This window comes from Nerophis lumbriciformis, linkage group LG19 (assembly GCF_033978685.3).
Source record: "Nerophis lumbriciformis linkage group LG19, RoL_Nlum_v2.1, whole genome shotgun sequence".
NCBI classification, from domain to species: Eukaryota; Metazoa; Chordata; class Actinopteri; order Syngnathiformes; family Syngnathidae; genus Nerophis; species Nerophis lumbriciformis.
In genome coordinates this window covers 38,471,861-38,543,949 of record NC_084566.2, presented here as the reverse complement: position 1 = coordinate 38,543,949, position 72,089 = coordinate 38,471,861, and the positions used below count along the sequence as shown (strand labels likewise).

Below are 72,089 nucleotides of genomic sequence, written 5' to 3'. Positions count from 1 at the left end.
TCCGAACATGACATAACAATCAACAATATAGGATAAAAACAACTGAAATATTCTTGATTGCTAAAACCAAGTAGATGCGGGAAATATCGCTCAAAGGAAGACATGAAACTGCTACAGGAAAATATAAAAAATAAAGAAAAAGACTAAAACACTACACACAGACTCCAAATAAGTCAGGGTGTGATGTGACAGGTGGTGACAGTACACCTACATTGAGACAAGAGCTATATTGATGCATGCTTGGTTATGCTTTAAAGTCATATCCAACCACTTTTTACCGTCAACTGAGTTTCCTTTTTTAATGATTTCTGCTGGTGGTGTGCCTCCGCAATTTATTAACGCAAAAAATGTCCCTTGGCCTCAAAAAAGGTTGAAAAACACTGAATTAGAAATAAAATAGTTTCACAGAACATAAAAAAAAACCCATGTCTACAAACCTCTAAAAACTATTTTTTAACAGTGAGAGCCCTCAAAACATGCAATAACACATTTTAGTCACCAAAAACTGCACCAAGCAGTGGCCACGACACTGAACGTGTGCTCTGATTGGTTTGGTCTCATCTAGCGGTCAATACCAGTGTATCATTTATATTTTATATTCATTTAGCCATTTGTATTCTTGAAAACGCTTGATTTAGAGATGGCAAAAAGCCGCTGCCTGACCAGGGCTCAGAAAATCTGCAGAGACTCCTCCCACCCCCACCAAGGACTGTTTTCAACTGCTGGACTCTAGAAAGAGGTTCCGCAGCCTCCGAAGCAGAACCTCCAGGTTCTGTAACAGCTTCTTCCCTCAGGCCGGAAGACTCTTGAACGCATCATAATAATCCCCTCAATTCCCCCCCCAAAACGGATTAAGTGGCTGGAATATAAAGACAATATAACATACATCCATAAACCTGGATGCATATGCAAAAGTGCAATATATTTATCTGTACAGTAATCTATTTATTATTTATATATGCACCTTATTGCTCTTTTATCCTGCACTACCATGAGCTAATGCAACAAAATTTTGTTCTTATCTGTACTGTAAAGTTAAAATTTGAAAGACAATAAAAAGGAAGTCTAAAATACATAGAATATCCATATGGAAGCGCTAAAAACTAGTCCAAGTGGAGGCATGTAAATAAAACAAAATGGCATACCAAGCCACTTGAAAAGGATCTGTAACACAATCTATGCAAATTTTGACCAAAGAAGCACATGACGTGTTACGTAGTCCACGAGGAAGTGTTATGATAAGTCATGACCCCTTCAATATTAGGATCGTATTTCCTTGTGGTTCTTCGGTCCAAACGGTGCATAGGATTTGAACAAGAGGGTCAAGGAAAAGAAGGAACTTATTGGCAACTGAATAAAAATGGCAGAGTCGAGCCAAGCTCAGCTCTTTATGGGTAAAGTTCTCGCATGTGTGGAGATATTGGCTGATGTAACGAAGGCAAATGACGTAACTGCAGTCTAAAATTCCAAACGGCTTGTTTGGAGCAAGTCTGGAAGGCTATGCAGAACAAAACTAAAACTGAACTGGCTACAAAGTCAACAAAAACAGAATGCTGGACGACAGCAAAGACTTACTGTGGAGCAAAGACGGCGTCCACAATGTACATCCGAACATGACATGACAATCAACAATGTCACCCACAAAGAAGGATAAAAACAACTGAAATATTCTTGATTGCTAAAACAAAGTAGATGCAGGAAATATCGCTCAAAGGAAGACATGAAACTGCTACAGGAAAATATAAAAAATAAAGAAAAAGCCACCAAAATAGGAGCGCAAGACAAGAAGTAAAACACTACACACAGGAAAACAGCAAAAAAGTCCAAATAAGTCAGAGTGTGATGTGACAGGTGGTGACAGTACACCTACTTTGAGACAAGAGCTATATTGATGCATGCTTGGTTATGCTTTAAAGTCATATCCAACCACTTTTTACTGTCAACTGAGTTTCCTTTTTTAATGATTTCTTGCCTCCGCAATTTTTTAACGCAAAAAATGTCCCTTGGCTCAAAAAACGTTGAAAAACACTGAATTAGAAATAAAATAGTTTCACAGAACATAAAAAAAACATGTCTACAAACCTCTAAAAACTATTTTTTAACAGTGAGAGCCCTCAAAACATGCAATAACACATTTTAGTCACCAAAAACTGCACCAAGCAGTGGCCACGACACTGAACGTGTGCGCTAGAGATGCCCGGATAGGCAATTATTTAATCCGCAACCGCATCACAAAAGTCGTCAACCATCCGCATCCACCCGAACTAACATTTAATCAAAACCGCACCCGCCCGCCATCCCCCCGTTGTTATATATCTAATATAGACGATGCAAGGCATTAGTGAGGTTATAAAGCTTTTGCCTGTTAAAGAAAGGAGACTGATCCAATGCAGCAGAGACATTCAATGCGTGCCACGCTGTCACGGCCCAGACGCACACTAGTGCGCAATCATCTGGGAGCCGCGCTGAGCGCACCGGCCTCCAAGCGCGCTCGCGCCACTCAAACTGCTGCAGGCAGCTGCGTTCTATCTTGTTTTAACATCCTGTGGCACTCTTCTGGGATCACGGCGGACGAAACTGCTCATGCTCAGGGTGTTTGTGGCGGTTCGGGGTTTTGCACAAATGTGATGCACCATGTTAGATGTCCCGGTTTTGTGACTGTCGTAGACATAAACAGCGTCGCAGCTCTTGCAAATCACGTAGCCGGCATTACTATCATCCTGATTTACAACCTCATAAAAACGAGTCCACGCTGAACTTTTCTGGCCTTTTTTTCCCCTGGTCTTTAGTATTCCCTTTTTTAGTTTGTCGCGTACCACGTTTGCTGCCGGCGTTGCCATCTCTTTTTTTTTTCTTCTTCTGTTGTGTGGTGCCTGCTCGTTTTTCGTATGTGGGTAACAACATTTAACTATGTATATATATTTCCGAATTGGTTTAACTGCCACCCGCCTGAATCTATTTAAAATCAAATTTTTTTTAATTTCAACCGCCCGACCCGCGGATAAAATCTAATTTTTTTTTTATTTCAACCGCCCGACCCGCGGATAATCCGCGGACTCCGCGGTTGTGTCCGCAAACCGCGCATCTCTAGTGTGCGCTGATTGGTTTGGTCTCATCTAGCGGTCAATACCAGTGTATCATTTATATTTTATATTCATTTAGCCATTTGTATTCTTGAAAAAGCTTGATTTAGGTAAAAAATACATAAAATATCCATATGGAGGCGCTATAAACTAGTCCAAGTGGAGGCATGTAAGCCACTTGAAAAGGATCTGTAACACAATCTATGCAAATTTTGACCAAAGAAGCACATGACATGTTACGTAGTCCACGAGGAAGTGTTATTAGTCATGACCCCTTCAATATTAGGTCAGGATCGTATTTCCTTGTGGTTCTTCGGTCCAAACGGTGCATAGGATTTTGAACAAGAGGGTCAAGGAAAATAAGGAAGTTATTGGCAACTGAATAAAAATGGCAGAGTCGAGCCAAGCTCAGCTCTTGGGGTAAAGTTCTAGCATGTGTGGAGATATTGGCTGATGTAACGAAGGCAAATGACGTAACTGCAGTCTAAAATTCCAAAGGGCTTGTTTGGAGCAAGTCTGGAAGAGGGAAAGATCGGTTTATAAATAGCTGCGTTGTATACCTCCGCGGTTTGATGTCACATTTTCAGAACTTATGAGGATCTCAAATAGACATAAACCCCACCAGGTAAGAGAGGTTGGTTTTGCTTTAAAAAAAAAAAAAGCAGTTTAATCAAATATTCAGCTAGAGCAGGGGTCGGCAACCCAAAATGTTGAAAGAGCCTTATAGGGCAGGGCCGACATCCGGGCAACTGAGCTACATACGGGTTCTTCGAGCCATAGCAACCTGACTGGCGTTGAAAACAAACCGTCGCCATTACTCTTTAACCTGTCGACCTGCGCTGATTAAACCCGTCATTCTGCCTCCAAAATGCCAAAAAACGGTGTTGTTTTTGGTTGTGCAAACCACAACCGGAAACAGGGAACACAAAGGTCGTATTTTGTTCTGCCAAAGCGTGCTAAAAGCCCCACAGAGACGAGACGAATGGCTCGCAGCTTTACACCGGGAAAACGAGGACGGTTCTCACTGGAGTCCCCCGAAATCCCGGGTCGTGTGTTCGGATCACTTCGTTTCTGGTAAATATAAGGAACAAAAATCCACCTTCTTAACCACAACTTGGCTATACCGTCCATGCTAATGTTGAACCCGTTGAATTTTTACTGAATAACGTTCGACAGCTGAAGTTGTTGTTGTTGCACAACAATAACATACGGTATAAAGGCTATTTCCAGTAATTCAGCAAATAATAAATCATAATACTGAACTGAATTTGAATGAGCTCTCTACAGATATAATAAATATACAGATACCGGTAGCCACCGTGTCATCCTTATTATCATTTATCAACATACCTTGGGTGATTTAACCATTTTTATGTGATTTATTCGTTATATAACAACCGAAGCTAACAACCGACCTGGTGCGCTTGTGAGGTAGACATAAAGATTTCCAAATTCCATGTCCGGCCATTGTGTAGGATTATCAGTCCACGCATCTGCTGGAAGGCGGTAAGGGCAGTCGTTTAATCCAACTACAGAACATTTTAACTCGTATCTTAACCTAGCCTCACTGGAAAGACTATTTACATAATCATACGCCATTTAGAACAGTTTAAAATGCCGTGAAACCTCGTTAAATGCCTTTTCTGTCAATGCTGTGTTCGCTGTGAGCTGGTTTGTTTTCAACGAATTCAATATGGCGACCGCGTTGCTAGGGGATTGGCAGGCGGAAGTGACGTAGGTCCGCCCTCGCCTATTGGACCAAAAATACAAAAACAAATCTGTCTGGAGCCGCAAAAAATTAAAAGCCATATTACATACAGATAGTGTGTCATGAGATGTAAATTGAATTAATATGACTTAAAGGAAACTAAATGAGCTCAAATATAGCTACAAATGAGGCATAATGATGCAATATGTACATATAGCTAGCCTAAATAGCATGTTAGCATCGATTAGCTTAGTCATGCAGTGACCAAATATGTCTGATTAGCACTCCACACAAGTCAATAACATCAACAAAACTCACCTTTGTGGATTCATGCACAACGTTAAAAGTTTAGTGGACAACATGAGACAGAAAAAGAAGTGGCATAAAACACGTCCTTGAAAATTATACATGTAAACAAACTAAGGTGAGTTCAAGGACTGCAAAAATTAGTAGGACAAAACGGCGCTCGCCAAATACTCAAATCAGTGAAGCATGTTTAATATAAACAGTGTGCTTTATAACAATTAGGGAGGTTTGTGTCATGCTCAACCACCTGGAGCAGCAGCAGAGCTACGTCCGGATGCTCTCTGTGGACTATAGCTCTGCCTTCAATACAATAATCCCGGACAGACTCTGCAATAAACTGGACACTCTTGGCCTCCCCCCTCTCACAAACGCCTGGATAAGGGACTTCCTAACGGACCGACCCCAGAATGTGAGACTTGGCTCGCACCTCTCATCCTCCCGCACGCTGAGCATCGGCTCCCCACAGGGCTGTGTGCTGAGCCCCCTCCTCTACTGCCTTTACACCCATGCCTGCAGTCCGACCCACAGTGACAACCTTACCGTCAAGTTTGCCGACGATACCACAGTGGTCGGGCTCATCTCCAGGGGTGACGAGGCTGCCTACAGAGAGGAGGTCCTGAAGCTGACGGCCTGGTCTTCGGAGAACAACCTCGCTCTCAACACCAGCAAGACCAGAGAGATCATCGTCGACTTCAGGAGGAGCAGCACCGACCCTGCCCCCCTCTACATCAACGGCGAGCGTGTAGAGAGGGTCCACACCTTCAGGTACCTTGGAGTCCACATCTCTAATGACTTCTCCTGGACAGTCAACACCACATCAATCATCAAGAAGGCTCAGCAGCGGCTACACTTCCTTAGAGTCCTCGGGAAGTACAACCTGAAGCCTGACCTGCTGCTGACCTTCTACCGCTCGTCCATCGAGAGCCTGCTGACCTACTGTATTACGGTATGGTACGGCAGCTGCACTGCAGCAGACAGGGAGAGGCTGCAAAGAGTGGTCAAGACGGCTCAGAAGATCATCGGCCGCCCTCTCCCCTCTCTGACGGACATCTACACCTCCCGCTGCCTCAACAGAGCCAGTGCCATCATCAAGGACAGCACCCACCCTGGCTCTGACCTGTTCCACCTGCTGCCCTCTGGGAAGCGCTACAGGTGCATTAAAACCAAAACAAACAGTCTAAAGAACAGCTTCTTCCCCAGGGCCATAACCATCCTGAACGGACTGCCCCATTGTCCCTCATAACTGCCTTCTCTTCGGTGCAATAACCCATTCCACCAATCACCCTGTTTTTGTTTTGTTTTTTCATGTATATATTCATTTCACACCATATTCATTGCACTTCTACATTTTTTAAATTTTTATATATTGCACATTGTTTTTCTAGCATGCACACATCGCACTGTATGGAATGGCCTCAATCTCGTTACCTTGCGTAATGACAATAAAGCTGATTCTGATTCTGATTCTGATTCTGATGTTTGTCCTCCTACAGAAACCATACTAAATCAAACATTTTTTTTTTCCCCCCCTCAACTTTTTCTATTTTTCATACATTTTTTAAAAAGCTCCAGTGAGCCACTAGGGCGGCGCTAAAGATGCGGCTCTAGAGCCGCGGGTTGCCGACCCCTGAGCTAGAGCAACCCAAAATATTCAGAGTCATATTGGACCACAAATACAAAAAGAGATCTGTCTGGAGCCGCAAAAAAATAAGTCTTATATAAGTGTTATAATGAAGGCATGATGTAAGTGTCTATATTAGCTATTACAGCCTACTATCAAAATGAATATGCAAATGTTGGTTGACAGACATATTGAAATGTAATATTTAATTTACGCATCATTACAACATTGGAACACATTAGTCAAATTGAGGCTTCTCAAAGGGTGAGATAACTCCTGGAAATGACTGGCTTAGAATGGCCAAAGGTATAGATAGATGTGTGTGTCCACGTTAAACACAAAAACTGCAAGCTGGGTAAAGTTTGCTGTGGTCTGGAACATCATGGCACACACACAACTATCAAGAAATGCAGCCAAGATTACATACGGATAATGTGTCATGAGACATGCAAATATAAATTAAATACACGGTATTTAATTTATATTAAGTAAAGGAAATTAAATGAGCTCAGAAATACCTGATGCAATATGTACATACAGCTAGCCTAAATAGCATGTTAGCATTGATTAGCTCGCACTCATGCAGTGAAGTGAAGTGACGTGAATTACCGTATCTTTCGGACTACAAGTCGCAGTTTTTTTTCATAGTTTGGCCCGGGGTGCGACTTATACTCAGGAGCGACTTATGTGTGAAATTATTAACACACTAGCATAAAATATCAATCAATCAATCAATCGTTTATTTATATAGCCCTAAATCACAAGTGTCTCAAAGGGCTGCACAAGCCACAACGACATCCTCGGTACAAAGCCCACATAAGGGCAAGGAAAAACTCACCCCAGTGGGACGTCGATGTGAATGACTATGAGAAACCTTGGAGAGGACCGCATATGTGGGTAACCCCCCCCCCTCTAGGGGAGACCGAAAGCAATGGATGTCGAGTGGGTCTGACATAATATTGTGAGAGTCCAGTCCATAGTGGATCCAACATAATACTAAGAGTCCAGTCCATAGCGGGGCCAGCAGGACACCATCCCGAGCGGAGACGGGTCAGCAGCGCAGAGATGTTCAAATAAAATATCATAAATAATACATATATAAAAATATCAAATAATATTATTTATCTCAAGTAAGAGACTAGGCCAGGAATCGGCAACCCGCAGCTCCGGAGCCACATGCGGCTCTTTGATCACTCTGATGCGACTCAGAAGCTTACTTACCCGCCCCCACCCCAACCCTGCTCCCTCACACATCAACACCACCTCCCCCTCTGTGCGTCGGTTGAGGTGGGCGGGGTTTGGTAGCGGGGGTGTATAATGTAGCCCGGAAGAGTTAGGGCTGCATGGGATTCTGGGTATTTGCTCTGTTGTGTTTATGTTGTGTTACGGTGCAGATGTTCTCCCGAAATGTGTTTGTCATTCTTGTTTGGTGTGGGTTCACAGTGTGGCGCATATTTGTAACAGTGTTAAAAGTTGTTTATACGGCCACCCTCAGTGTGACCTGTGTGGTTATTGACCAAGTATGCCTTGCTGTGGGCAGCGTGTCTGAGACCCCTGGTTTCAGTGGTTTATACATAGCACAAAGCAAAAAAAATACTTTTTATGAAGTGTTATTTCATTTTAAATTTTGTGGCTCCCATTGTTATCTGTAATTTGTGAAACTGGTCAAAATGGCTCTTTGATTGGTAGAGGTTGCCGACCCCTGGACTCGGCGTATATCAGCAATCGTCACACACAAACGTCAACCAATAAAAATTTGGCGGGGGCGGGTGATGGCAGAAGTGCATTGTGTAAAAAAAAGATGCTACCTGTTACTACTTCCGTACCTATGAAAATGTATCATTTCAACATTGGCGGTAACTTATAAAAACTGAGAAGGGCTGAACAAAAATGGCACCGAAAAGGAAATCATATACTGCAGGTTACAAGCTGGATGTAGTCAAATATGCAGCAGAGAACGGCAATCGAGCAGCAGAAAGAAAGTTTGGAGTAAGCGAGAAACTTGTAAGGGACTGGCGAAAAATGTCCCCCAAAAAATGCGACTTATACTCTAGTGCGATTTACCGTATTTTTCGGACTATAAGTCGCAGTTTTTTTTTTCATAGTTTGGTTGGGGGTGCGACTTATACTCAGGAGCGACTTATGTGTGAAATGATTAACACATTATAATATTATTGATCTCATTCACGTAAGAGACTAGACGTATAAGATTTCATGGGATTTAGCGATTAGGAGTGACAGATTGTTTGGTAAACGTATAGCATGTTCTATATGTTATAGTTATTTGAATGACTCTTACCATAATATGTTACGTTAACATACCAGTTGGTTATTTATGCCTCATATAACGTACACTTATTCAGCCTGTTGTTCACTATTATTGATTTATTTTAAATTGCCTTTCAAATGTCTATTCTTGCTGTTGGCTTTTATCAAATACATTTCCCCCAAAAATGCGACTTATATGTTTTTTCTTCTTCTTTATTATGCATTTTCGGCCGGTGCGACTTATACTCTGAAAAATACGGTATATTTATTTAGCGCTTTTCTTTAGTGACTCAAAGCGCCTTACATAGTGAAAGCCAATATCTAAGTTACATTTTTAAACCGGTGTGTGTGGTACTGGGAGCAGGTGGGTAAAGTGTCTTGCCCAAGGACACAACGGCAGTGACTAGGTTGGCAGAAGAGGGGATTGAACCTGGAACCCTCAAGTTGCTGGCATGGCCACTCTACACTGCAAAAAGTGAAATCTAAGTAAAATGAAATATCTCAAATAAGGGTGATATTTGCTTATTTTCTGTCTGATAAGATAATTCTTCTCACTAAGCAGATTTTATGTTAGAGTGTTTTACTTGTTTTAAGTGTTTTGGTCCTAAATGATCTCAGTAAGATATTACAGCTTGTTGCTGAGATTTGATGACCTATATTGAGTAAAACATGCTTGAAACTAGAATATCAAGTGTTGCAAAGCTGTGTCATCAACACTCACAAGTATAAAACTACTTTTTTAAAGTCATAATTTCTTACTTCAAGCATGAAAAAAAAAATCATAATGCCGAGCGCATATCATTATGTCAAGATAATGGCACTAGCATTTACTTCATTTAAGAATATTTTTCAACATATTGAGCAAAAAGGTCTTTTTTTCTACCAAGAAAAGTGCACTTGTTATTAGTGAGAATATACTTATTTTAAGCTATTTTTGGGTTCATTGAAGTTAGCTAATTTGACTTGTTTTGGAAAGTCTTGACAAGCTGAATTTTCTTGTTCTTTTGGCAGATAATTTTGCTTAGTTCAAATAAAATACCCCTCATTTTTGTATTTTTTCTTACTTGTTTTTGAACACTGAATTTTTGCAGTGTACCAACCGGGCTATACCGACCAAGTGTGCCTGATTGGCACTCCACACAAGTCAATGACATTAACAAATCTCACTTTTGTGCACTCACGCACAGTATAAAACATTTGGTGGACAAAACGAGGCAAAGGAGTGGCATAAAACATGCCTTTCTGTTGAAGTCGCACATGTAAACAAACTACGATGAGTTCAAGGACCGCCAACATTAGAAGGACAAAACAGCGCTCGCCAAATACTCTCATTAGTGAAGCATGTTTAATATAAACAGTGGAATTTCTAAAAATTAAGAAGGTTTGTGTCATATTCAAACAAAAAATATATTCCCCCCCCCAATTTTTTTTCCATTTTCATACATTTTTTAAAAATCTGCAGGGAGCCACTAGGGCGGCGCTTAAGAGCCGCATGCGATGTGTGTGGCACTGGGAGCAGGTGGGTAAAGTGTCTTGCCCAAGGACACAACGGCAGTGACTAGGTTGGCAGAAGAGGGGATCGAACCTGTAACCCTCAAGTTGCTGGCATGGCCACTCTACCAACCGAGCTATACCGACCAAGTATGCCTGATTGGCACTCCACACAAGTCAACAAAGCTCACTTTTGTGAATTCACGCACAGTATAAAACATTGGGTGGACAAAACGAGACAAAGAAGGAGTGGCATAAAACACGCCTTTCTGTTGAAGTCGCCTTTCTGTTGAAGTCGCACATGTAAACAAACTACGATCAATCAATCAATCAATCAATGTTTATTTATATAGCCCTAAATCACAAGTGTCTCAAAGGGCTGCACAAGCCACAACGACATCCTCGGTACAAAGCCCACATAAGGGCAAGGAAAAACTCACCCCAGTGGGACGTCGATGTGAATGACTATGAGAAACCTTGGAGAGGACCGCATATGTGGGTAACCCACCCACCCCCCTCTAGGGGAGACCGAATGCAATGGATGACCAAGTATGCCTGATTGGAACTCCACACAAGTCAATGACATCAACAAAGCTCACTTTTGTGCATTCACGCACAGTATAAAACATTTGGTGGACAAAACGAGACAAAGGAGTGGCATAAAACACGCCTTTCTGTGGCAGCGTCGGAGAAAGTCGCACATGTAAACAAACTACGATGAGTTCAAGGACCGCCAACATTAGAAGGACAAAACAGCGCTCGCCAAAAACTCTCATTAGTGAAGCATGTTTAATACAAACAGTGGAATTTCTAACAATTAAGAAGGTTTGTGTCATATTCAAACAAAAAATATATTTCCCCCCCAATTTTTTTTCCATTTTCATACATTTTTAAAAAATCTGCAGGGAGCCACTAGGGCGGCGCTTAAGAGCCGCATGCGATGTGTGTGGCACTGGGAGCAGGTGGGTAAAATGTCTTGCCCAAGGACACAACGGCAGTGACTAGGTTGGCAGAAGAGGGGATCGAACCTGGAACCCTCAAGTTGCTGGCATGGCCACTCTACCAACCGAGCTATACTGACCAAGTATGCCTGATTGGCACTCCACACAAGTCAATGACATCAACAAAGCTCACTTTTGTGCATTCACGCACAGTATAAAACATTTGGTGGACAAAACGAGACAAAAGGAGTGGCATAAAACCCGCCTTTCTGTGGCAGCGTCGGAGAACGTCGCACTGTAAACAAACTACGATGAGTTCAAGGACCGCCAACATTAGAAGGACAAAACAGCGCTCGCCAAATACTCTCACTAGTGAAGCATGTTTAATATAAACAGTGGAATTTCTAACAATTAGGAAGGTTTGTGTCATATTCAAACAAAAAATATATTTCCCCCCCAATTTTTTTTCCATTTTCATACATTTTTTAAAAATCTGCAGGGAGCCACTAGGGCGGCGTTTAAGAGCCGCATGCGATGTGTGTGGCACTGGGAGCAGGTGGGTAAAGTGTCTTGCCCAAGGACACAACGGCAGTGACTAGGTTGGCAGAAGAGGGGATCGAACCTGGAACCCTCAAGTTGCTGGCATGGCCACTCTACCAACCGAGCTATACTGACCAAGTATGCCTGATTGGCACTCCACACAAGTCAATGACATCAACAAAGCTCACTTTTGTGCATTCACGCACAGTATAAAACATTTGGTGGACAAAACGAGACAAAGAAGGAGTGGCATAAAACACGCCTTTCTGTTGAAGTCGCACATGTAAACAAACTACGATCAATCAATCAATCAATGTTTATTTATATAGCCCTAAATCACAAGTGTCTCAAAGGGCTGCACAAGCCACAACGACATCCTCGGTACAAAGCCCACATAAGGGCAAGGAAAAACTCACCCCAGTGGGACGTCGATGTGAATGACTATGAGAAACCTTGGAGAGGACCGCATATGTGGGTAACCCACCCACCCCCCTCTAGGGGAGACCGAATGCAATGGATGACCAAGTATGCCTGATTGGCACTCCACACAAGTCAATGACATCAACAAAGCTCACTTTTGTGCATTCACGCACAGTATAAAACATTTGGTGGACAAAACGAGACAAAGGGAGTGGCATAAAACACGCCTTTCTGTGGCAGCGTCGGAGAACGTCGCACATGTAAACAAACTACGATGAGTTCAAGGACCGCCAACATTAGAAGGACAAAGCAGCGCTCGCCAAATACTCTCATTAGTGAAGCATGTTTAATACAAACAGTGGAATTTCTAACAATTAGGAAGGTTTGTGTCATGTTTGTCCTCCTGCAGAAACCTGCAGGGAGCCACTAGGGCGGCGCTAAAGAGCCCAAGCTAGAGTGAAGCGCCACATGTTTCGCCTTGTTTCAAAAATCCTGCGAAAAATCAAAGACGCAAAGTCCAAAGCTTTAATTGTACAATAAACCTTTAATAAATAGTTTCATTAGTTTCCCATATTTACATAATAACCACCTTGACTTAATGTCGTCCTTCTCGTTTCTTGGCTGATTTTAGGCACAGAGAGATAGAGAGAGGGGGAAGAGAGGCCACAAAATACATGGTCTTTAAAAAAATGTAACGCCAGCAGGTACGTGCACACACTTCCTGTTTCCTTGTACGGCGCAACCATGGCGACAGAAAGTCCCGGCGGCGCTGCGACCCGTTCAGCAAATGGGTCAAAGGTCGCACATCTACTACAGTCAACTCTGAAAAAGGGGGGCAGGGCAAATCGACACCGTTGACGGAGCCCAGTTTGGTCCAGTGTGGGGATTTTAAAAGGTGATATTCAAATATTTATTGTAAATAAAATAAAAAGATGTACATAAGTTTGGAACTTTCGCTGACTTTTTAAAGAAAAATGTTAACCAACGTGAAATGCTTGTTGCGTGAAAAGAGACGGACGCCTGTTTAAATCGTCGGGATTCCTAAAATGTTTTCTTTAAAAAGGTTATACATATTTATAGATACGGACATTAAAAAAAAAATAGTATTAAATCTGGAGACAGAAAATTTAAGACATCATGACCAGGAAATCAAAATCACTCAACACACACACACACACACACAAAAGAAGAAAATTGGCACTAATGTTTACAGTGAAGTAAGGAAGTGTTGGCTAAGTGATGTGTGGGCTGAAATGCACTTGAGACTTTTTTTGGGGGGAAATTGAGATGGTTGTAATCCTGCAGCAGACTGCCGCCACCTACTGACTGGCACAGTAACTGCAGTTAGGTCGATGCCATCCTAACAAAGAGTATACAGCAGAGCTTCAAAGTATCCCAGAAATGGGCCAAATAATATGAGCACCACAGGAACTATTTAGTTGTTTTTAAACCTAATTATTTTTGCCATAATTAAAAAAAAAATGATGGCGACACACAGCGATGAGAAGGAAAAAGAAAAGCTCGTAAGAGCTCCGATGGGAGCAATAGCATCAGATTACAGCCTTCTCAGACCGCGGTCGTCATACAGGTTGTGTAATGTCCATACATCTCTGCAATTACATGTTCGTATTTATATTAGGTCACTTCAAGGCAACGTTTGTTTGTTGTAATAAAACCGTAATGACAAAAAAAAAGCTAAATTTGAATGGTGAACACAAAGAAAAAGTGTGGAGCTGATAAAGTGGTCTCTGTATGCACGTGTGAAGGACAGAAAGAGTGGTCTGCTTTTTGGACTTCCGCGATAAAAAGTTAGTAACGCTTGCTCCAGAAAGGGGGAGTGGCCAAGTGAGAACACACCGCGGCCCAAAAAAGAGAAAGTGGACACACGCTCTTCTTCTTCTTCTTCTTCAGAGTCCTGCTTGTGCTGCACAGGACAAGTCTTCACATAATGAAATTGTGACATAAGGGGGGGGCTGGGGGGGCTAAGCCCCGCCCTCGCCCCCCCGGCTGCTGAGGCTATACACTACTGTCCTCCAACAGCGGCTCCTTGCCCTCGGCGCCGCTGCCTTGCGGGCTGTGGGAGTGACTCTGTGCCCCGTTGCTGTGCTTCTTGTAGGCGCCGGGCCGCGCGCCGGGCCCCGTGTGCTCGGGGATGAAGAGCGCCACCAGCAGGGAGAGCAGCACGGAGCAGGCGCCGAACAGGAAGGGGGGGCCCGGGATGATGGCGCTCTGGAGGGATGACAGGAATTGCACGGCACGTGCACGCGTTATTCTCACTCCTCTCCTTGACCCGTAGCGAGATGGCCATAGTAACGCAAAGTGTCCCATCCCAGTGGCACTTCCACAACTTAACAGGACACGCAAATGACAGGATGGGGACTTCTGTCATCACATCTCTATACAAATAAGTGGGAGTCGTCACCATTCCTCACTCCTTCCGGAGTTGGGCACCCGCAAAGCACCACTTTTCATTGAGTAATTAATGCCTTATTTTCAAAGATTACAGGTAAAAGCCAGTAAATTAGAATATTTTGAAAAACTTGTACATTATATTTATTCATTGCACACAGACTGATGCATTCAAATGTTTATTTCATTTAATTTTGATGATTTGAAGTGGCAACAAATGAATATCCAAAATTCCGTGTGTCACAAAATTAGAATATTACTTAAGGCTAATACAAAAAAGGGATTTTTAGAAATGTTGGCCAACTGAAAAGTATGAAAATGAAAAATATGAGCATGTACAATACCCAATACTTGGTTGGAGCTCCTTTTGCCTCAATTACTGCGTTAATGCGGCGTGGCATGGAGTCGATGAGTTTCTGGCACTGCTCAGGTGTTATGAGAGCCCAGGTTGCTCTGATAGTGGCCTTCAACTCTTCTGTGTTTTTGGGTCTGGCATTCTGCATCTTCCTTTTCACAATACCCCACAGATTTTCTATGGGGCTAAGGTCAGGGGAGTTGGCGGGCCAATTTAGAACAGAAATACCATGGTCCGTAAACCAGGCACGGGTAGATTTTGCGCTGTGTGCAGGCGCCAAGTCCTGTTGGAACTTGAAATCTCCATCTCCATAGAGCAGGTCAGCAGCAGGAAGCATGAAGTGCTCTAAAACTTGCTGGTAGACGGCTGCGTTGACCCTGGATCTCAGGAAACAGAGTGGACCGACACCAGCAGATGACATGGCACCCCAAACCATCACTGATGGTGGAAACTTTACACTAGACTTCAGGCAACGTGGATCCTGTGCCTCTCCTGTCTTCCTCCAGACTCCGGGACCTCGATTTCCAAAGGAAATGCAACATTTGCATGGTTGGGTGATGGTTTGGGGTGCCATGTCATCTGCTGGTGTCGGTCCACTCTGTTTCCTGAGATCCAGGGTCAACGCAGCCGTCTACCAGCAAGTTTTAGAGCACTTCATGCTTCCTGCTGCTGACCTGCTCTATGGAGATGGAGATTTCAAGTTCCAACAGGACTTGGCGCCTGCACACAGCGCAAAATCTACCAGTGCCTGGTTTACGGACCATGGTATTTCTGTTCTAAATTGGCCCGCCAACTCCCCTGACCTTAGCCCCATAGAAAATCTGTGGGGTATTGTGAAAAGGAAGATGCAGAATGCCAGACCCAAAAACGCAGAAGAGTTGAAGGCCACTATCAGAGCAACCTGGGCTCTCATAACACCTGAGCAGTGCCAGAAACTCATCGACTCCATGCCACGCCGCATTAACGCAGTAATTGAGGCAAAAGGAGCTCCAACCAAGTATTGAGTATTGTACATGCTCATATTTTTCATTTTCATACTTTTCAGTTGGCCAACATTTCTAAAAATCCCTTTTTTGTATTAGCCTTAAGTAATATTCTAATTTTGTGACACACGGAATTTTGGATTTTCATTTGTTGCCACTTCAAATCATCAAAATTAAATGAAATAAACATTTGAATGCATCAGTCTGTGCGCAATGAATAAATATAATGTACAAGTTACACCTTTTGAATGCAATTACTGAAATAAATCAAGTTTTTCCAAAATATTCTAATTTACTGGCTTTTACCTGTATTGTCCAAGCTAAAGGACCCGCATTATAAAACTGTTCAACAAATTTAAATGTTTAAAAAAGTTAGCACAACAGTGTTGCAAGTGTATTAGTCAGACAGCCTAAAAGTGGTTTTAGTAGGGGTGTAACAGTACACAAAAATTTCGGTTCGGTACGTACCTCGGTTTAGAGGTCACGGTTCGGGTTCATTTTCGGTACAGTAAGAAAACAACAAAATATACATTTTTGGGTTATTATTTACTAAATTTGCAAAATCTTCCACCAAAAATATTTTCCTTAGTGGAATATTTCATGTGAAGTAATGGGAACCTTGGATAGGTCAATAATTCATAATAACATTGATTTTGATTCAATATTATGTTTTGAGCAATGACAGTTTGAAAGAAAAAAAACCAGCTTTGTTTTATTAGTCAACATTGCAACTTTTTCTAAATTACATTTAACCTTTAAGCTTTTTTATTTCACTTTTGTGAATGTTTGTGTTTATTTCAATAGTATTTTTAGAATGTGCCGTGGGCTTTTAAAACATTAGCTGTGGGCTGCAAATGGCCTCCGGGGGCACACTTTTGACACCCCTGTTATAGATAATAAAAAATTAAATGTGATAAATCTATGGATGAAAAGCAGAGCCTGGCGACGCATGCACGTTTATCATAACTCTCTCTCTCTCTCTGTCTCTGCCCCTTCCTCACCAATGCTGCTGCGCACACAATTTGTTTTGTTTTTAACCCCTTCTTAACCCTGAACGTACATCTAAAATACACGCAACACTAACTCAAAATGCCGGACATTTGAGGCATTTAAGGATCTCCGCCCTGACAGCTCCGCAAAAGAGGACATGTCCGGTGAAAAGAGGACGTATGGTCAGTCTATCGTAGCCCGTTAACGGCATGCTAGCAGCTAACGGGCTCAAATGTAACGCACGTTGTGTAAACAATGCACACCGAGGCACAACACACTACCGTGTGTTGTGCCTCGGTGTGCATTGTTTACGCAACGTGCGTTACGCTACTTAATATATCCGTGTGGAAACTCGTTCGGTACACCTCCGAACCGAACCGAAACCCCCGTACCGAAACAGTTCAATCCAAATACACGTACTGTTACACCCCTAGCTTTTAGTAAGCCCTATTGGGAAGACCATGCTTTGTGTGTCTGCAGCATTAATGCTAATGGGGAGTGTGCCTCCAAGAAGCATTATTGTGTACTTGATTTACATCTGCACTTGTCCAATGTAACACATGTCATATCCTATCCACTTATTTCATCTTAAATTGGTTTTAAATACAGATACAAGCAAGGTAATGGTTTTCTCTCATTCAAGGGTGCTACTGGAAAATATTTCAAGTATTGTAACTGGAGATGTCCGATAATGGCTTTTTTGCCGATATCCGATATTGTCCAACTCTTAATTACCGATTCCGATATCAACCGATACCGATCTATACAGTCGTGGAATTGACACATTATTATGCCTAATTTTGTTGTGATGCCCCGCTGGATGCATTAAACAATGTAACAAGGTTTTCCAAAATAAATCAACTCAAGTTATGGAAAAAAAATGCCAACATGGCACTGCCATATTTATTATTGAAGTCACAAAGTGCATTATTTTTTTTAACATGCCTCAAAATAGCAGCTTGGAATTTGGGACATGCACTCCCTGGGGGTGTATATTGTAGCGTCTCGGAAGAGTTAGTGCTGCAAGGGGTTCTGGGTATTTGTTCTGTTGTGTTCATGTTGTGTTACGGTGCGGATGTTCTCCCGAAATGTGTTTGTCATTCTTGTTTGGTGTGGGTTTACAGTGTGGCGCATATTTGTAACAGTGTTAAAGTTGTTTATACGGCCACCCTCAGCATGACCTGTATGGCATTCACTGGTGTGTGTGAGAAGCCGTAGATATGTGATTGGGCCGGCTCGCAAAAGCAGTGCCTTTAAGGTTTATCAGCACTCCGTACTTTTCCCTACGTCTGTGTACCACTTTGTATAGCGGCGTTTTAAAAAGTCATACATTTTACTTTATGAAACAGATACCGATAATTTCCGATATTACATTTTAAAGCATTTATTGGTCGATATTATCGGACATCTCCAATTGTAACATCAAATGGAAACCCTATAGAGGTCTTAAATTACAAGTACTTGGGTTTTACTCTTGACCAGAAGTTTTCTTTTAAAGCCCATATTAACAACTTGGTCTCTAAGCTTAGGGTAAAGCTTGGTTTCTTTTTTAGAAATAAAAACTGCTTCTCTCTTAAAGTCAGAAAGAAATTGGTGACAGCGACTATCTTGCTTGTAACTGCTTATGGAGACGTGCTTTATTTTAGTGCTTCATCTAAATGCCTCCAGTCCTTGGACACTGTTCTTCACTCAACACAAAGATTTCTTACTGGCTGTCGTAGTCTCACCCACCATTGTCACCTGTTTATGAAGTCAGACTTATCTTCAGATACACACATTGGCTGACTATCATTCATAAGGCTCTTTTAGGTTTAATGCCTCCATACTTGTGTACTTTGTTACAAAGAAAAAACAGCTCTTATGCATTACGTTCTAACAATTTGTATGTTCCTCATGTACGGACTGAATTTGGCAAAAGAGCTTTTAGCATTGCTGCCCCTCTGGCATGGAAGGCATTGCAGACCAAACTGAAACTCACTGAACTACTTTCGTTCTGTCCTGAGGGACAGACAGCGAGAGGTTTGCACAGTGCCTGTGTTTTTAAAAGGTGTAAATCTTTATTGTTTTACACTTCTCTTTTATGTATTTTAAAATGTACGTTTTAACGTAAGACTTTTCTGAAACTGCTCTGTGACATGTGCTGTTGACCTCTTGGCCAGGTCACCTTGGGAAAGAGATGTTGATCTCAATGGGTTTTCTTAACTAAGATTCTACCGCTTGATATCACATACAACAATGTAACATTAAGAAGTGGAAAGTTAGCAACACTAGCATAACTATGTGAGCTACATCTTAACAGCAATGCTGGGTAAGCTTATTTGCTGAAGACAAACAAAATGATCAAACATAACTCCTACATCTGTAGCTGAATGACAGATAGTTGGCAGAGCTCCAGGTTGCATTTTAGGACGTGTAGGAAAGCCTGTTTATTTATTTCTCCTTCATAAATGATTAATAGGAAAATGTATATTGTATATGTACCACTTCGTGCTAAGAAGTTACTTTTTATGTTTTTTACGCTGAAAGGTTTGCTTAGACCTAGACTTAGTTGTTACTAGGGATGTCCCGATACGATATTTGCCAAAAATTGCGTATCGGCAAGGCATGGGATAATGCTGATCCAGATCCAGTTTAAAAAAAACCTCCGGTCCGTGTTTTCCAAAGGCACCTATTTAAATAATACATTCCACTTTTCTGCTGCTCCGTAATTTCCGGTCCGCATTTTCCAGCACACCTTCAACACATCCACAATTCTCACGCAGTTGCTTTTAGCTGCTGGCATTACACGACAGGCTCTTCACACACTTTCCTGTGTCTCCCTCTCACAGACAGCGAGCGCACCTTCGTACACACGTCACATACTGTCACGTCATACGTCACATACGTATACGTCCTCTCCCAGCAGAGAGCGAGGTAGCGGCATGGCTAACGTTAGCTGTGATGCTAGCGCAGCCGCTAAGGTGCGCGCCTGCTCAAGCGTCCTCTGCGCATAGCAAATCTATGCCACGCACAAAATCAAATAAAAAAATAAGCGCATAACAATTTTCGACACACGGACACGACAGAGACAACAGTTTTCGTCATCATTGTTCAAATATTGTGACGTCTGTCGAGACGCTTATCTCCATTCGGTGCCACACGTCCAGACTCCACACCATCAAAATGGCAAAAATTTCCACATCAACACCGTATGAAAAAATTTGTGATTTTTTTAGTTGTGATTTCCTTCTCTGCATGAAAGTTTAAAAGTAGCATATATTAATGCAGTATGAAGAAGAATGTTTTAATGTAGACATGCAAGCCTTGAAAGAACATTTTGAAAATCAAGACTACATTTCCTGCAAATGGGTGCATTTCTACCCTATATTTTAACTTTAGATTTATTCTCATATCAAACTCTTTTGGCTGTCTTTTTGACACTTACATCCGGCGCCCCCCTCCACACCCTGGATTATAAATAATGTAAATAATTCAATGTGATTATCTTGTGTGATGACTGTATTATGATGATAGTATATATCTGATAGTATTTATCTGTATCATGAATCAATTTAAGTGGACCCCGTCTTAAACAAGTTGAAAAACTTATTGGGGTGTTACCATTTAGTGGTCAATTGTACAGAATATGTACTTCACTGTGCAACCTACTAATAAAAGTCTCAATCAATCAATCAAAACACATAGAATCATCATACTGCTGTGATTATATGCATCAAGTGTTCATTCAAGGCTAAGGCAAAATATCGAGATATATATCGTGTATCGCAATATGGCCTTAAAATATCGCAATATTAAAAAAAGGCCATATCGCCCAGCCCTAGTTCAATGATGCCATTTCTGTTTGTCATGTATAATTTTGTCTATTTTGTGTTTATCCTTGAATAAACAGGTCAGTTTCTTGTTACCAACCATTGTGTATTATTCAAACTCCCCTAATTCAGCTGGCTAGTTGTTATCAAGAGTACTAAAACCCTTTTCAACATGATTCTGACAACTAAGTAGGCTAAATAACTTCAAACTTTAATACATGCTCGGATAGGCCAGTATCGGTCAGTATCGGTATCGGATCGGAAATGCAAAAACAATATCGGTATCGGATCGGAAGTGCAAAAACCTGGATCGGGACATCCCTAGTTGTTACTGTGACTTTCTCTCTTTTGGCCTCCTCTCTTACTGTTTTTAAATCGCTCTTAAAAACAAACTTTTATTCCCTGGCCTTTAACACTTGTGATCTCCATCCTGCTATGGCGTCCCATAATGCACCTGCTGTGAACCCGTTTCTCTGGTTTTTTTTGGTTTGTTTGTTTTTTTATCGTGCTCTGTTTGTGTTGTGTTTGCTCGTTTTTCTTGTGTTATCTTTTAACCTGCCAATTGTACAGCACTTTGGCTACCACTGTGGTCAATTTTAAATGTGCTTTATAAATAAAGTTGATTTGATTTGATTCTATAGTTAGTTTCCGACAACAAGGATGACTATTAAGCAAATTTACAGGCAGTTTGCGAAGGCTCACCTCATCTGTGGGGTTCGCCATGTTGGATTTGGCACCTTTCTCTGAGCCGTCCGTGTCGGTTAGCTCCACGTGGAAAAGGTAGAAGACGAAGCCGTAGAGCGCCGGGCCCAAACCGTTGCACAGGCCTCGGATGCCCGTGATCATGCCCTGGACCACACCTGGAGCATTACAATACATGGGTCAAACAGCATTCCGGGTAATCCAGACAACTTTGTTTTTTGCAGTGTAGACCTTGTTGGTCAGGATCGGCGTTGCGGGACACGATGGCGCTGATGGCTGGGAATGTGATGCTGGACATGGCCGCCACAGCTCCAGCTGCCCACATCATCCTGCAACACACGGAAGACGACTTAAGGCGACGAAGCGACTTCATTGTGTACAAGAGTCGCAAATAAAGTTACAAACTTACAAGAATAAAGTCCTCAATTTTCAGAGAACAAGTACTTTCAGTAAGTAATATTTTTGCGAGAGAAAAGTCAACCATCAACACGATTCAGATAAGATTAAAGATTCATATTTTTTTTTTATAAAACCAAAGCAAAATTACTTTTTAATCTAAAATAAGCAAATGTATTCTGGGAAATAATATATACATTAGGAATTTGCTTTTGTATCAGCCGGGAATGTGATTGTATCCATTCATTTAAGATGATGAGTCCCTCTGGTGGTGGGAGGTGGCACTCCAACAACAATGTGAAGAAAGAAAGAACTACCGTATTTTCCGCACTATTAGCCGCACCTAAAAACCACAAATTTACTCAAAAGCTGACAGTGCGGCTTTTAACCCGGTGCGCTTTATATATGGATTAATATTACGATTCATTTTCATAAAGTTTCGATCTCGCAACTTCGGTAAACAGCCGCCATCTTTTTTCCCGGTAGAACAGGAAGCGCTTCTTCTTCTACGCAAGCAACCGCCAAGGTAAGCACCCGCCCCCATAGAACAGGAAGCGCTTCTTCTTCTACTGTAAGCAACCACCCGCCCGCGTAGAAGAAGAAAAAGCGCGCGGATATACCGTACGTTTCATTTCCTTTGTGTGTTTACATCTGTAAAGACCACAAAATGGCTCCTACTAAGCGTCAGGGATCCGGTTCATGAAAAGACGCAATCTCTCCATCCGCACACGGATTACTATTTCACAGCAACTGATATTCCTGTGAACCGCACTGTGGATATAACGGGAGCACGTACGGTGAATATTCGCACCACAGGGAATGAGAAGTCATCCTTCACTGTGGTTCTAGCTTGCCATGCTAATGGCCAGAAACTTCCACCCATGGTGATATTCAAAAGGAAGACCTTGCCAAAAGAGACCTTTCCAGCCGGCGTCATCATAAAAGCTAACTCGAAGGGATGGATGAAGAAAAGATGAGCGAGTGGTTAAGGTAAGTTTAAGTTTACGCGAAGAGGCCGGGTGGCTTTTTTCACGCAGCTCTGTCCATGTTGATATACGTATGTTTGTGATTGCACATTTGCGTACATTTTGGGAGTGAACAGAGTTGTTAGAACGCTGGTTTTTAATATATTATTAAAGTTTGACTGACCTATCTGACTGTTTTTTTGACATTCCTTTAGCGCAGTTAGATGCGGCTTACAACACCGGGCGGCTTATAGGTGGACAAAGTTTTGAAATATGCCGTTCATTGAAGGCGCGGCTTTTAACCCAGGGCGCCTTATGGTGCGGAAAATACGGTAATCCACTTTAAATACATGATAAATGGGTTATACTTGTATAGCGCTTTTCTACCTTCAAGGTACTCAAAGCGCTTTGACACTATTTCCACATTCACCCATTCACACACTGATGGCGGGAGCTGCCATGCAAGGCGCTAACCAGCAGCCATCAGGAGCAAGGGGTGAAGTGTCTTGCCCAAGGACACAACGGACGTGACTAGGATGGTAGAAGGTGGGGATTGAACCCCAGTAACCAGCAACCCTCAGATTGCTGGCACGGCCACTCTACCAACTTCGCCACGCCGTCCCAACCACCTTGACCTTCCTTTATTGGAGTCCTGATGATTTCCCAAGAGACATATTTACTATTACTACTATTTCTATTTAATGAGCAGCAGTGCCAACAAGCAAGGACTCACCAGGGCTGCGAGCCGAAGCCGTACCAGGCCAGCTGGAGGATCTGGAAGCCAAGGCCTAATAGGATGGTGTTCTTATTCCCGATGGAACGCATCAGGATTCCTAGAACCACCGTCTGGGGAGTGGGGAAAACCAATATAAATGTTATAAGAATTTTTTTTAAATTTAGGAAATGCTATCTTATGTTAATTTATGTACCTGAGCTAATATGGAGAGGATTCCCACCACGGCAATAAAGGCTGCCACTGTCGCCAATGAGAAGCCTATGACCTGATGAACATTTAGATAAAATCCAGTATTGTCATTTCTTCCTTCTGGCACCAGCATCACAACAACGGTAGTTTCTCTTGTATCTATTCTTACAGTGCACCCAGAATGTATTCACAGCTTAATTTTTTTCCCACATTTTGTTATATTACAGCCTGATCCCAAAATGGAATAGATAAAATGTTGTCCTCAAACTTTTACACACAATACCTCATACTGACAATGTGAAAAAGTATATTTTTTTTAGAAATGTTTGGAAATGTATTAAAAATAAAAACATGTACATAAGTATTCATAGCCTGTGCTTGATACTTTGTTGATGCTCCTTCGGCAGCAATAACAGCCTCAAGTCTTTTTGGATACGATGCCACAAGCTTGGCACACCTATCTTTGGGCAGTTTCGCTCATTCCTCTTTGCAGGACCTCTCAAGCGCAGCCATTTTCCGATCTCTCCAGAGATGTTCAATTGGATTCAAGTCTGGGCTCTGGTTGAGCCACTCAAGGACATTTAAAGAGTTGTCCTAAAAAACATTCCTTTGATATATTGGCGTGTGTTTAGGGTCCTTGTCCTGCTGAAAGATTACCTGTTGCTCCAGTCTGAGTTCTAAAGTGCTCTGGTGAAGGTCTCGGTACATTGCTGCATTCAGCTTTCCCTCTATCCTGACCAGTCTGCCAGTTCTTGCTGCTGCAAAACATCCCCACAGCATGACACTGCCACCACCATGCTTCACTGTAGGGATGGTATTGGCCTGGTGATGAGCGCTGCCTGGTTTCCTTCAAACATGACGCCTGGCATTCACGCCAAAGAGTTCAACCTTTGTCTCATCAGTAGGGATGATGTCCGTTAAGAAATTATCGAGTTCGAGCCTATTATTGAATCCTCTTATCGAACCGATTCCTTATCGAATCCAGAGTCATACCAAAGACTATAAAAATGGGACCCTTTACCTCCCTGCTTGGCACTCAGCATCAAGGTTTGGAATTGGGGGTTAAATCACCAAAAATGATTCCCGGGCGTGGCCACCGCTACTGCTCACTGCTCCCCTCACCTCCCAGGGGGTGAACAAGGGGATGGGTCAAATGCAAAGGACAAATTTCACCACACCGAGTGTGTGTGTGACAATCATTGGTACTTTAACTTTAACTTAATAGGTTGGTGTGTGTGCACTAGAGATGCGCGGTTTGCGGACTCCGCGGATTATCCGCGGGTCGGGCGGTTGAAATAAAAAAAAAATTAGATTTTATCCGCGGGTCGGGTCGGGCGGTTGAAATAAAAAAAAATTAGATTTTATCCGCGGGTCGGGTCGGGCGGTTGAAATAAAAAAAAATTAGATTTTATCCGCGGGTCGGGTCGGGCGGTTGAAATTTAAAAAAATTAGATTTTATCCGAGGGTCGGGTCGGGCGGTTGAAATTAAAAAAAATTAGATTTTAAATAGATTCAGGCGGGTGGCAGTTAAACCAATTGGGAAATATATATACATAGTTAAATGTTGTTACCCACATACGAAAAACGAGCAGGCACCTGCAGCATATGCCACAACAGAAGAAGAAAAAAAAAGAAGAGATGGACACTTTTATGGAGCGGAGAAGGGACGCCTCGCCGGGGTCCGGGACCGAGGCCCCTTCCCCCAAAGGGTCCCACCGGGAGCCGTAGCTGAGGTGATCCGCGAGAAGGGCCCGACGCACGTCCAGGGTCACCACCGCGCCCACCGCACCGACACCCCGCCTTGTCCGCCTTCGTCGCGGCCGGCGTCACGCGCAGCAGGTAAGCAGCTTACCTGCCCGCCACCCCCGTGGCCGGGGGCTCGTAACAGGGGTCACTCCGCCCGCCACCCCTGTTGCCGGGGGCTCGTAACAGGGGTCACTCCGCGCGCAGTGCACTCACGAAAGGGGTGGGGCTCACCCTGGTGAGCCGAGTGGGCCACTTTTGGTAAGCAGAACTGGCGCTGCGGGATGAACCGAACGCCGGGTTAAGGCGCCCGATGCCGACGCTCATCAGACCCCAGAAAAGGTGTTGGTTGATATAGACAGCAGGACGGTGGCCATGGAAGTCGGAACCCGCTAACCTGCCGAATCAACTAGCCCTGAAAATGGATGGCGCTGGAGCGTCGGGCCCATACCCGGCCGTCGCCGGCAGCGAGAGCCGCGAGGGCTAGGCCGCGACGAGTAGGATGGCCGCCACGGTGCGCGCTGAAGCCTCGGGCGCGAGCCCGGGTGGAGCCGCCGCGGGTGCGAGGGACATCGCACCTCCACGCGCTTGGAGGTGCGCTCAGCGCGGCTCCCAGATGATTGCGCACTGGTGTGCGTCTGGGCCGTGACAGCGTGGCACGCATTGAATGTCTCTGCTGCATTGGATCAGTCTCCTTTCTTTAACAGGCAAAAGCTTTATAACCTCACTAATGCCTTGCATCGTCTATATTAGATATATAACAACGGGCGGGTGCGGTTTTGATTGATGTCAGTTTGGTCATTTGTCAGTTTTGTTTTGATGTCAGTTTTTTGTTTTGATGTCAGTTTTGTCATTTGGTCATGTCATTTGATGTCATTTGATGTCAGTTCGGGTGGATGCGGATGGTTGACGACTTTTGTGATGCGGTTGCGGATGAAATAATTGCCTATCCGCGCATCTCTAGTGTGCACTGAGTTCCAAAAGCCGTAGATGTTATTTGACTGCGCCAGCACACTGTTTATATGGAGGAAAGGCGGACGTGACTGAGGATAGCATGCGGCCGTTATAGGGTGAAGGTTTCAGGTGAGAGAGGACTCTAAAGGCACGCCCCCAGTGAGCATATAGTGCTGCTATGTGCGTTGTAAATAAAAAAAAATTGCCAACAAACATCACCAACATGGACGACGTGCCGCTCACTTTCGACATCCCGGTGAAGCACACTGGAGAAGAAGGGGACCAGCACGGTAGAGAATCCATACGCACAACGGGGCAAGAGAAGTTGGCTTTTACTGTTGTGCTAGCTTGCTATGTTAATGGACAACGAGACTGACTTTGAAAATGAGGAGATCTGGCGTGTTTGATGGAGAACTTGCCCAGCTGCTCATTTCAGACACAAAAGATGAGGACTTTGATGGATTTATGGATGAGGATTGATCAAAAAATAATGATAAATACTTCAATAAAGTACAACCAAACTCAGCTTTGCTCCTGCTGCCTTTTTAAAACAGCATCCATGCATGCTAGTGTACGTTTTAAGATAGCGTATGTTTAACCATGCCTGCGCCCAAAAATACACTGTGCCTTATTTATGCGTTAAATACAGAAATAGCACCCGTAACTGACACGGCGCCCTTTAGTACGGTGCGCCCTACGGTCGCGAAAATACGGTATAGTGGCTTCGATAACGGGAACCGGTTCTCAAAAAGGGATTTGAATCCATGGAATCGGTTCTTTTCTTATCGAACAATCGGGAGAACCGGTTTCGAACATCATCCCTACTTATCAGACCAGATTTTTTTTTTCTCCTGGTCTGATAAAGTCTTTCAGGTGCATTTTGGCCATCTGGTCACTCTAACATTCAGGCCTGATTGGTAGATTGCTGCCTACAAGGTTCTCCTCTCTCCAGAGAGGAATACTGTATCTCTGACAGAGTGACCATTGGGTTCTTGGTCACCTCACTGACGATGGCCATTGTCCCCAGATCGCTCACTTTAGACGGCCGGCGAGCTCTCGGAAGAGTCCTGGTGGTTACAAACTTCTTCCACTTACGAATGATGGAGGCCACTGTGCTCATTGAGACCTTCAAGGCAGCAGATATTTGTCTGTACCGTTCCCCCAAATTTGTGCCTAGACACAAACAATTAATTCTTCATTCTTGGTTTGTGCTCTGCCATGCACTGTCAAGTGTGAGACCTTAAATATAGACAGGTGTGTGTCTTTCCAAATCAAGTCCAAACACCTGAATTCACGACACGGGTGGAATCAAATTAAGCTGTAAGAACATCTTAAAGAGGCTCACTTTTGGGCTTCATGGCAAAGGCTGTGAATACTTAAGTACCGTATTTTCCGCACTATTAGCCGCACCTAAAAACCACAAATTTACTCAAAAGCTGACAGTGCGGCTTATAACCCGGTGCGCTTTATATATGGATTAATATTAAGATTCATTTTCATAAAGTTTCGGTCTCGCAACTACGGTAAACAGCCGCCATCTTTTTTCCCCGTAGAAGAGGAAGTGCTTCTTCTTCTACGCAAGCAACCGCCAAGGTAAGCACCCGCCCCCATAGAACAGGAAGCGCTTCTTCTTCTACTGTAAGCAACCACCCGCCCCCATAGAAGAAGAAGAAGCGCGCGGATATTACGTTTCATTTCCTTTGTGTGTTTACATCTGTAAAGACCACAAAATGGCTCCTACTAAGCGACAGGTTTCCGGTTCATGAAAAGACGCAATCTCTCCGTCCGCACACGGACTACTATTTCACAGCAACTGCCTAAAGACTTTCAAGAAAAGCTGGCTACTTTCCGTGCATATTGTAAAAACAAGATAGCTGAAAAAAAGATCCGGCCAGAGAACATTATCAACATGGACGAGGTTCCACTGACTTTTGATATTCCTGTGAACCGCACTGTGGATACAACGGGAGCACGTACGGTGAATATTCGCACCACAGGGAATGAGAAGTCATCCTTCACTGTGGTTCTAGCTTGCCATGCTAATGGCCAGAAACTTCCACCCATGGTGATATTCAAAAGGAAGACCTTGCCAAAAGAGACCTTTCCATCCGGCGTCATCATAAAAGCTAACTCGAAGGGATGGATGGATGAAGAAAAGATGAGCGAGTGGTTAAGGTAAGTTTACGTGAAGAGGCCGGGTGGCTTTTTTCACGCAGCTCCGTCCATGTTGATATACGACTCCATGCGCGCCCACATCACGCTGGTTTTTAATATATTATTAAAGTTTGACTGACCTATCTGACTGTTTTTTTGACATTCCTTTAGCGCAGTTAGATGCGGCTTACAACACGGGGCGGCTTATAGGTGGACAAAGTTTTGAAATATGCCGTTCATTGAAGGCGCGGCTTATAACCCAGGGCGGCTTATGGTGCGGAAAATACGGTACATGTGATTTCTCAGTCAAAAAAATAAAAAATATACAAAGAAAAAAAATGTTTTCACATTTTCATTATGGTGTGTGTAGAATTATGAGGACAAAAACACATTTAATCCATTTTGGAATAAGGCTGTAACATAACAAAATGTGGAAAAAGTGAAGGGCTGTGAATACTTTCCAGATGCACTGTATACTCTATTTAGGTCATAAACACTGACATTTGTTTTGTAGACACACAAAGACACGTGGACTTAAAAAAACAAAGGAGTGGTTGTGACAGACTTGTCGGACCCGTTTATCTGACTGTTTACAAAAAGTAAGTGACTAGAACTTCTGACACAGTTTGATGGCATTTGATAATCTTCCTTGCACAAAGCTGCTATTATTTACAAACAAATGTCACACCCAACACAAGTCAACCACACTCTTTTAAAAAAAAAACACAGTTAGCTGTATTGTTTAGAATTGCACAAGTAAGGGGGAATTGTTACCTGTCTGAGATACAGGAAGAAGCTGGAGTATTGTCCCGCCTCAGGGAGGTAGGAGAGGAACACTGTGATACAGATGAGCAGCACCGTGGAGTCCTGGCCCACTTTGCGCAGAGACTGAAAGGCAATAAACGACAAGATGAATAAATGATATACGCTGACCATTCAGAAGTCCTATCAATGTTGTCGGTGCAAAAACATAACAAAAACTTCCGGCTCAACTCCCTGTCCCAGACACACGACCAGAGGTTGAAATCCATGCTTAAACAACATTTACAAGTATCATGCTGCCATCTGTATGTGAGGGTGTAAATATCCAGATGTGTGCAGATGACACGGTTATTTATATTTCAGGACGCTGAAATGGTTGCCAGAAAACTTACAGCAGCCATGGAGAAGGTGGCAAGATGACTACATGACTCGTCTTACATTAAACTAGGGATGTCCCGATCCAGGTTTTTGCACTTCCGATCCGATACCGATATTGTTTTTGCATTTCCGATCCGATACCGATACTGACCGATACTGGCCTATCCGAGCATGTATTAAAGTGTAAAGTTATTTAGCCTACTTAGTTGTCAGAATCATGTTGAAAAGGGTTTTAGTACTCTTGATAACAACTAGCCAGCTGAATTAGGGGAGTTTGAATAATACACAATGGTTGGTAACAAGAAACTGACCTGTTTATTCAAGGATAAACACAAAATAGACAAAATTATACATGACAAACAGAAATGGAATCATTGAACTAGGGCTGGGCGATATGGCCTTTTTTTAATATTGCGATATTTTAAGGCCATATTTCGATACACGATATATATCTCGATATTTTGCCTTAGCCTTGAATGAACACTTGATGCATATAATCACAGCAGTATGATGATTCTATGTGTTTTGATTGATTGATTGAGACTTTTATTAGTAGGTTGCACAGTGAAGTACATATTCCGTACAATTGACCACTAAATGGTAACACCCGAATAAGTTTTTCAACTTGTTTAAGTCGGGGTCCACTTAAATTGATTCATGATACAGATATATACTATCAGATATATACTATCATCATAATACAGTCATCACACAAGATAATCACATTGAATTATTTACATTATTTATAAACCAGGGTGTGGAGGGGGGCGCCGGATGTAAGTGTCAAAAAGACAGCCAAAAGAGTTTGATATGAGAATAAATCTAAAGTTAAAATATAGGGTAGAAATGCACCCATTTGCAGGAAATGTAGTCTTGATTTTCAAAATGTTCTTTCAAGGCTTGCATGTCTACATTAAAACATTCTTCTTCATACTGCATTAATATATGCTACTTTTAAACTTTCATGCAGAGAAGGAAATCACAACTAAAAAAATCACTAATTTTTTCATACGGTGTTGATGTGGAAATTTTTGCTATTTTGATGGTGTGGAGTCTGGACGTGTGGCACCGAATGGAGATAAGCGTCTCGACAGACGTCACAATATTTGAACAATGATGACGAAAACTGTTGTCTCTGTCGTGTCCGTGTGTCGAAAATTGTTATGTGCTTATTTTTTTATTTGATTTTGTGCGTGGCATAGATTTGCCGTGCGCAGAGGACGCTTGAGCAGGCGCGCACCTTAGCGGCTGTGCTAGCATCACAGCTAACGTTAGCCATGCCGCTACCTCGCTCTCTGCTGGGAGAGGACGTATACGTATGTGACGTATGACGTGACAGTATGTGACGTATGTAAGAAGGTGCGCTGCTGTCTGTGAGAGGGAGACACAGGAAAGAGTGAGAAGAGGCTGTCATGTAATGCCAGCAGCTAAAAGCAAGTGCGTGAGAATTGTGGATGTGTTGAAGGTGTGCTGGAAAATGCGGAACGGAAATTACGGAGCAGCAGAAAAGTGGAATGTATTATTTAAATAGGTGCGTTGGAAAACATGGACCGGAGTTTTTTTTTAAACTGGATCGGCATTTTCCCATGCCTTGCCGATACGCAATTTTTGGCAAATATCGGCAGCCGATCCGAAAGAAAACGGCAACAATTGATTTGGTAAACAAATATAAAATGTCATCTTTTCCAAATATAACTGTAAATAATACAAAATGTTAGTGAATATCGTTACCTGGGTGTCATTTTAGAGCCAACACTTGGCTTTAAAAAACATATCAAACAGATGTGCCAGAGTCTTAAATACAACATAAAAATGTTCAAATGTATCAGGAATTCGTTAACACGGGAGGCAGCTCAAACTTATTTTAATGCAATGATTATGTCTCGTTTTTATTATTGTATAACGTGTTGGTCCCAGGCAAGCAAAATTACACTGAGGCCATTGGACACCTTGCACAAACAATCGCTCAAAATCCTTGCCCAAAAAACCCCAACACCACCATCACTGTTTAGTTCTCCAAAAAGATAAACTGTTAAATTTAGCGAACATTCAAAGATTAGCATCAATACAAATGACCCATCGAAACCTAAATAACACTGCACCAGCGCCACTTAAGCACTTTGTCCAGTTTACATCTGCTGTGACAACAGGACACACACGAGCCTCCACCAGGGGGCAGTGTAGCGTACCCAGATGTAAAACCTCCTTTGCACAAACAGCCTTTTCATATAAAGCGATAAAGGAATGGAACGGGCTCACAACAAACTTGGAAAGTCTAACAGATGACTCTTCAGCAATTGAAGTTAAAAAGTGGCTTTGGAGCAATCAAAGCTGCTCACACGGTCAATAAGGTGGACACTATGATTGACATGTCAACTTAATGTGTATTATATTTATCCATGAGAGCATTTTGTTGTAAACTGTGAGGTGTGGCGGTTAAAATCATGGTTGTTTTTACAAATGATGACAGATGTGAACAAGAGCATGTATTGTCTTTGTGTGATGATGTAAATGAGGTGTGGTTGTATTGTATATTAAGTATGTGTCAATGAAAGGGCATTTTATGACTTTTCTTAATTTGATTACATGCTATAGTATGATTTTATTGTCATAATTTTATTGCATGATTTTTGTATCCCTTTAATTTAGGTAGCCAGGAACTGCAGATGGAAATTAGCTATTTAGCTATAATATGGTACAGAACATATCTGTCTTTGAGCTTAATGTTTCTGTGCATTGTCCCTTCAAATAAAGACTAAAAATAAAAAAAAAATAAAAGTGCAATTGTACTGAAAGATCACACGTTATACCCGAGGGGTGTCGTACAAAATCAATTCACATACAAATCGCAATTCTTATTTATTACAATTCCGAATAGATACAAATTTTTCAGGAATACGTTTTTAAAAAGTAGTAAATAACCCCGCAACCTGTTCTGAAAATGTTTAAAAAAAAAATACACTAGATAATTTATTGCGAGAATTGGTTTGAATCGAGAATCATGTTTGTGGCGTCTTGGCAATGCCGGCATTTTAAGTGGCTGATAAGGTTTGATGTGTTTCAGCACAATGTTTATTTCCTTCGACGTGGAATGTTTGCAGAACATTTGATGCAAACAACCCGATAAAAGTTTCCTTGTTACAGTGGCCAAGCAACAGCCATAGCAATGACGCTTAGAGTATCCTCCGGGCTACCAGTGAGCACTGTAATCTACTGTACAGAAAAACATACTACAAATATTATAACGTCTGTCGAGACGCTTATCTCCGTTCGGTGCCACACGTCCACACCATCAAAATGTAGAGGCAAAAATTTCCAGATCAACACCGTATGAAAAAATTTGTGATTTTTTTAGTTGTGATTTCCTTCTGTGCATGAAAGTTTAAAAGTAGCATATATTAATGCAGTATGAAGAAGAATGTTTTAATGTCGACATGCAAGCCTTGAAAGAAAATGTTGAAAATCAAGACTACATTTCCTGCAAATGGATACATTTCTACCCTATATTTTAACTTTAGATTTATTCTCATATCAAACTCTTTTGGCTGTCTTTTTGACACTTACATCCGGTGCCCCCCTCCACACCCTGGATTATAAATAATGTAAATAATTCAATGTGATTATCTTGTGTGATGACTGTATTATGATGATAGTATATATCTGTATCATGAATCAAGTTAAACAAGTTGAAAAACTTATTCGGGTGTTACCATTTAGTGGTCAATTGTACAGAATATGTACTTCACTGTGCAACCTACTAATAAAAGTCTCAATCCATCCATTTTCTCAATCAAAACACACAGAATCATCATACTGCTGTGATTATATGCATCAAGTGTTCATTCAAGGCTGAGGCAAAATATCGAGATATATATCGTGTATCGCAATATGGCCTTAAAATATCGCAATATTAAAAAAAGGCCATATCGCCCAGCCCTAGTTTCAATGATGCCATTTCTGTTTGTCATGTATAATTTTGTCTATTTTGTGTTTATCCTTGAATAAACAGGTCAGTTTCTTGTTACCAACCATTGTGTATTATTCAAACTCACCTAATTCATCTGGCTAGTTGTTATCAAGAGTACTAAAACCCTTTTCAACATGATTCTGACAACTAAGTAGGCTAAATAACTTTAAACTTTAATACATGCTCGGATAGGCCATTATCGGTCAGTATCGCTATCGTATCGGAAGTGCAAAAACAATATCGGTATCGGATCGGAAGTGCAAAAACCTGGTTCGGGACATCCCTAATCACGATATAAGTGTTCTATATCGGTCCATATCGATAACTATTGATATTTTTATGACCTAAAAAAGGGCACTTGACAATCTCTTATTTAATGTGGTAAATCTTACTGAATGGGGTAAAAAAACAAATGCGGTGGATTGAATTACACGCATAGCATGGGCTGACTCACAGCGAAAGGATCAGCCTGTTCCCAGGAAATAGGCGCTCCCCACGATGCCGGCCTCATCTTCTCTGGCAGGGACTCAGGCACAGCCACCAGGATGAAGCAGATGTCTAACAGTGCGATAGCGGTGGCCAGGATCACCACCAAGGTGTCGCCGTAGGCCTCCGACAGGTAGGCCCCGATGGCCGGGCTGGTGACAAGGCTGGCGGCAAAGGTCGCTGACACCTGGAGGGAAGGGGAAGGGAAGGAGTGGTGGCAGAAGTACGTCATTTGGGGTAATGATAGACTCTGCCAACATTGTTATGTGGCTAATTGTGCTCAGGGCAAACCTGTTTGTCTACTAGCTGGCTCAATCCTTGCCCCAATTTTATTTGCGCTTTACCTTCTCCCCCTTGGTTCTTTTTTTAGGAAGTACAGTATTGCATTTCATTTTTATGCCGATGATTGCCAGATTTATTTTCCCATGGCACAAAATAACACGGTTCAACGTCTTATTGACTGCCTGCACGACATCAAAGTCTGGCTTTCAGCTAACTTCCTGAGCCTAAATGAAGATAAAACAGAAGTTATGTTGTTCGGTCCAAGTCGCTCTCCCTCCCCCAATGTTGACCTCGGCACTCTGACCCCGTATCTCAGCGACTGTGTCACAAACCTGGGGGTAAAGTTCGACTCAGATTTTAAATTCGAAAAACAAATCAGCAGCGTCGTACAAAAAAGCTTTTATCAATTACGCCAAATAGCGAAAGTGAAACCGCTTCTATCAGGACATGATCTTGAGAAATTAATCCACGCCTTTATCTCGACTCGTCTTGACTACTGTAATGCCCTGTATGTAGGCATTAGCCAGGCCTCCCTCGCCCGCCTGCAGCTCGTGCAGAACTCTGCTGCTAACACAGACCCGCAGACGTGAGCACATCACCCCTATTTTAGCGTCCCTTCACTGGCTCCCTGTGCGTTATCGAATACATTTTAAACTCCTTTTATTTGTTTTTAAATGTCTAAACAACCTCGCGCCAACCTATCCCTTCAGCCTTACTGCCCCACCCGATCCTTAAGATCAGCTGCTGTTGACGGTCCCTGACACAAGGCTGAAGCTTAGAGGTGACAGAGCTTTCGCCGTTGCTGCTCCCAAGCTCTGGAACGACCTACCCCTGATTGTTAGACAAGCCTCCTCTCTTCCTGTTTTTAAATCTCTCTTAAAAACATACTTTTATTCCGTGGCTTTTAACACTGAGTGATATCCATCCTGCAATGGCGCCCCATGATACACCTGCTGTGAACCTGTTTTTATGTTTTTATTTATTCTATTTTATTTATTTATTTTTTATCGTGTTCTGTTTGTGTTGTGTTGTGTTTGCTCGGTACTCGTTTTATCTTTTAACCTGTCCATTGTACAGCACTTTGGCTACCCCTGTGGTAAATTTTAAATGTGCTTTATAAATAAAGTTGATTTGATTTGATTTGATTTAGTTGGATGTCTTCAACATGTGATTATCCATGTGTTAAGGAGGTTATTTGAATGACAGAGCAATTGTTCTTTTAACCCCCAATCAGTGTCATATAAACTAAGCCAATGCTATTAATTGAACCACAAATGTATTATTGTTAGAGGCGGTCCTGGCTAGATTTATGCCCTGAGCGAAACCCCCCCCCCCCCCCCCAATCTGCCAAAAAAGATTTACCACCAAACTCCGCCACCAACACAACAACAGATAGTAATTTTTGTATTATATCATCTTAAATACAAAAAGATAAAGTATATTAGAAGGTATTTAATTTAGCATATAGTGTATAGCAATAAACCATTCCACAGTCAGGACGTCTGTGTGAAATTGACAAACTAGGTTAGGTTGCCTACGGGTGAAATTAGTTGCATGCTATGATGCCACAATTCTTATAGTTGCTCGTTCAGCAAAACTGAACCAAATACAGTCGTCTTTTGTGGCTAATAGCGAAATGCAAATTAATAGCCTACTGTCACTCACGTCACTTTGTCACCAATTTGCCCGTCCTTTTGGCAAATCATTGTTTTTATACAGAGCGCGTGAAATTGATGGTCTGGTTTGGTCCGCTGATTTTCTGCCCTTGAGGGTAGACTTATTTCTGCCTTGAGCTCTATATACAGTTGCAAGAAAAAGTATGTGAACCCTTCTGGATTACTTGGATTTCTGCATAATTTGGACATTAAATGTGTTCTGATCTTCATTTAAGTCACTGTGCAGGGTGGAAAAAGTATGTGAACCTTTGAATTAAATACTGGTTGAGCCTCTTTTGGCAACAATAACCTCAACCAAACGTTCACTGCAATTGCAGATCAGACTTGCACAACGGTCTGGAGGACTTTGGGACCATTCCTCTTTATAAAAGTGTTTAAGTTCAGCAATATTCTAGGGTGGGGTCTGGTTTAAATTGCTCTCTTGAGGTCATGCCACAGTATCTCAATCAGGTTGAGGTCAGGAATCTGACTGGGCCACTCCAGAATGCGTATTTTCTATTATTTAAGCGATTCTGTTGTTGATTTACTTTCATGGGTCATTGTCCTGTTGCATCACCCATCCTCTCTTGGGCTTCAGTTGGCGTACAGGTGCTCCTAAGTTTTCCTGGAATATGTTTTGATACAATTGGGAATTAATTTTTCTGTCGATGACAGCAATCCGTCCAGGCCCTGAGGCAGCAAAGCAGCCCCAAACCATGATGCCACCTCCACCATATTTCACCATTGGGGGGTGGTTTTGATGTTGGTGTGCTGTGCCTTTTTTTTCCTCCACACATAGCGTTGTGTGTTCCTCCCAGACAACTACATTTTGGTTTCATTTGTCCACAGAATATTTGACCAGTAGTGCTGTGGAACATCTAGGTGCTCTTTTGCAAACTTCAAACGTGCAGCAATATTTTTCTTTGACAGCGGTGGCTTCCTCCGTAGTGTCCCCCCATGAACTCCACTCTTGTTTTATGTTTTCCTTATTGTTAAACTGGTCAACAAAAATGTTAGCATGTGCTAGAGATTTTTGTATGTCTTTAGTTGACACTCTAGGATTATTTTTCACTTCATTGAGCTTTCTGCGCCGTGCTCTCACAGTCATCTTTAAAGGTCGACCACGTTTATGGAAAATAGCAACAGTGCTGAAACTTTCCCCATTTGTAGACAATCTGTCTTACCGTCATACTTGCCAACCTTGAGACCTCCGATTTCGGGAGGTGGAGGGTGGGGGGGAGTGGTCGGGGTGGGGTGGGGGCGTGGTTGGGGGCGGGGCTAATAGGGGAGGAGTATATTTACAGCTAGAATTCACCACATCAAGTATTTCATACATATATACATATATATATATATATATATATATATATATATAAGAAATACTTGACTTTCAGTGAATTCTAGCTATATATATATATATTTATTTTATTATATATATATATATATATATATAAATAAAAGAAATACTTGAATTTCAGTGTTCATTTATTTACACATATACACACACATAACACTCATCTACTCATTGTTGAGTTAAGGGTTGAATTGTCCATCCTTGTTCTATTCCCTGTCACTATTTTTCCAACCATGCTGAACACCCTTTCGCAGGTACCCAGAAAGGTTTCGAGTACCACCAAAAAAACGGAATCTCTGAAGACAGTATAAAAATCTGTGTTAAAGGTGTACAAATACTGTTTGTATAATAAGCTTGTTATTTTTTACAAATGAGGGTTAAGAGTTCAGTACTAAAAAAAAAAGAAAAGAATGTGGCTTAAGTACAGTTTTTTAATTGAGCTGCTGCATTTTTTGGTTGGGTTGTTTATTTATTTTGAGTAACTTCTATACATTTCTAAAAGGGGAGGAATGTAATAGTGATCTATGTTTGTCTGTTGCCATCTCCTGGTGAATGTTGGCTATAGTGTACTGGGGTTACTTTTTGGTTGGCCAACGATTTACGTGGTGTTGCGCACCTGACGTCACTCGGGTCCGCATGGAGCTGGAGGGGGCGTGGCTTCCAGCGCCGCCTGAATTTCGGGAGATTTTCGGGAGAAAATTTGTCCCGGGAGGTTTTCGGGAGAGGCGCTGAATTTCAGGAGTCTCCCGGAAAATCCGGGAGGGTTGGCACGTATGCTTACCGTGGACATAAAAATCAAGGCTTTTAGAGAAACTTTTGAAACCCTTTCCAGCTTTGTGTAAGTCAAAGATTCTTGATCGTTGGTTTTTAGATAGCAACTGTTCACATCAGTCAATACTTCCTTGAGAACAGCGAACTCAAAACTGGTGTGTGTTTTTATAGGGCAGGGCAGCTTTAACTATCACCTGTATGTAATCTCATCACATTGGTTGAACTCCAGGTTGGCTGACTCCTGGCCCCAATTTACTCTTGGAGAAGTCATAAGCTTAGAGGTTCACATACTTTTTCCATACCTACAATGTGAATGTTTACAAGTTGTGTTAAAATAAAAAAAAACAGGAAAACATAAAATTTTAAGTGCAGTATTAGTTTAAGAAGACTGTTTGTCTATTGTTGTGACTTAAATGAAGATCAGATGCCCAATTTATGCAGAAACCCAAGTAATCCCAAAGGGTTCATATACTTTTTCTTGCAACTGTAAAACCCAGGCGGAAATGTGCCGGCCCATGGATGAGATGAGCAGAGGTGTTAATGACCTGCACTTATGGGTGTAACGGTACGTGTATTTGTATTGAACCATTTCGGTACAAAGCGAAAGCGGTTTGCCGACATTTTTCAGCAGCGGTAGGGTATGCTTCTGCCAACACGTCAAACATGCTAACCCAATTGAAGCGGCACCACCCCCAAGTGAACATCGCTTCAACGAAGAGAAAGACGAGCGTGGTGCAAACACAGCTCCCCACCGCATTCAAGCAGCCCCTCCTCGGCGAGTCAGACAGGGCTAAAGCAATAACAAATGCCGTTGGGTGTTTTTATAGTAGCAGATTTAAGACCATATTGCATTAAAAACTAGATTTAGCCCCACTTCTATGGTGGAAGAAGAATGAGCCCATATATCCTCTTACTGCCAAGTTAGCCAGGAACTACCTCCCCATACCCGCTACCTCCGTGCCCAGCGAAAGGGTATTTTCCACAGCTGCAGACATTCTAACCGCAAGCAGGTCTGCTCTTTCTACAGACAATGTGGATAAACTGATTTTTCTAGCAAAAAACATTAAGATTGAGTGAAAGTCACCAGGGTTAAAGGCTGGGGGGAAAAAAGAAAAGTTAATCTGAGGCTGAGTTGACTTGAAACTGTTTAATGTTGCACTTTTTGTATGTAGAAGAAAGGTTTTGTCATTTTTTTTTAATTTGAGCAACTTGAAGCAGTTTAATGTTGCTACTTTATATGTAGAAATGTTGCACTTCTAGAAAGGTTTTAAGAAACCAACTCTGAGCCTTATCTTATTTAGTTTTTATTTTATATATGTTGACCACATGAACCCTGGCAATGGACCCTGTGTGTATATGTATGGTATTGTTATCCTCAGCATTCATGACTGCCTGCTGTTGCACATCAGCCTAGTGGTGGCTCACATCCATCACACACAGAGCTATTTCTATTTTTGGGCAGAATTATTATAGTGTTCCTAATGTTAAAAGGATGAAGCCACTGTTTACAAATTTGGTAAATAAATAACCAGAAAATGTATATTTTGTGGTTTTCTTACTGTACCAAACCGTGACCTCTAAACCGAGGTATGTACCGAACCGAGATTTTTGTGTACCGTTACACCAGGGGTGCTCATTACGTCGATTGCGAGCTACCGGTCGATCGCGGAGGGTGTGTCAGTCGATCACCAGCCAGGCATTAAAAAAATAGTCCTAAAAATGAGCGATCATAAATCTTCACTATGACGTCACTTCCGTCACTTGATTGACATTCACGGCACCCGAAGGTCTTCTGAGATGACGCTGGCTTCTGCCAGGTCATTAAAATTACGACTGGAAGGCGAGAAACACTTTATTTCAACAGACTCTGGCGCCGTACCTGTCGTCAAAACTCCAAAGACCGACTGCACAGTTGCGCTAACAAAATAAGAGTCCCTGAAAGCTGGCGTGCACAAGCTAGTAAGCTACGGAGTTTGCCGACAATGTATTTCTTGTAAAGTGTATACAAAGGAGTACGGAAGCTGGACAAATAAGATGCCAAAAACCAACCACTTTCATGTGGTATTGGACAGAAAGGAGGACTTTTTTTCTCCTCCATTCGAAAATGCGGACATTATCAGCACCACTGTCTGATTCCAATCAATGCAAAAGTAATCAGAATCAGGTAATACACCAACTTATATTCTTGTCTTCATGAAAGAAAGGAATCTATGTGTTAAACATGCTTGTATTATCTTTAAACACCTTTAACTTGTTAACAATATTAACTATATGTGTTAAACATGCTTGCATTATCTTTAAACACCTTTAACTTGTTAACAATATTAACTATATGTGTTAAACATGCTTGTATTATCTTTAAACACCTTTAACTTGTTAACAATATTAACTATATGTGTTAAACATGCTTGCATTATCTTTAAACACCTTTAACTTGTTAACATTAACTATATGTATTAAACATACTTGTATTATCATTAAACACCTTTAATTTATTAACAATATTAACTATATGTATTAAACATTCTTGTATTATCATTAAACACCTTTAATTTATTAACAATATTAACTATGTGTTAAACATGCTTGTATTATCATTAAACACCTTTAACTTGTTAACAATATTAACTACATGTGTTAAACATGCTTGCATTATCTTTAAACACCTTTAACTTGTTAACAAAAACATATATTTCATAAATAAGTAAATATAAATTATATATATGAATGAGGTAGATCCCCACGACTTGATCAATTGAAAAGTAGCTCGCCTGCACAAAAAGTGTGAGCACCCCTGCGTTACACCCTTACCTGCACCAGAGGCATATTTTTTGAAAAAGAGGAATATTACGTTTTAGAAAGACAGGCTGGCAAATTGCCGCCATTACCTTGGAGCAAATGTGCTGCATTCTCTATAAAAACAACCATTAATAGAAATGAGCGGCGGTAGTCTAGAAAACTTGCAAGTTTTGTTAAAACATTTTTTGCGTGCACCCTCACCCAGATTGCGCCCTGGGCACATTGCCCATAGCAAAAACCGTCCCTGATTATTGTGGTTGCTATTAACAATGTTGATATGCTGTACTGGAGTGATGTACCTAATGAGTTTCCTTACCAAGCCGTACGCCGTGCTCCTCTCATGCTCCTGCGTGATGTCGGCCACGTACGCAAAGATGACGGAGAAGGTGACGGCGAACACGCCTGACATGGAAATGACTGCAAAGTACCACCTTGAGAAGAGAAAGCGACTCAGAGCTAAAAATGTGAACACCAAAGGCATCGCATCACTCGCCTGGCGTCGTCACGCTTACCACGGGCTGATCTTCATCAGCGGAATTGGCGCGCACGTGAAGAAGACCGTTAGCAGCAGGAAAGACTTGCGCCCCCACACGTCCGACAAGGCCCCGATGAGGGGAGCACTGAGAAATGACAGAAGACCCTGGAAGACAGGAAGGATAATGGAGGAGGCAATCAACAAAAGACAGGTGCTTGATTAGGACTGTGTAACATAGCTGAAAACTGTATTAAGATACAGGTGTTTTATATTGGTAGAAATAAATAATTATTTATATTTTTTTATGACCTTTCTAAAATAAGGACCAGGAAAAAAATATATTAAATAGCAAACATTTTATTTAAAAGGTAACCTTTCTCTCATTATAATCCCAGGCAAATGGGTACAAGGCACAAGGCACACAGCTGTGCTCTGGCACAGCTTGGTGAGCAAGACTAAGGTAGTAAAACAAGTTTGGGGTATTACTAGGGATGAGTACTGAATTCGGTACTTTTATGGCACCGACCAAATTCCATCTGTACTACTTGGTATCTATTCACGTAAAACCAAACTATGTCATATTTCGATACCTTTATTGCTCGTGCACGCTTCTGGTTGCGCTGTTTTGCTGATTACTCATGCTGCTGCCGTTTCTTATGCCATTTAGGTAGGGGTGTAATGGTACGTGTATTTGTATTGAACCGTTTCGGTACGGGGGTTCCGGTTCGGTTCAGAGGTGTACCGAACGAGTTTCCACACGGACATATTAAGTAGCGTAACGCACGTTGTGTAAACAATGCACACCGAGGCACAAAACACGGCATGTTAGCAGCTAACGGGCTACGATAGACTGACCATACGTCCTCTTTTCACCGGACATGTCCTCTTTTGCGGAGCTGTCCGGGCGGAGTTTCTTAAATGCCTCAAATTTTGAGTTATGGTTGCGTGTATTAACAATGTACGTTCAGGGTTAAGAAGGGGTTAAAAACAAAACAAATTGTGCGCGCAGCAGCATTGGTGAGGGAGGGGCAGAGACAGAGAGAGAGAGAGAGTTATGATAAACGCGCATGCGTCGCCAGGCTCTGCTTTTCATCCATAGATTTATCACATTTAATTCTTTATTATCTATAGCAGGGGTGTCAAAAGTGTGCCCCGGAGGCCATTTGCGGCCCACAGCTAATGTTTTAAAGGCCCACGGCACATTCTAAAAATACTATTAAAATAAACAAAAACATAACAAAAGTGAAATAAAAAAGCTTAAAGGTTAAATGTAATTTAGAAAAAGTGGCAATGTTGACTAATAAAACAAAGCTGGTTTTTTTTCTTTCAAACAGTCATTGCTCAAAACATAATATTGAATCAAAATCAATGTTATTATGAATCACTGACCTATCCAAGGTTCCGATTACTTCACATCAAATATTCCACTAAGAAAATTATTTTTGGTGGAAGATTTTGCAAATTTGGTAAATAAATAACCCAAATATTTATATTTTGTTGTTTTCTTACTGTACCGAAAATGAACCGAACCGTGACCTTTAAACCGAGGTACGTACCGAACCGAAATTTTTGTGTACCGTTACACCTCTACATATTTCGATACCTTTATTGCTCGTGCACGCTTCTAGCTGCGCTGTTTTTTGCTGGCTACTCATGCTGCTGTCGTTTCTTATGCCATTTAGGTGTTGTTTTTTAAGTGTTTCCTAAGTCTATTCTTTTAATTCACGAGCGGCGACAAAGCTGCCACTTTTACTCCAACACCGCAAGGCTGTCCCTCAGTCAATGAGAGCAAACCCACCAGCTGGTCTTTCCCATGATGTGAAAATACAAGTGGCTAGGGCAGAGGTCAGCAACCCACGGCTTTTTAGCACCACCCTAGTGGCTCCCTGGAGCTTTTTCAAAAATGTATGAAAAATGAAAAAGTAAAAAAGATTTTTTGTGTTAATATGATTTCTGTGGGACAACCCTTCCTAACTGTTAGAAAGCCCACTGTTTAATATGTTGGTGTTCATGCTTCACTAATGAGAGTACTTGGCGAGCGCCGTTTTGTCTTACTAATTTCGACGGTCCGTGAACGCAACGTAGTTGTGTGGCCTGTGATGCAGCAGTTTGTTAACATCAGGGGCAGAGGTGGGTAGAGTAGCCAGAAATTGTACTCAAGTAAGAGTACTGTTACTTTAGAGATTTATTACTCAAGTAAAAGTAAGGAGTAGTCACCCAAATATTTACTTGAGTAAAAGTAAAAAGTATGTTGTGAAAAAACTACTCAAGTACTGAGTAACTGATGAGTAACATACACACTCATATCATATCATATATATATATATATATATATATATATATATATATATATATATATTGTATATATATATATATACATTGTGTGTGTATATATATATATATATATATATATATACACATTGATATATACAGTATATAATTTATATGTATTTATTTTGCTGTTTTTGTTTACATGTTAAAGGTGTTTTAATGAATGTACATGCATGTTTAACATAGATTCCTTTCTTTCATGAAGACTAGAATATAAGTTGGTGTATTACATGATTCTGATGACTTGCATTGATTGTAATCAGACAGTAGTGATGATAACGTCCACGTTTTCAAATGGAGGAGAAGAAAAGTTCCTCCTTTCTGTCTAATACCACATGAAAGTGGTGGGTTTTTGGCATCATATTTGTCCAGCTTCCATATTCGTTTTTATACACTTTACAGGAAATATATTGGCGGCAAACTCCGTAGCTTGCTAGCTTGTTTGCGCTGGCTTTCGGAGACTCTTGTTTTGAAAGCGCAGGCGCAATGGAGCGGCACTTTTATTGTGAAGACAGGAACGTCCTCATGTGCGGTCAGTCTTTAGGCTTTTGACGGGATGTACGGTTGAAATAAAGTATATTTTTTCCTTCACACTTTTGATTGATTGATTGAAACTTTTATTAGTATATTGCACAGTACAGTACATATTCCGTACAATTGACCACTAAATGGTAACACCCGAATACGTTTTTCAACTTGTTTAAGTCAGGTCATGTGACCGCCTGGCTCTGTTTGATTGGTCCAATGTCACCAGTGACTGTATCTGATTGGTGGAACGAAGTGAAACGTCACCAGTAAGCAGGCACTTTGAAGGTCCAAAACAAACAAAGCGTGCATTAACAGATCGATAAAAATTAGTAGCGAGTAGCAAGCTGAATGTAGATTAAAGTAGCGGAGTAAAAATAGCGTTAAAGTTGCATTAAAACTACTCTTAGAAGTACAATTTATCCCAAAAGTTACTCAAGTAGATGTAACGGAGTAAATGTAGCGCGTTACTACCCACCTCTGATCAGGGGTGCCCATTCAATCAATTGCGATTGGTGAGGGAGTATGACTCGATCGTGAGGCATTAAAAAAAAAAAGTACACCTAATAATTACTGATCATCAATTTTCACTACGACTTCCGATACTTGGTTGACATTCACGGCACTCGCGGATCTTGCGCGATGACGTTGGCTGCTATGAGGTAGATCACATCAACTTGGTCATTTGATAAGTAGCACACCTGCTCAAAAAGTGTGGGCTCCTCTGGTTTGCATGCATGACTTTCTCCGATGCTGCCACAGAAAGACTAATGTTTTCCAATGTTGTAAAAATGTGTAGAATAAATATTACATTTCGACATTTTTGTCAACAAAGGTTTGCATCAGCCTGCGACATACGTTTCCGTGTCAGGCAGGTGGCTGTTGCAAGCAGATATTCTCAAACATGAACAACATCAAATCCAAATGCAGCACACACCTCACATATAAGAGCTTGCAGTGTAATATGGCTAATATAGACCCTTACATCATGTGTTGCTGTCAATATAAGACTTACATAAGGCTTTTAATTTTTTGCGGCTCCTGACAGATTGTTTTTTTGGTCCAATATGGCTCTTTGAACATTTTTGGTTGTCGAACCCTGGGTTAGGAGAAGACAACGGCGCAGAGGAAGAAGAAAAGGGGAAATAAGGCACCGTGGCTGCGAAGAGGAAACACTGCCGCTGCCTGCTACACACTGATGTCCGATCGCTACAGAAGAAAATGGAGGAGCAAAGTTTGTATTGAGTACAGTAGATAAAACGTGATGGTGTTAATAGAAACATGGCTCCATAAAGATATTTTGCGGACTCTCTCATTGAGTTGGAGCCGTTTCTCTTTCATCCGCGCAGTCGAGGGGGCGTGGCTGGTCTGTATGTGAATGTCAGCTGGTATATAGCACTGACATAAGAAGAAAAAGAGAATTATCGAATATTTTATCAAATGCATTTTAAATTGATATTGATTACGTTTCTATCTCGATATACATTGATATTGTTTTATTGCCCGGCAGGACTAACTTTTCTAGCTAGAACCCAGACTGAATCAAAAATGTGCACATTGTGTGGCGTGACCCTATGCACGAGATGCCCTTGCAATTAGCCATATTTGGAGCACTTCTGCAAGGAAGAGTGGGTACCGGTAAATAAAAATTGCCAAGTGCAGACGATTTCTTGCAGAATGGCTTCAGAGGAAACACGAGTAGCGGAATGACCTAAATCCAATTGAACATATGTGGGGTGACCTAAAAGGGTACATATGTGGGGTGACCTAAAAGGGGTCCAGCACCTGAGATGACACATTTGGAGCACTTTTAAAAATAAAATATCTCCAGTGCTAATATACTCTGACCCAAAAATGCTCTATGTTGTCCTGAAATCAAAAAGTGGTTCAACATTAAAAAATGACATGGATGTAATATCCCAAACTAGCTCGCCTGCAGAAAAAGTGTGAGCACCCCTGCTCTACCCACTACGCCATGATGCCCCTATGTAGACCACAAGGACATTTTAAATGTAGAAGAAAAAATCATAACCTGAACCCTTCAACTCAAACTTAATTGTATGTCATAAATGAGAATTAGAAACTAGTTGAGATCCTGAATTCTATAAATATGTTACGTTTACAGTTAATACATGTGATCGATAAAGACCGATATCACTCATGGAATAGACAACGTAAAACCCTGATCCTAACACTCCTAATATCAACATCACACATAAAATAAAATCTCGACAAGACAAATAGTCAGCCATAAAGATTTAAGACTGTCAAGTTGCATCATGTGGCCAAATGGCCAGCAGGTGTTTTTATCCGATTGATTTGATTGTTTTTTGTACGGTGTCTTTGAGTGCCCCGAAAGGCGCCTTATAAGTAAAATGTATTATTATTATTATTATTAAAAAAAAAAAAAACGATTTTGGCTAGCAAAAAAAATAAAACTGAGATAGGAACTTTTTGAGCATTCCGTACCTTGACGCCGTGGATTAGGCCATTCATCAGGAATGTATGATGAGGGAATGTCTGGTGCAATACCTGGAGAACAAACACAGATAACACAGCATGAAAGCCGTTCATCACATAAACAGCCATTACAGTATGTTCTTTAGCAGGGAGTTACAGATGTTTACTTGTTGTAATATTGCTAAAAACAAATGCAGTAATGTTAAATGTGAAGGAAACAAAAGAAGAAAGGATTCAAGAAGGCATGAGGAGGAACGTGGAGTTAGAAGAAGGAAAAAAAATCAATGATAGTACAGTTCAAAGTCTGGATTGTTAGTGTGCAGATCGTTTGGTTCATTTTTCTGTGCTTCACTCTCTTTGTGACTATTACATTAGCATGGCAGAAACACACGCATGTCTGTCAAGGGTGTGTCTGAAACAAAGTTAAAAATGCCAATTAAAAATTAGAATACCAAACAATTGGATGCGGGTAAGACTTGGAGACGTGGCTAAGAAGGCCTTGCACTATCCTGAGACTGACTGAGTGGATTATGTTACCCCTGGATACTAATGAAGCAAAAAGCATGAGTGGAGAAGTGCAGCGTTTCCTTTGCATTAATACACAACCTCTGATTGGTGCACAGGCAACATCATACCACCACTCCCCCAAGGGAGTGTGAGGGCAACAAATACCCGACCACTGATGCAAGCTAAGAAAGCCTTGTGTTGGAAGGCATGGAAAAACATCTCTGCATTGTCTGCAATCACATAGATATCTCCAAAGGATTCTTCCTATGTAAAATTGACGTTTTAACCATGTTTTGACAATATGTGGCCCTAGAGCTTGTTTAGGAGCCCCAAACGTGACATAAATGAATAATCTCCATCACTATTGAGAGAAAAGGCGCTCACAGAGTCCTTTTTGAGGTTCATGACATGAATGATGCCGCTAAGCCTTGGCCGATGACAAATTTTACTGAACTATATTGTCCCACAAATTATTGCCGATAAAACGATATTATCGTCAGCATTATTTTGTGACCAAATTAAACACTAATGTAATCATAATGTATACTAATAATAACACAAGTAATCTTTTAAAAAGGATATCAACTTCAGTGTTTCCCACACATTCATTTATTTGTGGCGGCCCGCCACGAAAGAATTACGTCCGCCACAAATGGATTTTTCGGCTTTTGACTCGCTCGACCGCTCATAAAAGCAATGGGACTGTCTGTGAATGTTGCTTGTAGTTACAACTCCGGTGCAGTAGGTGGCGGTAGCCTACTATGCATTGTAACTCCGCCAATAGCACTTAATTCACCTGGTGGGCCAGAAGAAGAAGAAGACGAAGAAGAAGAGGGACGGATGGACGGACGGGATCAAAATACTCGCCGGCTACTTTTCATAATGATGGCGCTTCCTATGTTTCTACCTCAAATGTCCAAAAGCTGCTGAAAGCCTTGATCCAGGATGCCATGGGGAAAAAAACTTAAATGGTGCCTTTTGGCGATAGTTAGCAGCTTGGTGGCTCATAGCGTGGTAGCATTGCTTCATTTTTACAGGTGTTATAGGTAGATAGGTTATAGCTGCATCGCTCGCGGCTCGTCATATATTTAATGTTAATCCGCGATTTCACCGAGCGTTTCACCGACGAGCTAACGTGTCCAGGTTATAGCCCTGTTGTCAATAAACACACGTGGACTGAAGCTAAATTGTCCACTGTCCACTGCAGCATGTGAATGCAATGAAAAGAATAAAATCTGAGTCAACCAGCTGTTAAAATGTTGTCCAGGTTAATGTTTTGGCCATTAAAGGCCCTTCATTTCAAGATTTCAACTGTGATCGGGCTTTAAACAGGTGGCTGACCTGTTCAGATGGGTGTAACTGCTACTGGTCAAATAATGTGAAATAGCATTTAATTTTACATGTATGCAATGCCATTTAAATGTAATTATAGATGATAATAATAATAATAATAATTACTGTGTAGTGTTGTAAATAGTCAACGGGAAGGATTTTAGTAAGATATAAGCCATGAGCACTACACAGCCAGAAAAAAACCTAGGCAGGACAAGTAAAAATATTGGGGCAAGTAGATTTGAGAAGTCAGGCAAGTAGAAAAAAACCTTAACGTTGAACCCTGCATGTGTTGAGCTGCTGCCGCTTAAGGTTAGACGGCACTGTACATAGAGCGGTTCTGCTCGTTAGTAATAAATTCTAATGTTGGATGTTCACTCCTTCACACAGATGAGTATAGAAAAATATTTTCAACGGCCGAAAAGGGCTCGACTTGGAGAGGAGGTAGGTGCGACCTGTTCAGCAGCAGCAGGAGGAGGAGGAGGAGGTTGACTGACTGTGGCAGGACACCTCTGCCTCTGTTTCACTTCATGTTGCTGGTAAATAATATGGTTGTAGTAGTAGGCTAAAGTTAAATTATTTAGTATTCACTAATTAAAGGGGCAGAGCTTTAAGAGACATTTTAGCTTTTATATTTTATAAGATATATTTTTTGTAAGAACCACAATTAATAAATATATTTCAGTGAATAACTAATTGTTCAAATCTGTATATAAATATGTACATAAAATGTTGTGATTATATTCCAACTCCGCGTTCTTCTTGGTCATCGGCGCTGCCGCTGCCGCCGCCGCCGCCGCCGCCGCCACCCCCCGACCACACCACCACAAATAGATGCCTGTCCTGTGGGAAACACTGAACTTATTTGTAATCTTGCTATTATATTGCAATTGGCAGGTAACTTCCATCCATCCATTTTCTACCGCTTATTCCCTTTGGGGTCGCGGGGGGTGCTGGAGCCTATGTCAGCTACAATCGGGCGGAAGGCGGGGTACACCCTGGACAAGTCGGCAGGTAACTTAGTTATCCTAAATAAATAAATAAAAAATTAAAATGAACCCATTTCTGCAAGCAAAAATGTGACAAATAAATATTGAACATCTTAAAGTGTATTTTTTTCCCAGTTGGAAAAATTAGTATGGGCGTTTTTTGTTGTTGTTGCCATCACGGCATTCATTCTTGCTCGTTCGTCTCGTGTTGATGGGCCCGTAGCGCCCATTCAGTTTGAAGTCGAAATACTACAACAGGACATTTGTCTGTATAATTATATTTTTTCATCTTAATTTTTGTTATTTTGCAGAACTTCTCACTAGCGAGTCGCTAGTAGGAAGTCGATGTCTGTTAATCCTGTAAACCAGTGGTCCCCAACCACCGGGGCGCGGCCCGGTACCAGTTCGTGGATGGATTGGTACCGGGCTGCACAAGAAATTAAAGAATAAATAAATAAATACATTTAAAAAAACTTTTTATTTTTATTAAATCAACATAAAAAAAAGATACTTACAATTAGTGCACCAACCCAAAAAACCTCCCTCCCCCATTTATTCACTCATACTCACACTCACTCGCACAAAATTGTTGTTTCTCTCGGTTATTATTATTTCTGGTTCCTACATTATATATCAATATAGATCAATACAGTCTGCAGGGATACAGTCCGTAAGCACACATAATTGTATTTTTATATGACCAAAAAATAAATAAATAAATAAAAACATACCTCCCCCCCCAATCTTGTTTATATGACAAGACCAATTCAATTGATGATTTATGGTTAACCCTGATAGCTCAGTTTTATGCATCTGCTCCAAAGGAATACATTTAAAGTAAGTGACAGAGGCTGTACATTTTTTTATGTATGTTTATGGCCCAGAATCATGTATTTTGTTTTACTGTTATTTAGTACACGCCCATTACTGTCAACAAAACCGGATAAACAGTCCAGTTCACATTGCAGTACATTGTAGTAAACTATTTGTATTTGGTCCGACTTACTGTATTAGCTCAAAACTTTGCAATATTGTTTAATGTCAGCCATTGTTTTACAAGAAGATTCACTCCATAGTGGTAACCGTGGTAAACTACTATGGTAGCGACTACTGCTCCTGGGGTAGAATGACTGTTTTATGGCTGCCACCCCTGAAAAAAAGTGTGGACACGCCACTGGTCCACAGGTATAACTCGGATATGGATGCAACGATTAGTCGACATTGTCGATAAATGTTGACAATTATATTTGTATGATTACTAGGGGTGTAACGGTACGTGTATTTGTATTGAACCGTTTCGGTACGGGGGTTCTGGTTCGGTTCGGAGGTGTACCGAACGAGTTTCCACACGAACATATTAAGTAGCGTAACGCACGTTGTGTAAACAATGCACACCGAGGCACAACACACGGCACGCTAGCAGCTAACGGGCTAGGATAGACTGACCATACGTCCTCTTTTCACCGGACATGTCCTCTTTTGCGGAGCTGTCAGGGCGGAGTTTCTTAAATGCCTCAAATGTCCGGCATTCTGAGTTAGGGTTGCGTGTATTTTCAATGTACGTTCAGGGTTAAGAAGGGGTTAAAAACAAAACAAATTGTACGCGCAGCAGCATTGGTGAGAGAGGGGCAGAGACAGAGAGAGAGAAAGAGAGAGTTATGATAAACGCGCATGCCTCGCCAGGCTCTGCTTTTTATCCATAGATTTATCACATTTTAATTTTTTATCTATAACAGGGGTGTCAAAAGTGTGCCCCGGAGGCCATTTGCGGCCCACAGCTAATTTTTTAAAGGCCCACGGCACATTCTAAAAATACTATTAAAATAAACAAAAACATAACAAAAGTTAAATAAAAAAGCTTAAAGATTAAATGTAATTTAGAAAAAGTTGCAATGTTGACTAATAAAACAAAGCTGTTTTTTTTTCTTTCAAACTGTCGTTGCTCAAAACATAATATTGAATCAAAATCAATGTTATTATGAATCATTGACCTATCCAAGGTTCCCATTACTTCACATCAAATATTCCACTAAGAAAAATATTTTTGGTGGAAGATTTTGCAAATTTGGTAAATAAATAACCAAAAAATTTATATTTTGTTGTTTTCTTACTGTACCGAAAATGAACCGAACCGTGACCTCTAAACCGAGGTACGTACCGAACCGAAATTTTTGTGTACCATTACACCCCTAATGATTATATAGTTAAGATGTCATCGCTTATGTTAGTCCAGGCGGAAGTGGGTCACTCGTCATCAACATCGCCAGTGATAACATGTAATGTGTAAGAATATTTCCTCTTATTCTTGTTAAAAATATGAATGAATCATTTTGCAAAGCGGACCTAGTTTTTATTGCAGTACATCTGTGATACGCGAGCATTTAAAGCGGAGACATTTTGTCGGACGTCTGGAGGGAGGATGTGGTCTCAACCGCGGTAAGAGTTTTAGCTTCTACCTTGCAAGCCAACTGACAAGAGTGAGACAAAGTTGTGTGAAAAATAACTCGAACTATCATTTTAGCCAAAATCAGCCAGCTAAACCTTGTCTACATAAATTCAAGTACGTTTTAAAGCAGCGTCAATTTGCAATGCCCTAAAAAAACACACTAACAAATGTGAACCGCGCACGTGCACACACACGCACCAATGCGGCGGTATCATAAGATTAAACATACAATGTATTACCGTATTTTCCGCACTATTAGCCGCACCTAAAAACCACAAATTTACTCAAAAGCTGACAGTGCGGCTTTTAACCCGGTGCGCTTTATATATGGATTAATATTACGATTCATTTTCATAAAGTTTCGATCTCGCAACTTCGGTAAACAGCCGCCATCTTTTTTCCCGGTAGAACAGGAAGCGCTTCTTCTTCTACGCAAGCAACCGCCAAGGTAAGCACCCGCCCGCCCGCGTAGAAGAAGAAAAAGCGCGCGGATATACCATACGTTTCATTTCCTTTGTGTGTTTACATCTGTAAAGACCACAAAATGGCTCCTACTAAGCGTCAGGGATCCGGTTCATGAAAAGACGCAATCTCTCCATCCGCACACGGATTACTATTTCACAGCAACTGATATTCCTGTGAACCGCACTGTGGATACAACGGGAGCACGTACGGTGAATATTCGCACCACAGGGAATGAGAAGTCATCCTTCACTGTGGTTCTAGCTTGCCATGCTAATGGCCAGAAACTTCCACCCATGGTGATATTCAAAACGAAGACCTTGCCAAAAGAGACCTTTCCAGCCGGCGTCATCATAAAAGCTAACTCGAAGGGATGGATGAAGAAAAGATGAGCGAGTGGTTAAGGTAAGTTTAAGTTTACGCGAAGAGGCCGGGTGGCATTTTTCACGCAGCTCCGTCCATGTTGATATACGTATGTTTGTGATTGCACATTTGCGTACATTTTGGGAGTGAACAGAGTTGTTAGAACGCTGGTTTTTAATATATTATTAAAGTTTGACTGACCTATCTGACTGTTTTTGACATTCCTTTAGCGCAGTTAGATGCGGCTTACAACACCGGGCGGCTTATAGGTGGACAAAGTTTTGAAATATGCCGTTCATTGAAGGCGCGGCTTTTAACCCAGGGCGCCTTATGGTGCGGAAAATACGGTACACTACTGAATTGGGGTCTTATGGCCGCTTATGTGGACACTTATACTGCCATCTGGTGGTGTCAGAAGAGTATAACATACAATGGAATTTGGAAAAAAAAAAGTGTAAAAATAAGAATTAGCATGTCACTAAACATGAAGTACACGTTTGTGTACTTATGGACTAAGTACATCATATCAAAAGATGATCCTTAGTTTTTACTCTAATTAGGGTCCAATAAGCCCAAATAGCAAAGAGAAATTAAAAAAGCATGTAAACAAACAGCTTGGGCCTTAAATTTAAGCACATGGCTAATTTCAACCGGATTTTACTATTTAAAAAGGGGTTGTAGCCTGGATGTGGTCTGTGCCTGCCATGTCAAGCCAATTGCACGTTGATTGCAATGTAACCAATAAACGTGCTCAGCTTTATGCATCTGAATTTTTTACTGGCGTACCTACTTTTCTGGATTTGAACGACCGTCTATTTTTAGTTGGAACACCAGGCAACTCTAATTGCATGACGTCTGAGATGCCTCAAGTCCTGTGTGGGGGGTGTGGAGGTGGACAAGGACTTACCGAGAGCATTGGGGTGGTGAGCAGGCCCCATGCGAAAAACTCCAGGAAGATGACCACCACGGCATGGTAAACACTGGGCTCACCAATTCCCTGAGGCTACAGGCAGAAGATGGGAGAACATAATTAAGTTATTATTTTGTGGCTTTTCTGTTGATAAACGTATGACGGCCACAGCTTGACTCTAGAACAGACTATTTTAGCTCCATTACTTCCCAAACAGTTTAAATATCAAACGGGTTAGAGGTTCCGTTGTTTATGGATGATCTCGTTCCTCCAAGTCCATTGAATTCAACCGGACTGTTTGGTTTGTCTAAAAAGACGTTTTGCCTCTCAACCAGGTATTCTTCATTGATTGATTGATTGAGACTTTTATTAGTAGATTGCACAGTACAGTACATATTCCGTACAATTGACCACTAAATGGCAACACCCGAATAAGTTTTTCAACATGTTTAAGTCGGGGTCCAAGTTAATCAATCCATGGTACAAATATATACTATCAGCATAATACAGTCATCACACAAGTTAATCATCAGAGTATATACATTGAATTATTTACATTATTTACAATCCGGGGGGTGGGATGTGGAGGGGTTAGGTTTGGTTGATATCAGCACTTCAGTCATCGACAATTATATCATCTGAGAAATGGACATTGAACGGTGTAGGTCTGACTTCGTAGGATATGTACAGTGAGCAGTGAACAATCAGTTCATGCTCATATGTTAGGCCCAATCCGAATTCCCCGCTTCGTCTTAACCCTCCCCCTTGGCTTTTAAACCAGCTATTTTTAGCAAAATGTATTGGAACTTGATTGTTTTAAAAAGCAATTTAAAAAAAATACAACAAAGTGGCAAAGGTTGAACTTCTGAACAAAACCATAGGTGTCATTCATATGAAAATCAACAATTAAGCTTACGACTTACAATTGTAGACTTCTCTTTAGTTCATGCCTTCGTTTTGAACAAGCTTAGCGTAATGTGGGAAATTTCCCCACCTCCTTCGATATCATACCGGCCAACTTTTGAAATCAGAAAAACCTAGTAGCCAGGGTCCAGGGGCCGCAGGCCCTGGTAGGTCCAGGACAAAATCCTGGTGGGGGGTTCAGGTTCGCCCCCCGACGCAAAATGATTATTGGCATTCAGACAGGTTAAAATGTTGCTAAAACCATCACTTTTCTATCAGTCACAGTGACATTTCAAAACAAAAATATTACAGCAAAAATCATATGGGTTGATTGACATGTTTATTCTGTAAGCTAACTTCAATAGTTTGAAATTATTTTAACAGTTAATGCCAGTTATCCTGTCAACATTTCACAAGACTTCAATTTGTTAATTGAAAGTATAAACAGTATAAACACTTTTTACAGTAAACAAATGGTAAAACAGTACTAAACAATTCCACTAAAAAAAAATTGGTGTCATTATTAACTTTCTGTCCAAGCTTGTATAATCTACTGCCTTGTTCAATTGTAAAAAATATTCTGTGCCTAAAATTCACATTTCTATCACAATTATCATACTGTAAACATGGTAAGCTAACTTCATTAAAATTAATAGTCCTGTCAATAGCATGGAATTACAATTCAAATATATTTTTTTTGTAAGCCTTTCAAAAGAATTCAAAATATGAAAAATTAATGAAAATTAATTTAAGCCATCAGACACTTGAAAAGTGGCACATCACATCTCTAATGTAATCATTTTAACTTTTCAACAGAAATAGCACTGCAAAAATATTAAGGACATACTTCTGTATTTTGGTAGTTATGCTGTCAACATTTAACAAGATTTCTTCAACTTGGACTTGAAAGCATAAATAGTATAAACACTTTTAACAGTATAACAGTACTAAACAATTCCAATAGATAACATTGGTGTCATTACCTTTTTGTGGCTAAAATCCGAAAAACGTTGAAAGTTTTCCACTTGTATCGCTAGCAACGGCATTAGACTTGTGTTCTTTTGTCCCAACGTGGTCTTTTACATCGCTAATTCCTCCGTGTCCGATCGAAAAATCTTGTCTGCACAAGGTGCAATTCGCGTAGTTTTCACCCTTTTTGGAACGGATAATTATTCCCGGATAGGCTTTTGAATATTCTTCACGGAATGACTGCAGTTTTCTTTTCGGTTTAAGACTCGTTTGCGATTTTTCTCCGGCTGATTCCATGATCGTTCGCTCGTTTGGAAACAATGGCAACAGGTGCCTCGTGCTTGGCAGCGGTGCTATAAATAGCCTCGCGCATGGCATTCGGAATGGCTCGATAGGAAGTTACGGGAAGCAGTGTCGATTGTCATTGTTGTTACGCGATTTCGTGAATAAAACTTTTTTTTTTAAATATTTTTTTTTAATTAATGAAAAACCGTATTTTTTATCACTGCAACCGTAACCCGGAATAGGTTGATGAAAACCGTACTAATTACGGGAAAAAAAACGGAGTAGTTGGCAGGTATGCGATATCTAGGTAGATCCCCGAGCTTACCGTACTTTGTTTCGTACGGTTGAACAAATCCTCCTTACCCGACTGAGAAATCGGACACCACTTGATTGACGTGAACGTGCAACACCAAGTTTTAAGGGCTAAAACAAGAGAGAAGGGGGAGTAATCGGATTGGGACTAAGATTGGTCAGTTCTAGTTCCACTGTTGTTCAAAACGACACATAGCAAACAAATCTTTTTGGGTCTAAATCAGCCATAATCACTTATCTCATGAAAGCAACTCCGCAGATAGGAAGCAAATATGACAGCCAGCCTGACACCGTGTTACCGTCTTGTTTACATAAGTTGCAACATCCGCACTAACAAAAATGTGGACGCCTTTTCCACGGCTCTTTAGAAACAACAATGATTGGAAGCGAGGGCCCCCCTTGGACTCGTGCCACATTTTACTTGCACACACGGCACTGTGAGCGCTCTCTCGCAGTGAATAATATAAGCCCTTGGGGTTCTTTTTCATTAGGATCTTCAGACCTGGTCATCTTTCTTCAGCATGTGTGACTTAGCAGGCCAGCTGGAGACACCTCACTGTTAGAACAACCTGGCCATAGTCTCTGGCAACAGCTTAGTTCTTTAGACAGTACATCACTGTTTTTTTAACCTTTTCTGGGCCAAGGCACATTTATTTCATTGGAATAAATCTCCAGGCACACCACCAGCAGAAAACATTTAAAAAAATTAAATTTAGCAGATGATATTGACAGTAAAAAGTTGTTCTCGCAATTGTTGGATATGAATTCAAACCATAACCAAGCATGCATCACTATAGCTTATTAATTATTTTGACTTTTTTGGTGTTTTCCTGTGTGTAGTGTTTTAGTTTTTGTCTTGCGCTCCTATTTTGTTGTTGATTGTCATGTCATGTACGGATGTACTTTGTGGACGCCGTCTGCTGCTCCACACGCTGTAAGTCTTTGCTGTCGTCCAGCGTTCTGTTTTTGTTTATTTTGCAGCCAGTTCAGTTTTAGCTTCGTTTTGCATAGCCATCCCTAAGCTTCAATGCTTTTTTTTAGCGGCACGTGCCTTTTGTTTATTTTTGGTTTAAGCATTAGATACCTTTTTACCTGCACGCTGTCGTCTGCATATGGTGATCAAGACAAACCATGTTCCCGACATCTACAAAGCAATTAGCTACCTGCTGCCACCTACTGATATGGAAGAGAATAACACGGTTACTCTGTCGAGCTCTTGACAGTAGACACTCAACTACGGCACATTTGCAGATTATTATTACCGTATTTTTCGGACTATAAGTCGCAGTTTTTTTCATAGTTTGACCGGGCTCCAGTGCGACTTATATATGTTTTTTTCCTTCTTTATTATGCATTTTGGCCGGTGCGATTTATACTCCGAAAAATACGGTACTGGTTTGCATAAATAGGTGAAATTATATAATGTCCCACGGCACACCAGACTGTATCTCACGGCACACAGTGGTTGAAAAACACTGCCCCAGTGTGTGAATGTTGTCTATCTGTGTTGGCCCTGTGATGAGGTAGCGACTTGTCCAGGGTGTACCCCGCCTTCCGCCCATGTGCAGCTGAGATAGGCTCCAGCACCCCCCCCCCCGCCCCCCTGCGAGCCCGAAAGGAACAAGTGGTAGAAAAATGGATGGATGGATATATATATAAAGACATATGGTAATAACTTGAAGTAAATAATGAAGATTAAAAACTAATTACAAACCAAAAGATTAAAAAACAACAAAAAAATTACTAAGAGCTTACCTTTTTTACATTTGCATATTATGTACCGTATTTTTCGGAGTATAAGTCGCACGGCCAAAAATGCATAATAAAGAAGGAAAAAAACATATATAAGTCGCACTGGAGTATAAGTCGCATTTTTTGGGGACATTTATTTGATAAAAGCCAACACCAAGAAGACATTTTAAAGGCAATTTAAAATAAATCAAGAATAGTGAACAACAGGCTGAATAAGTGTACGTTATATGAGGCATAAATAACCAGCTGGTATGTTAACATAACATATTATAGTAAGAGTCATTCAAATAACTATAACATATAGAACATGCTATACGTTTACCAAACAATCTGTCACTCCTAATCGCTAAATCCCATGAAATCTTATACGTCTAGTCCAGGGGTGCTCATTACGTCGATCGCGAGCTACCGGTCGATCTCGGAGGGTGTGTCAGTCGATCACCAGCCAGGCATTAAAAAAATAGTCCTAAAAATGAGCGATCATAAATCTTCACTATGACGTCACTTTCGTCACTTGATTGACATTCACGGCACCCGAGGGTCTTCTGAGATGACGCTGGCTGCTGCCAGCTCATTAAAATGACCGACTGGAAGGCGAGAAACACTTTATTTCAACAGACTCTGGCGCCGTACCTGTCGTCAAAACTCCAAAGACCGACTGCACAGTTGCGCTAACAAAATAAGAGTCTCAGAAAGCTGGCGTGCACAAGCTAGCAAGCTACGGAGTTTGCCGACAATGTATTTCTTGTAAAGTGCATACAAAGGAGTACGGAAGCTGGACAAATAAGATGCCAAAAACCAACCACTTTCATGTGGTATTGGACAGAAAGGAGGACTTTTTTCTCCTCCATTTGAAAATGCGGACATTATCAGCACCACTGTCTGATTCCTATCAATGCAAGTCATCAGAATCAGGTAATACACCAACTTATATTCTTGTCTTCATGAAAGAAAGGAATCTATATGTGTTAAACATGCTTGCATTATCTTTAAACACCTTTAACTTGTTAACAATATTAACTATATGTGTTAAACATGCTTGCATTATCTTTAAACACCTTTAACTTATTAACAATATTAACTATATGTATTAAACATGCTTGTATTATCTTTAAACACCTTTAAGTTGTTAACAATATTAACTATATGTATTAAACATGCTTGCATTATCATTAAACACCTTTAATTTTTTAACAATATTAACTATATGTGTTAAACATGCTTGCATTATCATTAAACACCTTTAACTTGTTAACAATATTAACTATATGTATTAAACATTCTTGTATTATCATTAAACACCTTTAATTTTTTAACAATATTAACTATGTGTTAAACATGCTTGTATTATCATTAAACACCTTTAACTTGTTAACAATATTAACTATATGTATTAAACATTCTTGTATTGTCATTAAACACCTTTAATTTTTTAACAATATTAACTATGTTAAACATGCTTGTATTATCATTAAACACATTTAACTTGTTAACAATATTAACTATATGTATTAAACATACCTGTATTATCATTAAACACCTTTAATTTTTTAACAATATTAACTATATGTATTAAACATGCTTGCATTATTATTAAACACCTTTAACTTGTTAACAAAAACATATATTTCATAAATAAGTAAATGTAAATTATATATATGAATGAGGTAGATCCCCACGACTTGATCAATTGAAAAGTAGCTCGCCTGCAGAAAAAGTGTGAGCACCCCTGGTTTAGTCTCTTACGTGAAGGAGATAAATAATATTATTTGATATTTTACGCTAATGTGTTAATAATTTCACACATAAGTTGCTGCTGAGTATAAGTCGCACCCCCGGCCAAACTATGAAAAAAACTGCGACTTATAGTCCGAAAAATACGGTATATATGATTAATGTTGACATGACATGCACCTGGGGATAGGTTGATTGTCAACACTAAAAGGGCGTTAGTGTGTGAATGTGAGTGTGAATGTTGTCCATCTGTGTTGCCGACTTGTCCGGGGTGTACCCCGCCTTCCGCCGATGTGCAGCCGGGATAGGCTCCAGCACCCCCCCGCGAGCCCGAAAGGGACAAGTTGTAGAAAACGGATGGATGGATATATATATAAAGACATATGGTAATAACTTGAAGTAAATAATGGGGGGACGGCGTGGCGCAGTGGAAGAATGGCCGTGCACGACCTGAGGGTCCCTGGTTCAATCCCCACCTAGTACCAACATCGTCATGTCCGTTGTGTCCTGAGCAAGACACTTCACCCTTGCTCCTGATGGGTGCTGGTTAGCGCCTTGCATGGCAGCTCCCCCCATCAGTGTGTGAATGGGTAAATGTGGAAGTAGTGTCAAAGCGCTTTGAGTACCTTGAAGGTAGAAAAGCGCTATACAAGTATAACCCATTTATCATTTATCATTTAATGAAGATTACAAACCAAAAGATTAAAAAACAACAAAAAAATTACTAAAAGCTTACCTTTTTTACATTTGCATATTATGTACCGTATTTAGTAGTATAAGTCGCTCCGGAGTATAAGTCACACCGGCCGAAAATGCATAATAAAGAAGGAAAAAAACATATATAAGTCGCATTTTTGGGGGAAATGTATTTGATAAAAGCCAACAGCAAGAATAGACATTTGAAAGGCAATTTAAAATAAATAAAGAATAGTGAACAACAGGCTGAATAAGTGTACGTTAAATAAATAACCAACTGTTATGTTAACGTAACATATTATGGTAAGAGTCATTCAAATAACTATAACATATAGAACATGCTATACGTTTACCAAACAATCTGTCACTCCTAATCGCTAAATCCCATGAAATCTTATACGTCTAGTCCAAGGGGCCGGCAACCTGCGGCTCTAGAGCCGCATGCGGCTCTTTAGCGCCGCACTAGTGGCTCTCTGGAGCTTTTTCAAAAATGTATGAAAAATGGAAAAAGATGAGGGGAAAAAAATATATTTTTTGTTTTAATATGGTTTCTGTAGGAGGACAAACATGACACAAATCTCCCTAATTGTTATAAATCACACTGTTTATATTAAACATGCTTCACTGATTCGAGTATTTGGCGAGCGCCGTTATGTCCTACTAATTTTGGCGGTCCTTGAACTCACCTTAGTTTGTTTACATGTATAACTTTCTCCGACTTTCTAGGACGTGATTTATGCCAAATCTTTTTCTGTCTCATTTTGACCACCAAACTTTTAACGTTGTGCATGAATGCACAAATGTGAGTTTTGTTGATGTTATTGACTTGTGTGGAGTGCTAATCAGACATATTTGGTCACTGCAAGCTAATTGATGCTAACATGCTATTTAGGCTAGCTATATGTACATATTGCATCATTATGCCTCATTTGTAGCTATATTTGAGCTCATTTAGTTTCCTTTAAGTCCTCTTAATTCAATGTATATCTCATGACACACTATCTGTATGTAATATGGCTTTTAGTTTTTTGCGGCTCCAGACAGATTTGTTTTTGTATTTTTGGTCCAATATGGCTCTTTCAACATTTTAGCTTGCCGACCCCTGGTCTAGTCTCTTACGTGAATGAGATAAATAATATTATTTGATATTTTTACGCTAATGTGTTAATAATTTCACACATAAGTCGCTCCTGAGTATAAGTCGCACCCCCGGCCAAACTATGAAAAAAAACTGCGACTTATAGTCCGAAAAATACGGTATATATGATTAATGTTGTAAATACACATCTTTATAAGACATGCACCTGGGGATAGGTTGATTGTCAACACTAAAAGGGCGTTAGTGTGTGAATGTGAGTGTGAATGTTGTCTATTTGTGTTGCCGACTTGTCCAGGGTGTACAAGTGCAGCCGGGATAGGCTCCAGCACCCCCTGCCAACCCAAAAGGGACAAGCGGTAGTAAATGGATGGACGGACTATTTCGGTATAGTGTGCATACAGTTAGAACAAAATAATTCATACAGAAACATGAAAGTCAAAACAGCAGCACGTTCAAAGCCATTCATATAAACAAAACGACAGTGTTTGTACACTAAAATTGATGTCGGTTACCTTACGTCGTCTTTTCGGGTGCACTTTGGGGACTTCTAGCACTACTAACGGAAAACTGCGCGAAGACATGACTTTGTTTTGACAGCAATTATGCTAAGCTAACACGCTAATATCAAAACAAAACCGGACCATTGTGAAATTAAATCAGTTGAAATCATTCGTATAATGTTAAGGGTTCCCTTATGTAAGAAAAGTCTTAATAATAATGTCCAGGTAATAAGTTCGAATCGACAAAAGAATGTAAGAGAACTCGGCGTTGATTAGCCAGCTAAAGTTAACTGGGCGCCTGTGGGCTTGCTTTTATTTTTTTGGTTTTTTTTGTACCCATTATTAGTCTCACGTTTGTCTGCACTTGGCTAAACATTAACCCGAGAAGGGGGTGAGGCAGGCGGTGGATGTGCGTGGAAAAAAAGCCCACGCCAGTTAGCAGAGATGACGTGTAAAGCAATGGACGCACAAGGCCGCTGACTAGCATTAGCTCGCTAGCTCCAACGCCAGGCTGACGGTTAACATTAGGTGAGCGGATAAATATGTCAACAAAGAATAAACAAGTGTCGATGGCTTAAAACGACATATATATTATATATTATATATATATTAGCGGAGTTATCAAAGGTGAATACGTATTTAACTCACACTTCCTCCATCTTTTATTATAATTTTCTTGGCCAGGAGAATGCTGCGGTTCAGCCGCTTCTTCTTCTTTTTCTCCCCCGTCATTGTTAACTTATGTCCATCCTTGAGCGTCAGCGGGTCATGGCGGCGACTAACAAACGTCAAATAATCACAAATGTCGCCAGTTCATCTTCGTCCAACTAACTAAAGATGATCATTTCTCATCTCTCGCCTCGCTTCAAAAGCCTTCTCTCTCTTTTTCCGGAACCAAACTAAGCTCCGCCCCCCCCCTCTCGCAATACAAAGGCCGCTGACAATTGGGCACGTTCAGTAAGACGTCTTCTGATTGGCTCAAAGGAAATCAGCGGCTTTGGCTTGGCGGGCAAAGCAGCAACGAGACGGAAATGCCATATATGGCAAGGAACGTTCTTTTCCTAAAGTTACATAAAAAAAATAGTGTGAGAGTCCAGTCCATAGTGGATCTAACATAATATTGGGAAAGTCCAGAGAAAACATGAAACTGCTACAGGAAAATACCAAAAAAAGAAAAAAAGCCACCAAAATAGGAGCGCAAGACAAGAAGTAAAACGCTACACACAGGAAAACAGCAAAAAAAAGTCCAAATAAGTCAGGGCGTGATGTGACAGGTGGTGACAGTACACCTACTTTGAGACAAGAGATATATTGATGCATGCTTGGTAATCATACTTGCCAACCTTGAGACCTCCGATTTCGGGAGGTGGGGAGGTGGGGGCGTGGTCGGGGGCGTGGTTAAGAGGGGAGGAGTGTATTGACAGCTAGAATTCACCAAGTCAAGTATTTCATACATTATATATATATATATATATATCCATCCATCCATCCATTTTCTACCGCTTATTCCCTTCGGGGTCGCGGGGGGCGCTGGAGCCTATCTCAGCTACAATCGGGCGGAAGGCGGGGTACACCCTGGACAAGTCGCCACCTCATCGCAGGGCCAACACAGATAGACAGACAACATTCACACTCACATTCACACACTAGGGCCAATTTAGTGTTGCCAATCAATTTATCCCCAGGTGCATGTTTTTGGAGGTGGGAGGAAGCCGGAGTACCCGGAGGGAACCCACGCAGTCACGGGGAGGACATGCAAACTCCACACAGAAAGATCCCGAGCCCGGGATTGAACCCAAGACTACTCAGGACCTTCGTATTGTGAGGCAGATGCACTAACCCCTCTGCCACCGTGAAGCCCCGGATCATTTTTTTTTTCTTCTTAATATATATTGTTATTTGCTGAAGTATATATTTTATATACTATGTTTTATTTAATTAATTTAATTGAGACTATTTTATGCTTTATTTACCTTTTCATTATTATTATTACTATTTTAGTTATTATTATTATTATTATTATTTCCACATTAAGAATATATAATTGAATTGAGTGAGCACTGACGCTCGGAGCTGTGGAGAGAGATCGTTTTTGCCGTGGACTGTGTGTGACGCCCCGTTGTTTTTGTTTCTATTCAAAAAAGGTGAATAAACCCTCCATGATTCAACTCCTGAGTGTGCGCCTCACTACAAGATACACAACGCAGAACAGTGACTGTTACATATACATACATACATATATACATATATATATATATATATATATATACATATATATATATATATATATATATATATATATATATATATTAGAGTTGCGCGGATAGGCAATTATTTCATCCGCAACCGCATCAGAAAGTCGTCAAACATCCGCCATCCACCCGATGTAACATTTGATCAGAACCGCACCCGCCCGTTGTTATATATCTAATATAGACGATGCAAGGCATTAGTGAGGTTATAAAGCTTTTGCCTGTTAAAGAAAGGAGACTGATCCAATGCAGCACAGACATTCGCGTGCCACGCTGTCACGACCCAGACGCACACCAGTGCGCAATCATATGGGAGCCGCGCTGAGCGCACCTCCAAGCGCGTCTCGCTGCCGGCGACGGCCGGGTATGGGCCCGACGCTCAAGCGCCATCCATTTTCAGGGCTAGTTGATTCGGCAGGTGGGTTGTTACACACTCCTTAGCGGGTTCCGACGTCCATGGCCACCGTCCTGCTGTCTATATCAACCAGGGTGAGCCCCACCCCTTTCGTGAGCGCACTGCGCGCGGAGTGACCCCTGTTACGCGCCCCCGGCAACAGGGGTGGCGGGCAGGTAAGCTGCGCGGGTGGAGCGCGCGGAGTGACCCCTGTTACGAGCCCCCGGCCACGGGGGTGGCGGGCAGGTAAGCTGCTTACCTGCTGCGCGTGACGCCGGCCGCGGCGAAGGCGGACGAGGCGGGGTGTCGGTGCGGTGGGCGCAGTGGTGACCCTGGACGTGCGTTGGGCCCTTCTCGCGGATCGCCTCAGCTACGGCTCCCGGTGGGGCCCTCTCGGGGGAAGGGGCCTCGGTCCCGGACCCCGGCGAGGCGTCCCTTCTCCGCTCCGTAAAAGTGTCCATCTCTTTTTTTTTTTTTCTTCTGTTGTGGCATATGCAGCAGGTGCCTGCTCGTTTTTCGTATGTGGGTAACAACATTTAACTATGTATATATATTTCCCAATTGGTTTAACTGCCACCCGCCTGAATCTATTTAAAATCTTTTTTTTTTTTAATTTCAACCACCCGACCCGACCCGCGGATAAAATCTAATTTTTTTTAATTTCATCCGCCCGATCCGCGGATAATCCACGGACTCCGCGGTTGTGCCCGCAAACCGCGCATCTCTAATATATATATATATATATATCCTGAAAATATGCAAACAAAACTGTGTTTGGATAATTGATACTTCAAACTTGCATAAATAAATCTTAAGGAATATAACATAACTTGGCTTCTGAGAGCTTCAAAATTTAGTGAATAAAATGCTAAAGTTGTTGATAAACAAGCAATTATTTTAATAATTAAATATGGTCATTTTAAATGAATTATTATGATCATTTAAAATTAATTATTTCAAATATGTTTATTTTAATGTCAAAATTCTATGGCTGGATGTAATAAGGAGTCATAAAAAATTAAAAATAAAAATACAATTAATTTTGATGTTTTTAGCAAAATATAGTAAAAATGTATTTAGTTTTTTTTTTTTTTTTAAATTAATAAATATCTATTTTTAGGTAAGATAAACATAATAATACAATGTATCTCTAGTCTGGATGATTTAGTTCTTGTCACCTTGTTGTAAAATAAAGGTCAGTTAAAATGTATACTATATTATGAATATGTGTACCGTTTTAGCTAGCTTTCTGACATACTGTTGGTTGTTTACCTCAGTGGTCCCCAACCACCGGGCCGCAGCCCGGTACTGGTCCGTGGATCGATTGGTATCGGGCCGCACAAGAAATATATTTTTTTTTTTTTTTTTTTATTAAATCAACATAAAAAACACAAGATACACTTACAAGTAGTGCACCAACCCAAACAAACTCTCTCCCCCTTTTGTTCTGGGCATTGAACATGAAGACTCTTCCTTCACTGTTCCGAGTGGCCATGAGAGTCTTGGCAGTGCCTGCCTCCAGTGCTCCAGTGGAGCGAGTTTTCAGCCATGGTGGCATCATACTACGCCCCCATCGTGCACAAATGACTGACAGACTCTTGGCTAATTTGGTCTTTTGCAAATGCAATGCAGCATAGGGCCCTGACATATAAAAAGTACAACTTTTTTGTTATGTTCACGTATATGTCATGTTTTTTCAATGTTAACACTTTTGTACAAATAAGTACATTTGCACTTTATTTTTCAATGTGTTTGTTCTGTAAAGGAATGAGTTAATGTTTAAAATGACTGGTTAATAGTGCTATTATAAAGTGCAATGTCAGCACAATTTTCTTTCCTGCAATTTAAAATGCACTTGTTTTAATAAATAAATACAGCGTTTGAAAAGCATACACAATCTGTGTTAATATATTAGTCTGTGGTTAAAAGGACTTGAAAGGACTCGAAACTCAAAATGCAGGACTTAGGACTTGACTTGAGACTTTCCAGTCTTGACTTTGGACTTGACTCGGGGCTTGCCTGTCTTGACTCGGGACTTGACTCGGACTTGAGGGCAAAGACTTGAGACTTACTTGTGACTTGCAAAACAATGACTTGGTCCCACCTCTGGTAAGGAGTCAGAAAAAATAAAAATAAAAATACAATTAATTTAGATGTTTTTAGCAAAATATAGTAAAAATGTATTTCGTTTTTTTTTTTTTTTTTAATTAATATATTTATTTTTAGGTAAGATAAACATAATAATACAATGTATCTCTAGTCTGGATGATTTAGTTCTTGTCACCCTGTTGTCCTCCCGTAGTGAAAAAAGGCTGTCCTCACTCAGGTCCGCATGGAGCTGGAGGGGGCGTGGCCTCCAGCTCCGGCTGAAAATCGGGAGATTTTCGGGAGAATATTTGTCCCGGGGAGGTTTTCGGGAGAGGCGCTGAATTTCGGGAGTCTCCCGGAAAATTCGGGAGGGTTGGCAAGTATGATTCTTAGTGTCTTAGTCAGTAGAAAATTACCTAATTTATTCTGTTTTTGAGGTCTGTTATGTTTTTCGTATTTTTTTTATTTTTTTTGGTGCAGCTGTTACATATACTGTGATATTGTACATGGTAATTGGGATTTGTTATATATTGTATATATTATATAAAATATAATATATCAGTATATATTATATAATATGTAAATGTTACATATGTTATATATATGTTTATAAAAAGGGATCCAAGCACATACAGTAGATTACATGCCCCGCCTCTTTGGCAGATCAGAGTCACGTGACTTAAAACTCGAAACATCATTGGCTGCTTCTTAGACAGGATCGATTGCTTCAGTCTTAATTTACCGTGAGTGATTTTCGCGTTTTGAAGCAGCAAATCTTTCTGCACTGACATTTTTTTACACTGAATTTTAAAAACACACCCATTTTGCTGGCATTAAAAAAAAAAATTAGATTTGTAGCATAATTTAAAGTAAAAAAAGTTCAGCTCTCAAAATTTAAATGCAAAAAAAAATCAAGTTGCATAAATTCAATGTCAAAAAAGGCTTTCGTAATAAAGTATATTATACTGACCTGCTCAGTGGCCTTGTGGTGAGAGTGTCCGCCCTGAGATCGGTAGGTCGTGAGTTCATTACCTCCCTGCTTGGCACTCAGCATCAAGGGTTGGAATTGGGGGTTAAATCACCAAAAATTATTCCCGAGCGTGGCCACCGCTGCTGCTCACTGCTCCCCTCACCTCCCAGGGGGTGGACAAGGGTGATGCAGAGGACAAATTTCACCACACCTAGTGTGTGTGTGTGTGACTATCATTGGTACTTTAACTTAACTATACCACATGGAGAGGAGCCAGATGAGGTGGTTCGGGCATCTGGTCAGGATGCCACCCCAACGCCTCCCTAGGGAGGTGTTTAGGGCACGTCCCACTGGTAGGAGGCCACGGGCAAGACCCAGGACACGTTGGGAAGACTATTTCTCCCGGCTGGCCTGGGAACGCCTCGGGATCCCTCGGGAGGAGCTCGACGAAGTGGCTGGGGAGAGGAAAGTCTGGGCTTCTCTGCTTAGGCTGCTGCCCCCGAGACCTGACCTCGGATAAGCGGAAGAAGACGGAATGGTGTCAGAATAATTGTATCTAAGTTATCACAAAACTTTTTAATGAGTTCCCGACGAGCAGACAAAAGCTGTCTTTGAACCTACCAAGAAGGCTTGTAAAACTCCACTGTGTAGGATGGGAAGCAACATGACGGTGTTCTGTTTCTTTCATGTATGGTAATCAACAGATATTGTCTTGACCCAAGGACTACAAAGCGGAGAGGAAGCAGGGCCTGACTCCCCTCAAGGCGACCTTTTCTTTGAACTGCTTTAATCAAAGGCGATGGCTATTTACGACCCCCGTCCCTTAGAAACAGCTGTTGCCATGTAATCAGGGAAAGTCCAAATAAAAGAGGAGGCGTACAATCTTTCGCCAGAGCGTGGTGGAGACTGTACAAGAGTACAATCCAGACGCGCTCTCCTCAATTGAGCCAAATTTTAATGATGTCTCTGTTTAATTCCTTGCTTCTTGTCTTGGTTTAATAGATGTCATCAGTGTTTGAACCTGACAGATGGATGAACATGGGTGAGAAGCAGATTAAGAGGCAATTGAAAATGGTCAGTTTATTTTAAGCAACAGGTCAAAATGTAGTTTGTTTCCCGTTATGCAACCTATATACAAAGTTCCTGTAGCGGCATGCATACGTGGGCAAAATGAACAAATGCACATTATATCAGTCTAAAAAAAAAACGAGGGATCAGTCATAGCAAAATAACCAAAGGCATCAAGGTGAACTTACTCTATGTACAATTCCACAACAGTGTTTTTGTGCAGTAATCAGCCTTTTTGTTGTTGTTGGTCCATACCAGTACCATAGGTGCTGTACATGTAGGGAATAGGAAAACATATATATTTTATTTTATCCTCCAAAATAGGTACCTTAATACAAACAAAAAGTGAACATACAATGTTGAAATACGAGTAAAATCCCATGCAGACGTAGTGGTGCTGAGTCTTAAATACACAGTACAGTACATCACGCCGTTGCCATAGCAGCACTGACCAGATGGTAAAGGTTTTACAACACAAAGTGCACACCTCTTGTTTCCCCTCTTCTTCAGGGGATTGCAGTGGCGCTTGGTGGTGTGGACAGGCCCGTAGAGTCGTCCTCCTCCTGGTCGATGTAAGGAAATTTCAAGGTTGCCAAAATTCCCGCTGAAAGTGGCATCCTTCAAAGAGGCTTTAAAGCCGTCGGTGGGCGTTGTTGGGTTGTTTGCTGCAGTCACACACACCACATGACTCAATAGGGTTATTTGACTAACGATATGAGGCAATATTACGCCAAAAATATACAAACCCTGTTTCCATATGAGTTGGGAAATTGTGTTAGATGTAAATATAAACGGAATACAATGATTTGCAAATCCTTTTCAACCCATATTCAATTAAATGCACTACAAAGACAAGATACTTGATGTTCAAACTCATAAACTTTATATATTTTTTTTGCAAATAATAATTAACTTAGAATTTCATGGCTGCAACACGTGCCAAAGTAGTTGGGAAAGGGCATGTTCACCACTGTGTTACATCACCTTTCCTTTTAACATCACTCAAACGATTGGGAACTGAGGAAACTAATTGTTGAAGGTTTGAAAGTGGAATTCTTCCCATTCTTGTTTTATGTTGAGCTTCAGTCGTTCAACAGTCCGGGGTCTCCGCTGTCGTATTTTATGCTTCACACATTTTCGATGGGAGACAGGTCTGGACTGCAGGCGGGACCAGGAAAGTACCCGCACTCATTTTTTACGAAGCCACGCTGTTGTAACACGTGCTGAATGTGGCTTGGCATTGTCTTGCTGAAATAAGCAGGGGCGTCCATGAAAAGGACGGCGCTTAGATGGCAGCATATGTTGTTCCAAAACCTGTATGTACCTTTCAGCATTAACGGTGCCTTCACAGATGTGTAAGTTACCCATGCCTTGGGCACTAATGCACCCCCATACCATCACAGATGCTGGCTTTTGAACTTTGCGTCGATAACAGTCTGGATGGTTCGCGTCCCCTTTGGTCCAGATGACACAATGTCGAATATTTCCAAAAACAATTTGGTCCAGATGACACAATGTCGAATATTTCCAAAAACAATTTGAAATGTGGACTCGTCAGACCACAGAACACTTTTCCACTTTGCATGAGTCCATCTTAGATGATCTCGGGCCCAGAGAAGCCGGCGGCGTTTCTGGGTGTTGTTGATAAATGGCTTTCGCTTTGCATAGTAGAGCTTTAACTTGCACTTACAGATGTAGCGACCAACTGTATTTAGTGACAGTGGTTTTCTGAAGTGTTCCTGAGCCCATGTGGTGATATCCTTTAGAGATTGATGTCGGTTTTTGATACAGTGCCGTCTGAGGGATCGAAGGTCACGGTCATTCAATGTTGGTTTCCGGCCATGCCGCTTACGTGGAGTGATTTCTCCAGATTCTCTGAACCTTTTGATGATATTATGGACCGTAGATGTTGAAATCCCTAAATTTCTTGCAATTGCACTTTGAGAAACGTTGTTCTTAAACTGTTTGACTATTTGCTCACACAGTTGTGGACAAAGGGGTGTACCTCGCCCCATCCTTTCTTGTGAAAGACTGAACATTTTTTGGGAAGCTGTTTTTATACCCAATCATGGCACCCACCTGTTCCCAATTAGCCTGCACACCTGTGGGATGTTCCAAATAAGTGTTTGATGAGCATTCCTCAACTTTATCAGTATTTATTGCCACCTTTCCCAACTTCTTTGTCACGTGTTGCTGGCATCAAATTCTAAAGTTAATGATTATTTGCAAAAAAAAAGAAAAAGTTTATCAGTTTGAACATCAAATATGTTGTCTTTGTAGCATATTCAACTGAATATGGGTTGAAAAGGATTTGCAAATCTTTGTATTCCGTTTATATTTACATCTAACACAATTTCCCAACTCATATGGAAACGGGGTTTATACAAATAAAGTATTTAAACCCAAGTATTTAAACAAATAAAATATATGTGTTCATCTAATGCACAAGTGTCAAACTCAAGGCCCGGGGGCCAGTTCTGGCCCGCCACATTATTCTATGTGGCCTGGAAAAAATGGGTTTCAATAAAATACTTTTTTATTTTTATTTTTTTGGTATCGGGACTTCACGGTGGCAGAGGGGTTAGTGCATCTGCCTCAAAATACGAAGGTCCTGAGTAGTCTTGGGTTCAATCCCGGGCTCGGGATCTTTCTGTGTGGAGTTTGCATGTCCTCCCCGTGACTGCGTGGGTTCCCTCCGGGTACTCCGGCTTCCTCCCACTTCCAAAGACATGCACCTGGGGATAAGTTGATTGGCAACACTAAATTGGCCCTAGTGTGTGGATGTGAGTGTGAATGTTGTCTGTCTATCTGTGTTGGCCCTGCGATGAGGTGGTGACTTGTCCAGGGTGTACCCCGCCTTCCGCCCGATTGTAGCTGAGATAGGCTCCAGCGCCCCCCGCGACCCCAAAGGGAATAAGCGGTAGAAAATGGATGGATGGATGGTATCGGGACAACACTATTTTATACTAGGTCGCTTGCAAACACTGTAGTCCCTCCAAGAATTTGAAATGTCGCAATCGACCACACTGTAGTCCCTCCAAGAATTTGAA

General features: G+C 41.2%; 2 protein-coding genes across 5 annotated transcripts in view; both read right to left on the bottom strand.

Annotated features, from left to right (window-relative positions):
• Window positions 1–12,902: 12,902 nt before the first annotated feature.
• Window positions 12,903–63,165, bottom strand: mfsd14a2 (major facilitator superfamily domain containing 14A2). The gene is made up of 12 exons (XM_061978801.1): window positions 62,916–63,165; window positions 54,015–54,110; window positions 47,018–47,080; window positions 41,730–41,857; window positions 41,534–41,648; window positions 34,325–34,543; window positions 29,538–29,651; window positions 23,917–23,988; window positions 23,721–23,833; window positions 21,858–21,955; window positions 21,627–21,784; window positions 12,903–14,607 (listed from the first exon to the last, which is right to left on the bottom strand). The coding sequence occupies exons 1-12, from the start codon at window positions 62,997–62,999 to the stop codon at window positions 14,395–14,397; spliced, it is 1,473 nt and encodes a 490-aa protein (XP_061834785.1). The 5' UTR covers window positions 63,000–63,165; the 3' UTR covers window positions 12,903–14,394.
• Window positions 63,166–69,025: 5,860 nt separating this feature from the next.
• The window catches only part of LOC133618439 (myosin IXb), a 158,785-nt gene continuing 155,721 nt past the window's right edge, over window positions 69,026–72,089 (bottom strand). For 3 of the 4 annotated variants that reach the window (XM_061978788.1, XM_061978790.1, XM_061978789.1), the window contains one exon: window positions 69,026–69,704. The gene's annotated coding sequence lies outside the window, so the exon portion shown is untranslated. The remainder of the gene's footprint in view (window positions 69,705–72,089) is intronic. The other variant, XR_009817306.1, reaches the window with a different exon arrangement.

What these genes read in the sequence shown, in the direction of transcription:
- mfsd14a2 (XM_061978801.1), bottom strand. Translation starts at nt 62,999, where the DNA reads ATGACGGGGGAGAAAAAGAAGAAGAAGCGGCTGAACCGCAGCATTCTC. An exon ending in CTGATGAAGATCAGCCCGTG is followed by an intron (nt 41,649 to 41,729) that starts GTAAGCGTGACG and finishes TCTCTTCTCAAG; the next exon opens with GTGGTACTTTGCAGTCATTT. An exon ending in CGCCGATCCTGACCAACAAG is followed by an intron (nt 21,785 to 21,857) that starts GTCTACACTGCA and finishes GTAATGCTCCAG; the next exon opens with GTGTGGTCCAGGGCATGATC.